This window comes from Pelodiscus sinensis, chromosome 3, assembly GCF_049634645.1.
Source record: "Pelodiscus sinensis isolate JC-2024 chromosome 3, ASM4963464v1, whole genome shotgun sequence".
In the NCBI taxonomy this organism is placed as follows: domain Eukaryota; kingdom Metazoa; phylum Chordata; order Testudines; family Trionychidae; genus Pelodiscus; species Pelodiscus sinensis.
Window position 1 is genome coordinate 61215261 of NC_134713.1, and position 72089 is coordinate 61287349.

The following is a 72089-nucleotide window of genomic DNA, read 5'->3' on the forward strand; positions in this document are numbered from 1 at the left end:
CCTGCCTCCAATGCGTCAAAACTCCCATAACAGACTCAAAGCCTTTTAGCTGTTTCTTTTCTGAGATAAACAGTCCCAGCCTTTTTAATTTCTCTTCATATAGAAGTTATTCTATATCTCTAATCATTTTTGTTACCATTCTCTGTATCTTTTCCAAATCTAATGTAACTTTTTGGGGATGAAGCAGCCAGAACTAAACACTGAATTCAAGGTATGGACAGATGATAAATTTGTATAGTGGCATTATATTTTCTGTTTTATCTATACCTTTCCTAATGGTTTCTAATATTCTGTTAGATTTGACTGCTGCTGCATACTGAGTGGATGTTTTCTGAGAATTATCCAGGATGACTCAAAGATCTCTTTCTGGAGTGGTAACAGCTAATTTAGACCCTATCCATTTGTCTGTTTGGGATTATTTGTTTGTATATTTGGGATTATTTTTTCCAATGTGCACTTTACACTTATCAGCATTGAATCTATCTGCCATTTTGTTGCCCAGCTTAGTGAGACCCCTTTGTAATGCTTCCTTTTTATATTGCTTCCTTCTTGCATTTATGTACAGATGTACATACATACAAGAGCAGATTTCCCCCATTTTCCTGCTCTATTGTAATTTTCCATTCTCTACTCCAATATCCAGCCTTCTGTTAAGGTCACCATTTTTTGTGCATGCCTTGCACTTTTGTTACCTGCCCACTTTAAATCTAGTTTAAAGCCCTCCTAACTAGAGCAGTGAGTTGGTGTCCAAAAATGCTCTTTCTCTTTTATGTCAGGTGACCCCATTTCTTCCCAGCTGTCCAGTTTTCTGGAACAGCATCCTGTGATATAAGAAGCCAAACCCCTCCTGTTGACACCAACAGCCATGCATACATCAGGGTGAATGTGTCTCTCTGACTGTGACCTTCCACTCAACTGGGATGTTTGGACCAGATCACCATCTGTACCCCCAACTGCTTCACTCCTCAGTACCAGGGCCCAGTAATCATTGCTGATCTCCACAGGGTCACATCTGGCAGTATCCTTAATGTTCTCATGGATGAACAGTATGGGGTAGTGATTAGAAATCTGGTTGAGCCCCAACAACCTTTTTATAATATCTTAGATGTGGGCCCCAAGCGGGCAGCACACCTCCCAGGATAGCAGGTCAGACCAGTAGATGGACACCTAAGTCCTCCACAGAAGGGGGACACCAACCACCACCGCACTATGTTTTCTCCTCTTGGGGGTAGTAGCCAGGAGTCTCCCAGCCTTGTGACAAGTGCTCCAGCTCTTCAGCCATCGTAGTCTGCCCCTCACCTCCTGTTCCCAATACAGCATGCTGGTTCAATGGACCTCAATGGACTGGGAATCTGGGAAGGGGAGGGGGAAGACTGTGTCTTGCCCATGAGGGCATCTGTGTCTTGTTCTCCTTCCTTCTCTGATGCAACTGTAATCTTCTTTAGTCAGCTAGCATCCTCCATCCTGGACATCTCCATGTGCATCCTGTTGGTGAAGTCCTCATACTACCAGATTTTATGTGGAAGGAATGGCAGTTTCTAACACACTGGGATAGATGCTGAATGTAATATTTCTTTCGTTTGTGCAAATTCTGATAGAGACAGGGACATTAACACTAGATTTGATATAGACTTTATCTAAAGTTGTTATGCTCTCTACTAAAGCAAATTTACAATAAGGAGAGTGTTTCTTTTTTACATACATCAAAAGATTGGATTCCTGAATTAGAATGATGTTTAACATTGATGCTTTACTGTTTGTAAAATATAATTTGAAAAGTTTGGCTTTGCAATGCATGAGCTGACTTCTGTTTAAAAGTTAGTCTTTCCTGTAGGATGGAAACTGAAGTAGCAGCAACTGCGACAGATGTTGCAAAAGATCAGCTTATTCATAGCAGAAAGTCCAGGCCAAATCTTTTGAAAGGGTTTTTTTAATATATAGACTTCAAAGAAACATCTACCGAAGAGTGCTAGCTGAAGCCAGTGAAGCACAAGCTACAGCAGTACAGTGCAAGTCGAGCAATTATTGGAGTTTGCAGTCCCGTTTTCTGGAACAACATATGGTCTGCAGCAAGAAAGCCAGGATATTTTAAAAGAGCTCCTACAGTGTTTCAAACTTTGATTTTACAGAGGTGTAGGAAAAGAAACAGACTCAGTTCAGGCTCTTATATTTAAATCCATGTGTTGTCGTTTGGTGGCTGAAGAGGCCCCTGTTCTGCTCTTACATATGCAGAGTGTATTCTGGAGTTTTAAGTAACAGATGATAATGTAAAATCTCATAACACACCCTCACTGAAGAGTGAAGTGACATCATAAAAAAACTCCGAAAATCTAACTTGCCAATATGATGAATTGCCTTTATTTTCTTCGCCACCAATAAAGACATAGCACTCTAGTGGATTAGTTACAAGATCCTTTGTTACAGAAACAGGTTTGTTCACAATGTACAGCATTGAGTCCAACTGGGGTGTGAGACTCCACTAGTACAGGGTCCAGCCACACAGATCCTGATGCAAGATTAGAGTTCAACTTATGTTCTTCCCAAGCAGCAAACCAAAAGAGTCAAATATCCCCACGAAGCAAGCACAGAAAAGTCATGGTAGTGTGGGTTATAATATATATATGTTAATATTACTCAAAACAGCAGTTGTCCCAAGCTCACCATCTGGATTAAGATGACATGCAGGGTGTCCACTTACCATATGGCACCTTCTGGCAAGTAGTGTCAGCACTCTCTCAGGCTATATCTATACTTCAGAGTTTTTCTGAGGTATCCCGGAAAAACCCTGCTGCATCCAGGGAACGCGTCTGCTTTTTCGGAACAGTTTCCGAAAAAGCAGGAGTGTTCTTTCGGAAACCCTGTATTCTTCATTTTATGAGGAATAAGGGGTCTTCCAAAAGAGGAGGTTTTTCCCACATTTGGCCCTATATAGATGGGCCAAATGTCAGAAAAGCCTCTTCAGAAAAAAAAAGCGGAAAAAGGTATGCAAATTGCATATCTTTTTCCAGAAAAAGAATGCAGTGTAGACATAGTCTCAGGGAGCAACTGTCTCCTCCCATGGCATGGCCCACCCTCCTGGGCCAGATAAGTCCTAAGGCTTTTTAGGGTAGTCCAAATAAATCAAAGGGAATTAACAAACCACAGAGTTCATATGAGGGGGAGTGATGCTTCCCTCGCAGGTTGACTCTCTCTCCCTTCCCTCAGGGAGGAACCTTTGGACAGCTGACATGGGGAAAGATTCTGCCTTTTCCTCAGCTCTTCTCTGCTGGAGCTGCCAGTTACAAGTCCACTCTCTTTCCTGGTCTTCCAACAGGGGCACAGTTACATAGCAGGGCTAAAACCGAAATAAGTTACACAACTTGAGCTACATCAATTGCATCGCTTAAGTCAAAATAGCTTATTTTAGCTTTCAGCACTGTCTACACAGCAGGAAGTCTAAGAAGGAGCACTTTTCTTCCAACTTCCCTTATGCCTCGTACAAGGAGGGTTACAGGAGTTGGAGTAAGAAGTCCTCCAGCTCGACATTATGTCGAATTAACTGCTTGTAGTGTAGACACAGACTTCGTTGTTTCAGAATAATGTCAGTTATTACAGGAGGGCAGAATGAGGAATACTTGGGTAAAGAGAAGAAAGGGAAAATCAAAGAAGACTATGTGGGAATATTTCCTCATAGCAACACTTGTAAAATAATCTCTCCAAGGAAAGCTCTCAGGGTCTGGGCTTGTCGGAAAACTAGGCATAGCACTTCATTAGCGGCACATACATTCAGCTCAGTCTGACTCTGCTTAGGCTTCTAGAAACATCCAGTCCCCTCTATGCTTCCTCAGAAGTAATTAGCATAAGCAAAGTCATTCCCATGCTCACACTAAATTATCTCATTAAAATGGTCACTCCTGTTCTAGTAACTTCATATCTGTTTTAGCAACATTTCTGAGTGTTAGATAACTCCCAGTTAAGAAGTCAAGACAATTACACACAGCAGCTCAATGGCTGAACATTTTATTTATCCTCTGCAAATGACTGTAGATATATGATTATTAATATTAAATTTAATGCAACTGGTATCTAAACTGATGATGCTGTTTACTTACATGATTTTAAGTATTAAAGTAGGGGGGTTGTTTTTAACTGTATCAGCTCTATCAGTTCCTGAATTAGAACAAGATTCAACATGGTTGTTCCTCTGCTTTTTAAAACACAATCTGAAATGTTTGGTTTTATTATGTATGACTTATAGGGATCCATTTAGGTTTGATTTGTTGCTACCTACCTGAAGGTAATAAAAGTGGAACCTTTGTATTAGTTGTCATGATGTCTTGAGAAGTATTCCTGTCTCCAAGCACCATGATTCCCTTCAGATATAAGGAATCTGATTTTCAAAAACGTGTGCGTGCACTTTTGTGACCATAAAAATGCACATACAACTGCCTAAAATGTGTGCACAATTACTGTAAATGCATATGAAAGTGGGTATTTTCTCCTGAAGATGGCCAATTACAGACATAGCAGCTTTCTTGCTTGTGCAGATATATTATGGATGCAAAAAACCCGAACAATCTTTCACATGAAGATTAAATGTAAAATTGAATATAATATTGAAAATCAGTTTAAAGGGTGGCTTCAACTCCCTTTGAAGTTAGTAGCAGTTTCCATTTCCTTCAATAAGAAGAGAAGGCCCTTAATCTAGTAAAAAATCCTTATGTGTTTTCATAAGATCTTAATACAATATTTTATTTCACTTGCATTTTGACTCTACACCCACAAACAAGACTCTGCATCCAGCCTGGAGAATTAAGCAGCCTCTGTTTTGCATCCCCAGTTGCAGTCATTCAGTTTAACCAGCTCTGGCTGAAAATACGATTTCAGTACAGATGAAGCTAGATACCAAAATACCTTAATTCCTTGTTAACTGTTGCCCAGCTTCAAATTTCACCTTCAGCGGAAGATCATTGTAAAGTAGGTGACATGCCAATTCCAGCATCTGTCATCCTCTGGTTCCCACACCCACCCTTTCAGGACCAGGCAGGGTCATGGCCATGAATAAATATTGTGGGTCAATGACCTTTTGTGGGTATGGATAGAGGCCAGACACCCCTGCTGAATCTGCTCAGTCTTCTCATCACCTTGGATACAGCAAACCACATGAATTTATAACTTGGTAGAAGTGTATGGAATTACATTACAGTGGTTCTGTTCTGTTCTTTCTGATCATTTCCTGAGGGTGGTTATAGGCAACTATTCCTTCTCCTTGGGTATGTCCACGCTGCACAGCCATAGGTATCCTGAAATAGCTACCCTGCGTCTACACAAGCCGCCCATTATTTTGAAATATTTTTCAAAATAACAAGCATAGTATTTTGCCATCCCGGTAAACCTTATTGCATGAGAGTTAAGGAATGGCTCAAAATAGCACATTATTTCAAAATAGAGTTGAAATAAGATACACAATTTGTGTAGGGCAAATTTTGTATTATATTGCAAGTTTAGGGTGCTTTGTAGAGGCACCCTTTGAGGGGTTTCAGCTGAGAAACACCTTACAGCTCATTCATGTTGCCTCATCATCAGTTCAACATTTATATGAAGTCCCTGGACATTTAATGAAATACCATGGGCTCCAATATCATCAGTAAATGGATTTTACTGAGCTTTTTGGCTCCATATCCATCTGATGCAGACCTCCTGGATACGAGGCTTTTGACTGTAAAGCAACCTAGACAAGATGCAGATGATGTGGATGAGCAAAAGATAAATAGTTGTGGACATGGCAACATAAATAACTCATCGGCTGAGGCTATCTGTCTGACTACTGTCAGTATGGTCCACAGTCTTTGATTATGTCTACACATAGAAGTCATTACATCTCGGACTGTATCATTAATCAGAAGGACTTTTTTTCCTCTGTGGCAAAGAATTTATGCCCATTCCTCTCACATCGCAACATTGTCCTTTAGGGTGCAATCCATGATGGGCCTTAGGTATTACAATGCATCATGGTGCCTAGAGAATCCAGGAACAAGGCTGTGATCCACAAAGCTGAGTTAGGTGCCTCTGTTCAATATACCGTGAATAGGAAGAGATAAGTTCCTAAGAACAATCTCCACAAAGAATGCTAGAATTGAAAGGCAGGGAGCTGCCTACCTGGCCACTAGGGGGGGATGTCAAGGTGAGGGGCAGATTCTAAGCCCTTCCGATCTCTCAGAGATAGGTGCCTATGTCCAGGCTGCAGAGCATTGCGTAGCTATGCTTAGTGAGCCACAAATGGGTACCAGCCACCTGGAGTTAGGCATTTCTTTCAGGGAATGAGTCAAGCACCTGCCCAACTCCACACAAAGAGGTTAGAGGAGGAGGCCATCTTATAACTTGTGGGGCTCAGTATTTCCTGTTGAGGCTAAATAATGGTTAGAACACTCACTGACAGCAGGGGAACTTTCGGAGGGTAGACGAGTTAGTCTGTACAGGATAAACTTAAAAAACAACAAATGATTTGGTAGCACTTTATAGACTAACAAAACATGTAGATGGCATCTGAAGAAGTGGGATGTGCCCACGAAAGCTCATGATACCATCTACATGTTTTGTTAGTCTATAAAGTGCTACCAGACCTTTTGTTGTTTTTTAAGTTTAGCAGGGGAAATGACAGCCACACCAGGTCCTTGGGAAAGGACGGGGCGTGGCTTCGTATTCCCAAAAGGGGCAGGGCATCAAATGAAAGAAGCAGGGTCGGGGCACTCAGCCCTCACCATCACCCAGAACATGCCACATGACCCTACTCCCAGCCCTTAGAGCCACCCGGAGCGCCACCATCTGTGATTTAAAAGGCCCATGGCTCCAGGCTCTGCAGCTGCCACAGTAGCAGCACCCAGGAGTCATGCACTCTTTGGAATTGCTGAGCTCTGGGAAAACTGCTCTCTATGCTGCTCCCGGTCAGCAGACCTGCCTAAGAGTGGCAGGGAGGGATATGGTAGGGAATTGAACTTGGGTCTCCCAAATCTCATGTGAATGTAATAGCCACTGGCTATAAGGTGGGCCTCTCCTCGGTTTTGAATGGGGTGCAATCCAGAGGCACACCTACTGGAGTGGACCCCACATGCAACATGGGCAGATGAATGCCTGTCTTCTGGTTTGTGAATTGCTCTAATGTGGGAGATAGGTGCCTGAACATCTACGATTGGGCAGCAGTGCATGTGCCTAGAAGCAGAAACATAAGCCCCAGGGAACATTTAATCTGAAAAACTTGCAGACCAAACAAGTTTAGGCATCCACAGCTTTTGGTGGGAGTTCTGTGGTTTGAAGTAAAGCCGAAACTGGGACTTTGGCATCTAATAAGGCATCTAATAAGGCTACGTTTACTACACCGCATCCAGGGAACGTTTGCTCTTCTGCTTCTTTTGCGGAAGAGCAAATGCGCTCATTCAGAAGCCCCTGTATTCGTCATTCCACAAGGAAGAAGGGGGCTTTCGAAAGAGGGGGGGTTCTGATATTTGGCCCAGTCTAGATGGGCCACATTTCAGGAAAGCGTCTTCCAACAAAAGTATTGGAAAAAGATACGCAAAATGCAGAGCGCATTTTGCGTATCTTTTTCTGACAGATCCTCACAGTCTAGAGGTGCATGACAGAGACTTACACTGCTAAGTCTGGTGCTTAGGTGCCTGAATACTTTTATAGATCCTGCCCTTTGTTACCTCTAGACTTGCACAAAGATGCACTTTGGACGGCGTGGAACACTCAGAACCTTAACACACAAAAAAGCAGCTAGGCACCTGCTTAGTGAATGAATCTAATGAGCAAAAACATATTCCACAAATGGTATACAGAGAGTGAGGCTACTGTTCCAATTCAAGCTACTTTGGCCCAAGCTTTGCAGCCCAGGGAAATCACGACTCAGACTCTGTGCTGTATGTCTTCTATGAGGCTTGAACACACCAGTAGGCAAGCTTTATCCATGCAAAGAGAATATGAAATACAGTAGAGTCAGGATCAGCAGGGGAAATTTGGTTTAGTGTAGATAAAAGTAAAAAAGGAAGTTTCAATGCTTTTACACACACACACACACAGAGGGTATGTCTACACTACAGCGCTAATTCGAACTAACTTAGTTCGAATTAGTTAATTTGAACTAAGCTAATTCGAACTAACGCATCTAGAACTAAAAACTAGTTCGAATTAGCGTTTTGTTAATTCGAAATAGCGCGTCCACACTGATTGGACGCAGGGGGGCATTTAAGGGCAGCTGAAACCAGTTCTGGCAGGGCATCAGATCAGTAGTTGCATTGTGTGGCTGCTGTCTGAGGCTATCTGAGGCTCGAGCTTAAAGGGACCCCCCCCGGACAGCCGGTTCTCAGCTTTTCCTGCTTGCTTGCCAACCTCGCCGAGGGACAGCAAAGCGTTGGTCTCTGTGCCCGTCTGTGTCGGTGCTTCCCTTCGGGGGGGCCGCCGCAGGTGGCAACATGGAGCCACGGCTCACCCTGCACCTTCTGGTGCATTTTCTGGACTTGCTGCTGCAAGCCTGCCACCAATGGCTCGAGGCTGCCTGGCACCTCCTGGTGCACGTCAGCCCCCTGCCTCTCCGCCTGGCCGCCCTGGGGGCCGTGGAGGAGCCGTGGCGGTGCCCCGGCACCGGCGTGCCCCGCCGCATCTGGCGTCTGGACACCAGCACCGACTGGTGGGACCGCATCGTCCTGGAGCGCTGGGAGGACCAACAGTGGACCCAGAACTTCAGGATGAGGAGGGACACCTTCCTGGAGCTCTGCGAGTGGCTCGCCACTGCCCTGCACAGAAGGGACACTCGCATGAGACCCACCATCGCCCTCTAGAAGCGGGTGGCCATCGCCCTCTGGAAGCTCTCCACGCCGGACAGCTACCGATCCGTCAGAAACCAGTTCGGCGTGGGGAGATCCACCGTCGGAGCGGTGCTCATGCAGGTATGGCACTCGTCGGCCACTGCGCCGGGGGAGGGGGCCTGCGAGGAGGGGATGGACCGCCCCAGGGACAAAGGGGGGGGGCGGGAGGAGGCGAAAGCGCCCCGCACCAGAGGGGTCGGTCTGTCCCGGCTGTACTACACGCCGCCAGGGGGGTTGCTTCCGGGAGTGGGGCGCGGGGCACTGCCAGGGCACGAACGCTCCCAGCCACCCAGGCGCCCCACTGATTGGCACTTTGCTGTGTCTCTCCGCAGGTGGTCAAGGCCATCAACCGGGTGCTGCTCCGCAGGGTGGTCCGCCTCGCCGACCCGGACGCCGTCATCTGGGGATTCGGCACCCTCGGCTTCCCCAACTGCGGGGGGGCCATCGACGGGACGCACGTCCCCATCCGTGCCCCGGAACACCAGGCGTCCCAGTACGTCAGCCGCAAGGGGTACTTCTCCATCCTCCTGCAGGCCATGTGTGACCACCGGGGACAGTTCACGGACATTAATGTGGGCTGTTCCGGCAAAGCACACGACGCCCGGGTGTACCGCAACTCCTCCGTGTGCCAGCGGCTGCAGGACGGGACCTTCTTCCCCGACCGCCACATCAGGGTCGGGGACGTGGACATGCCCGTGTGCCTGGTGGGGGATGCCGCTTACCCACTGCAGCCGTGGCTGATGAAGCCCTACACGGGGCACCTCAATCCCTCCCGGTAGGCCTTCAATGCCAGGCTGACCAGGGCCCGCATCGTGGTGGAGGGGGCCTTCGGACGACTGAAAGCCCGCTTTCGATGCCTCTTCACCCGTCTGGACCTGGCCGAGCACAACATCCCTCCCGTGGTGGCTGCATGTTGTGTGCTCCACAATTTGTGTGAGCGAACGGGGGAGGCTTTCCTGCCAGCCTGGATGGCTGAGGCTGACCGCATGGCTGGACACTACGGTCAGCCCCGCACCGCCGCCATCCGGGAAGCCCAGCGGGGGGCCGTCCGGATCCGGGAAGCCCTGCGGCAGAGCTTCCAGGTGGACGAGGAGGACTGACATCTCCCTTGCATGCTCCACTGGGGCCTTCTTCCACCCTACCCCCCTTCCCCTTTCCCCTCCCTACCTACTGTAAAATAAAGACACCTGTTTTTCAAACAAAAACGTATGTTTATTTCACATAACTGGGGTGGGGGAAGGGAGGAATGAGGGTGGGAGAGGGGAGGGGGAAACCTGGGACGAGGGAGCTGGAAGGGGAGGGAAGGGAGGAAGGGAAAGGAAAGCTCAGGGGTGGGAGTCCGGCTGCCTCTCCCGTCTCGCCACACTGCAGGTCCGGGGGCGTCTGTGGGGAATGGTTGTGGAGGGTGGGGCAGGAGGGACGGGGGGTGTGGAGGAAGCAGGAGCGGGAGCAGGAGGGAGAGCAGGGGGAGCAGCAGGGGGAGCAGGAGCAGGAGGAATTGGGAAGCGGTCGAGCAGGCTCTGGAGGTGGCCTCACAGGGCACGGCACGGCCCTGCTCCTCCAGGGCCTCCAAACTCCTCCGGCGCAGCCTCAGGTCCTCCTGGACCCCGTGGTCCTGGGTGCGGAGCTGGTGATCCAGGAACCGGAGGTGCCGCCTCTGGTAGTCCTCCTCATTCCTGGCTCTCCTGCTTGCCCGGGCATGGGCAGCTGCTGCAGGCGGTGTGGTGCGCCCTGCAGGCCCAGGTGCTGCGGCTGTGGTGCAACAAGACCAGCGATCAATTACCCCCGGGGCCCAGGTGCGTGAAACCCAGCTCCCCTCTGCAAGGCCAGGGCCCCTGCAGGATCCCCAGCTGCTGCTCCGTGGTGGGCAAGGCCCAGGCGCACAGTCCCCGGGCTCCCTCTCGCCCCAGCCCCCCGTACACATAAGGGGAGCACGATGGTACTCACAGGTGGATGCCTCCCCGGCCTCGGACGACACAGGCGAGCGGCTCTGTGGGGTGCCTCGGGCATCCTGGGTCTGTGGCAGGCTCCTGGCTCTCAGAGTCCTCCTCCTCCTCCTCCGTCTCCTGGAGCGGTCCCTCTGCTCCCGGGTCTATCACGTCCCGGGGGGCAGGGACGGCATGAGCCCCCAGGAGGCGGTCCAGGGCGTGGAAGTGGGGGCAGGCCTCCAGGTCGGCCCCTGGCAGGCAGGCCTGGGAGTAGGACTGCCGCAGATCTTTAATCTTGTAGCGCACCTGCTCCCAGCTGCGCTGGTGGCCCCTGGCGGCCAGGCTGTCAGCCATGCAGCTGTAGACGGCCGCATTCCTGTGGCTAGTGCAGAGATCGTGGACATTGGAGGCTTCCCCCCAAACCTTGATGAGGTCCACGATCTCCGCACTTGACCAAGCGGGTGCCCGCCTCTTGCGTCCCCGGGCAGGCTCCTGGGAGCCGCCAGGCTGGTCCTGGGGAGCAGTGGAGGGCTGGGTGTCCTCGGATGGCTGGCTCATGGTGTGGCAGGTGCAGGGTCTGCTGGAACGGGTGCTGGCAGCCTTGCAACTGGCACAAACTGTGTAGCCAGCCCGTGGCCCTTTAAGGGCTCCGGGGCCGGGAGGGGGGCAATAGAGTTTCCCTGGTGTTGGCCAGAGTGGCCACCAGGGAAACCTGGGAAGGGCTAGCCTCCCAGTAGTTCGAATTAAGGGTCTACACAGCCCTTAATTCGAACTAGCTAGTTCGAACTATGCTTAATCCTCGTAAAATGAGATTTACCTAGTTCGAACTAAGTGCTCCGTTAGTTAGAATTAAGTTCGAACTAACGGAGCGCTAGTGTAGCGCCTATGAAAGTTAGTTCGAACTAACATTCGTTAGTTTGAACTAACTTTGTAGTGTAGACATACCCAGAGAGAGAGAGAGAGATGTTCTTGTGTCTTTATAGGGACAACCTTTTTTTGAAAAACTGCATGCTACTAGACTGGATTCATTAAACACTGGTAATTTTAGCTCAGGTTAAAACATCTGAGCCCTTAAAGCGAGGGCATAGCATAAATCAACAAAGTAAGTTTCTAATAGAATTTGGCCTTGGGAAATTTTTCTACATATTCTTTCTGGATGATATTATTGTTTTTAGGGAGCTTATCTACTATCTAGCTGGAAATAACTATCTGCTTTAAGAAAGTGCCTAGATATCATAACAAACACACAGCTAATATCAATAGCATCGGATTTCCCCACACAATATTGGTGTGTGGCTTAATTAGATGAAAGGATTGTGGGAGAAGTTTGTGTGGATGATGATTTTTTTAAAGGCAACCACAGATCAAAGTTCATAGCTGCCAAATATACAACTTTCAAAATGAGTTCAAGTCCAGCTATTAATCATGGCTGCTGGGGGATTTGATGACAAAGATTATACTGCTGTAAAGGATACTGCTGTGCATCAGATTCTTGCAACTGTCATCAAATACTTTGCTATCCATTAACAGGTCAGGAAAGTTGTCCAGCCTTGACTGCAGGTACCTCTGTCGCTACATTTAGTCAGAAAGTCTATGCAACAGTGAATAATAGCTAATAACAACATTCTAGGCAGGGATTCTGAAACTTTTTCACAGCGTAGACCATATCCTGGACAGTGCCTCTTGGAACCATCTCCTCTCTGATATGTGACTGCAAAATATCTCCCTCTCATTCATAATCATATAGTATCTCTCGGGATAGCTACAGCAATTGTTTGTATGGGAATGTAATGTTAGTTAAACATTTAATGTGTGTGTAGTGTCTTATAACATAACTGAATAACAGGAAACAACACGGTGAGCCAGAACCATGTGACTTGCCAGCTCTCTCTGACCTACTAGCGGGTCACCATTGACCCTTAAACTACACTTTGAGCATTACTGACCTATAGACACCTGCAAACTGCTGCTGCTGTGTCATACAGAGTGTAAGAATAATGAACTTTAGAAGTGGAGATAACCCCGAAACCATCCAAAAAAGCAAGATATCAGTGTTTCTGTTGGTGAAAAAGCAGACGTGAATGTCACAATGTGATACAACATATAAGATCCAAACCATAACCTCAGACTGGAAGACTCATCAACCATTGGGAGAATTCAAATCTGGGTCCAAACTTCACAGCCGTGGCCAGCTATAAAAGGAACTTGTCTATATAATGAGCTGAACCAAAACTCTACACTGAACAGCCTGGAACAGTACATTAAAGGTAACATAAAAACATGATTGCACACATAACATATAACATATATTATATGTAATACGATACGTTATAACAATACAGACTGTAGCTAAAGCTATGTTTACTCTTTATTTATACCTAGACTTTCATTTTATCTACTCTTTATTTAAACATTTTTTTCACGTGCTCTTAACTTTCTGAAAAACTCTCTTTTGCATATTAGGTCTCAGCCTATAGACAATTTTATTTTTTATAAAGTTTAAGATACTCCACACATCCTTTTTTAATTTATGGTAAAGTGAAAATAAATGCTTTCTTACATTAGTCCCCCTCCATGCACATTTATTTCTTTATCACCATTTACAAAAATGTAAGAATTGTTTGGTGAAAAGGTCCAAGTTTGATATATAACTAGTCATCACTGAGAAAGAACCTAAATCTTTGGGTACTATTGTTTTGAAGGGATCTGCTAAGATTTTTGAAGTCACTGCCATCTCCTGCATAACATTATTAGGGCTAATCCTGGCATATATTCACCTCTCACCTGGAGCATAAGAAGCCTCCCTCACTAGCACACTCTTAAGACACATCAGCTCCAGAGTATCTATTGTCTTAGCAGTGAGGCATTTGTTATTGTTTAAAATATCAAACGTAATTACCCAGTAAGAGCTTCATTAAAGAGATGCTGCTGCTCTCTACAGACAACCAAGTAGCCACACTGTTTTCAAGGAAGGCAACACACTTTAAAACAATAATCCTCACCCAAATACAGTATCCAATCAAACAGAGGTTAAAACAAAAATGCCCTTTCTAGCTCCCTGATGCTCACTGGGAGACTGATCCTGCACTTGCAGAAGTCAATAGAAAAGTTCTCATTGATTTGCATGGATAAGAGAAGATTATAATGGCAGACCTCCAATTGAAGCAAATTTCTGATTTGAGAGCCCTCAGATAAATGCTTTCTTTCTAGTCCTTAGGCTTAGAAAAGTCAACTGGGACATTATTCTTTATGAGAAATATATTATGCACTATAATAGGGAGAGGGGTTTTTTCATGTTAGGTTAATGGAAAATATTGGCTTAGGAACAGAAAAAATGCCTTTTTAAAACTTTTCTTCTAAAAATAAAAAAGTAGTGAAATCTTACATGGACAGTTCTCTGAAATAGGCTGTGAGTGCCACATCCATGGGCTATTATGTGGATAGTCAGTCCCTGTTTCAGTGGGAGCTAGATTTTGGTCTGAACACATCAGGGTTTTTTTTAAATGTGGCCATGAAAGCTGTGTGTAACATCCACCTAAGAAGCATTGCACCCCGCATCCGATCCAAAGAATGCTCCTGCTGAATGCAATAAAACCATAACTGTAGCACGACTGAAGGCATGCAGCCACAAGAAGGTGCATCATTTTGGTTCACCAGCTCTGGAACCCCTAGAAGAACAACTGGTGTCATCCCCATTGAAGTCAGTGGCAAAAGCTCATTGGGCCAAGATTTCACCTCACATGCATTAAGCTTATTCTTGTTCCTATACCACAGCATCCAAGTGAAACACTCTATCCTAGAGATAAATTAGGTTATTTGTAGGAACTCTTAGGTCATGTTATATCCCTCTCGACCATCCTTTGCTGCTTATCATTGTGGCTTGTGAGCTCCTCAGAGGGTGGGACTGTGACATATATTTAGACAGTGAGACTATGTCTACACTACACTTATTTTTTGGAAAAAAGTATGCAAATTGCACTCCGAAATTTGTATACCTTTTTTCAATTGTTTTGATGGTTTTTTTGGAAGAGGCTTTTCTGAAATTTGGCCCATCTACTACATTTCAGAAAAATCTCCTCTTTCAGAAGAGCCCTTCTTCCTCGTGAAACGCTCCTGCTCTTCCACAAAAAATGTCTATAGTGTAGACATAGCCTGAGTCTAAATAAATGTCACCGTCATGGGTTCTACCACAGTAAAAAAAATAAATCTCTTTTTAAAAAAATGTGTATGCTAGAATCCTTAGCACCTGTTTGCCAGTCTGCCCCCATTCTTCCAACAGCTTCCTGCAGGAGGAGTAAAGTCCAGCTGTTTGTGTTAAAGCAGTGTATAATTTCGATTTGTTAAATAAAGTCATAAAGAGAAAAACTCACCTAGGTGTGCAGCCACTAGAATGTTTCATGTGCATTCTAATGAACTGTAGGATGTCAAACATTTCACAGATATTATCTAATTAATTGTGTAACCCTTTTGAGTGGTGGGTATGGCTTGCCCTCCATAGAAATTCAAAATAGAGACTACGGCCAATATTTGTCAAGTGTTAAGTGTATATAATTAAGCACTGAAGTGCTTCATTTTAGGTTCTTAGCTTTGAAAGTTTCTGCCCATTGCTTGCAAAAGCCTACAGAAGAGAGTCTGTGGATTAGTCCCTTCTAAAATTCTCAAAGCTGAGTAAATGACATATGGGGTGGAAGTAATAAAGGTATTTAGACACTTTATTAATCCTACCCTTAGAAGCCTAAGTCTAATTTTCTCAAGTGACTTAGGCACCTAGGAAGCTAAATTGCATTGAAAGATCATGGATTTTCAGTCATTTAGGCCCAGATCCCAAAAAAGCATTGGCACCTCCTAACTTCCACTGATTTCAGTGGAGAGGCAAGGCAGGTGAGATAATGTCTTTGATTGGACCAACTACCTTGGGAGAGTGAGACAAGCTTTCAAGTTAATACAGAACTCTTCAAGTTCATGTAAGCTTGTCTCTCTCACCCAAGGTGGTTGGTCCAATCAAAGACATTACCTCACCTACCTTGTCTCTCTAATATACTGGGACCCACTGCTACAGCAAAGCTACATGCATTGATTTCAATGGAAGTTAGAAACCTGAATACCTTTGTGGATCTGGGCCTTATGTGCTTTTTAAAAGTTTATCCCTTGTTTAGGCCCCTAAACCACATGGCCACTCTTGGTAGCCAAAGGTCATGCTAGTGTTCGAAGCAATAGCTGACTCAGCTGCAGGCTATTAGCTGATAGGAAGCTTATTCCAGCATCATCTGTAGTAGCCTGGGACGTTCTGATCCCAACAGCTGTGAACTTGATCTGATGGCTTCCCAGATCTCAAAAGACTGATGGTTGGGAGGGAGCTGTGACTAACCTTTGATCAGTGACAAGTTTTCAACCTGATTGGTCAGTTTGCATAGGATTATGTGCTACCAATGCTATCTTTTCAAGGACTGAGCTAGAAACTTCCTTTTATATTAAGGTCTTCAGTCTTCCCTCATATCAAGTGGGCACATTCAGAATAGCTTGAAGGCATCTCAAATCTTCTTGCAAGGAAAATGGCATGCTAGCAGGATTTTAAGTTTTCAGTTGTCAGACTCCACAGGTTCAGGGAGCACTGGCCCAAGCTACTTTTAAAGGTACTTCTGTACCAAAGTGCGAACAAAAGCTGATCACACAAGATTTCATTCTGATTGGTTCATTTCCTTGTCATTGTGTTCATCAGTTTAATTACATTGATTAAAAGTATTTAAATCAAGATGTGAGGATTTTATCCACTAGTCACTCAACGAGAGCCTCAATGAACACTTGTCGAAAGAATATGCCATCTCAGCATGGCATGATAATATTTTGAATCACTGGCATGAACTGATTAATGTGTCTGAAAACAAAGCAGGACAAGTATATTGATATAGCACTGAACAGATTAAATAAATTACCATATAGCCAACTTTGTGACACATATATAAAAAAAATTGTACCTGAGCCTTCATGGGAATACATTCAGAACCCAACTTGCAAGCCAATACATTTTGTCAACAAAGTATAAAAGATAGCCTAAACACACAAGCAATTCTCCCTCAACTACACTTATTTAACTGAAATCCATATCTGGGCTCCAAACTGCACCTGAATGATCTTACTATAAAAGTCTGAGAGAATATTCAGAAGAGCAGAATGACAAAAAAAAATCTTTTAATATCCAAGTTGCTACATACATCAGTTTACTCTGCAGCATTTTTTTTAAAAAGTCTCTACTCTTCTATAATAACAAGTGTATTTAGGTCTAGTATAATTGCATACAAACTTTAATATGATTTATGAAATCTCAAGGCTCCTTTCTATTGATGAAAGAAGTTTCCGCTGATGAATAGCTCAAAGTATATATTTACTAAAATTAACTCCAACATCATGAGTGTGAAACCACTCCCCCCTCCTATAGTTAAATTTAAAAACATGGGGATTGGTTCTGTAGTTCTTAGAGGGGAAATATTAGGATTATAATCTTTAGACTTTTCCAGCCACTTACTGCTAAATCTTGCCCCCCTGATGACTGAATTCTTCAGGCCTGATTCTGTTTCATCTTGTGTTGTCATTTGTAGAGCCCTGCAAATCTATGGATATCTGCTTTAGATCCACAGGTATTCACATTCATGGCCATGGATGACGATAGCCACAGCTGATGTACATGCAGATATCCATGGATTGTTTTTGCAGATGCACACACGGATTCAGATACTAAGTTTTTATCTGTGCAGGGCTCTAGCATTTGCAACAATACTGAACTGCACGTAAAACATCACCCCTCTGATTTGGTAGCATGTTGTACCCACTTTGCATTGATTACTCATCTGGTACAAAATGGCACTATCATGCACAAAAGTATTTTCAAATGTGTTTGTTTGCATGCCTGTCAATAAGAAGCATGGTACAACCATTTGGTTATGCTCATTCTTAAAGATTTTGAAATCAATGTATTTTGGCAGCTAAAATACACAAAAGCAAATGTAGTGGCCAAAGTGAGAGTGCAGAGAGAAATTCTACAAGGTACTAAAGCTCTCACTGCAGCACTTGGTAGCAGGCAAGTGTTAATTTCCTCTATTTGGTTGATGAAGAGAGACTGAGATCATCCCATCACCACATCTTTTGGAATACATTCAGGTATGCTGCGTTAACAGGAGTCTGTCACTAACTAGTCAGCCTGGCAAGCCACTCATGCTTGTGTTCCAAAATAAAAACCTCTCTGTTCTGCTATCACTATTAAAATCTTCATGTGCTCAACATTTGTCATGCCCTTCACCTTCACATGACAAGGGCCCTACAGCAGCTAGTTAAATTTAAACACTCAAGAAAGGTCTGCTATTTGAATGCTCCCAGACTTGTTGTCTAAGTCTGTGCACGTTAGGGCTCACCCAATGGTAAGTTCCTTTGGTTTTATTGAAGTTGCAGACAAAATGTCCCCGAAAACCTTATGTTTCCAAAAAAGTATTTAGATACACACTTTAATATAATTTCTGTGACATTTTCATAAAATACAGATATATAATTATAGATATAATGCATATATAGCATTTACTGTATTGATAAAAAGCTAGTCTTTGCTATGACACACCAATAACTATTTACAATATGAATAGAAGTTTAAGGAAGAAATGTTTCAAGCAATATTGTGAGATTATAAAATAAAAATAACTTGAAGAAAAAGCAACCATTTTAAATGGTACTGAAAAATTCCCAAATTACAAAACAAATATCTCCACATATGTGCATGCATGCGTTCATGCACACATTACAATGCAATGAAAATATTACCTCCACTCATACACACATAATCCTGTAATCCTTATTACAGGAGTTTTCCCACTAACGTCCTGCAGGATTCCACACACCTTCCCCACAGCCCCTTTAAGATGGCACACACTGTATGCAGAATTCTCTTGCTTATCCCTTTCAAACATAAAGCATGTAGATCATAACATTAAAGCTTTGCATAATGGCAGGATTACATCAAACATACTGTACTTTTCTTAGGCCAGGGATTGTTGGCCACAAATATCTTGCAAATTAATTTGTCAAGATCTGTTGAATTAGCATTTATTGAAGATCTATCCCTTGATGACTGTATTTTCAAGGCATTTTACAAAGGGGCATTTCTGTATTTTAGTATGAACCTTAAAGAAAAAGGATAGCCAGGATGAGGTGGGAGAAGAAAAAAAAACAACAACACACATTATACAGCTGGTATTTCATTAGGGGATCTATCTGAAAGGACATGGAAAAGTTGAATTCCAAATCTACAGATGGGCTTACACCAACCTCCAAAAGCTATATAAGGGATGTATATAGCCCCCCATTAACATAGTATCAGAGTGCCTTAAGTCTTTAATGTGTTTCTCCTCACAATGCCCCAGTGAGATAGGGAAGTGCTATTATCCCATTTTACAGATGGGAAACTGAAGCATAGAGCACCTAAGGGCTGGATTTTAATATTTATTTAGGTACCTAGTGGATTTTCTAAAGCACCTGTTAGGTACAAGACGCTTTTGAAAATCCCACTACACATCTTTAAAATCTGGCCCTAAGTGACCTGCCCATGGTTACTTAGATTGTCTGTTGCTAGGGAGGGATTTGAACTCAGGACTTTTACTTAAATCTAAAGCCATACTACTAAGGGCTTTGTTTTCATTGACACTATGTCTTGATACACTGCTCTGGCCATAAATGGTCTTTAAATTACATTAGCACATGCTTTAAGGTGATTTTATACAACCAGAGTAGTCGCACAGGAGTCTTACTGGCATAAGAATGAGAATGCCAATCATCAAAGATTCAGATATTTTCTATAGCTCATAAGATCTAAAATCCGAAAGGTGTATAGGTAAGAATGGGTCTCCAAACATGCAGCTGAGCACCCATATTGATTGTGACTGGGCTGCACGGGTGTAACTAAGGGCAAAAGTTTGCCAGTAATCTTCCTTTCGTGAGATAAATGCACCACACTTCACTGTGAACCATGTGAACCTTGTTACGAATTGATTTAGAACTCTGAAACTTAGACAAGCTAAAAGCAACTAAGGAAAATGAACTGTTCAAACTGCATGGAGCAGAGTGAGAAACAAAGCAGTAGTGACAGAAAAGAACAAGAAAGAAGACTCCCACTGGGATGGAAATAATAGGCTGAAGTGCCGTGCTAAAAACCTTTAGCATGGTACTATGGAGGTTGTCTATGACCATCCAGTTGCTTGTGGTTACATAGGCAACTTCTTCCACTGCACTCTACTCCTAGTGGCACCCATGCAACTGAGAGCAGAATTTTGGTCACCTGTCTAAATTGGGCCTAAGTGTCAGCACGGATAACTCCTTTGTTAGGATTCTAGGACGGGAAGAAAATTTGTCCAGAAGAGAGATAAAATTGATAATGGAATTTCTCAGCCTCTTACCATAACTCAATGCACAATATTTTAAAATATTTAAACCTGCATTTTCTTTTTAAACGAGCACATAAATATTTGTTAAGATATTCTATTCTCCAGAAAAAACATTTTAAATGGAAATTTATGGAAAAATGTATCAAGTCTCTCCCTTTGGCAAAAATTAATCTCTCACCACATTCTCTATGCACAGAGGACTAAGACAAACTGATCTTCCCGTTGCTTCTTTTAAATTACTCTTATCACCACAATTTGAGTTGGCACTTTGTGTTTTTTAAATGATGTGACAATAACAGGTGAATCTAGACTAACACTGAAATATCCTAATATGAATGTCATGTTGCCAACAGGCTAGAAACAGCATAGCATGAGAAGGAAAGCTATTATTTCCATTTACGTGGTAGATAATCCATAGTTTAGACTGGAGTCTGCATTCTTAACACCTGACACCCAAATAACTATTGTATCTCTTATAATGGAGAAGAACATTGTATTGTGTTTGCTGCATCAGCTTAGCACCACATGAACACTGCAGGGAAATGTACTAGTTCTGTAGGAAATGTGTTTTGTTTGTCTTGTTTAATTCAGACCCAAGTGTCATTTCATTCTTTAAAGGGGCCTGAAAGGTGGAGGGTGGAAGGGGAGGGGAGGAAGTCCTGCTTAATTTGTTGCATATGTTCCAGTGTGTTACACAACTAAGTGTACTATACCAGAATACTAAATGGCCTATGCCACAACAAACTCAGCAGAACTGAAAATAGAAAACAATAGGGCCACAAGCAAGACAAAAGATTCAGTGAAATTTCCTCTCATATTATATATACACTTTACAAGCTAGGTTGTGTCCTTTAACATTCCAAGAGAAATACATTGTAGACACCAAACATACTGTAGTTTTCCTTAAGAGGTTTCATCAAACCATATGTGCAGACACTTGAGATGATGACAGTGTTAAGCTTCCTAGGGTCCTAGAGTCAAAGAAATTCTGCTGCCCCCCACTGCTAAGTAAGTGAACTCCTTCCACAGGGGGCAACATCTGCCGATCAGTCATAGTTCCACTTGGTGAGGACCCCAAGAAACTTCCTTGGGAAGAAACAATTTTCTCAGGGCTGGCAGCCAGTTTGGGGGATGTGGAGAAGTTATATCCATACAAAGCACAGGGACTGTGTAGTCTAAAAGTATTGTATGAGCCTTGGTGGGTTTGATTAGTGGTGAAGGCATTGCTTGATGGGGATGGCATGATGTACTGAAGCTGTGGAGACATCCCTGAAATCTGCATAGATAAACCCGTCTGTGGGCAGCTGAATGCATCACCATCATTGCCTGTCATGGACATGTTCACAGTTGTGCTACTTGACACACCCACGTAAGAGGGTGTCCTTGGGGGTGCAAAGGTCTCACTGGTTTGGTTGGTGAGCCTGTTGTAGGTTTCAGCCAGAGAAGTGCTGTATCTATTAAGGGTTAAGCCTGAACGGGCACAAGCTGTATAATCAGCTGGAGCAAGGCTACAGAGCTGGCTAGTGTTAGGACCCAGGTGGAAGGCAGGAGAAGAGCAAGGGGACCCAGGTAACAGGTGAGGGTGGGTAGATGGAACTCCATTGCCAGATCCCTGGAGTAAAGCAGAGGAGCCTGCATTTCCTGGAAAAGAGTGTTAAAACATAAGTAGCATTCAGGAAAAAGTTAACAACTTAAACTGTGTTTGATCAGCAATTAAAATCTGCCGTTGCCTGGCACTAATCCCTGACATGATCAGTTTGGTACAAAGATTTTTTTATAAATGTTACAAATATTATCCCTTCACAATACACTAACTACATCTGGAGTACAGTTGGGATTGTACAACCAAGATTCCATCAAGGTTTGTTCGCCTATCGCACAGTTTACTTTTATTTCAGTAGACACTGGAAGCAAATTGTCAGAGCCTAGGCCATGGTGTTGCAATCTTTAACTCAGAAGGTATCTTAATTCAAAATTATGAACCCTAGAAGAATTCATCCTGGATTATTTATAACTGGCCTGCCCTTTGGAGTGCATTTATAACCTTGGGCTCAGTGTGTGTTACACATTCCCCTCTATGCCTGATCAACAGACGACAGAGGAGTCTGCTACAGCTAGCCCTTTAGCTCAAGCTGTAGAGCTCCAATGTTGAAATAGCTCCATGAAAATCAAAGCAGAATATTATGAGGTATTGCCTCACTCTTAAATCCTGATCATACAGCTACGTATCAGTCTGTAATGTACAATTTGTTATAATAAGAAAGTCTGTGTTATTTCTAAACCAGATACTTGAAGAGCACAGGTGGGGGAATGAGTTGCAAAAAATGTACTAGTTAATACAACCCAAGAGAGCACTCCAGACTGTCTTCCTAGCTGTAAGAGAGAGTCCTGTTTTCACTGGATAGCTCTCCCTCAGAAATGGCTGTATAAAGCTGACTTTGGCTTTCTGTAATTACCTAAGCCAATGGCGCTCAGAGAGAGGAATCTACAACTCTTTCCCACTCAAGAGTCAGATATGACAACTGGATAGTTTGAGAGTGACGTGAAGAGACATAAATCTATTTTTCCCAATGGTTTCTCAAGATAGATATATGAATAAAAATATCAGTTTACCAGTAAATTTTGTCTGCCTCCTTTTATTCTGCCACATTCTGCAGCATCAACTACCATTGGGCACTATGAGACGCTAAAATCCCAACCTAAAATGTACCTATTTTCTTTCTTTCAGGTTGTGTCAACATGCCCCCAATGTGGAGACAAGGTCTTATAGTCAGGATACTATTCAGGAAAAGGATACGCCTCAGCTCTGTAGCGGAGCACCAGGCCAGGAGACTGAGAGGTATATTAGAGCTAAAATGTTGCCAGAAACCTGGTGTTTGTTCTCACCATCTGTGAACAGCAATTGGAACTTCCACAGCCTGGATGATCCCCAGAGAAGGGGAGGGGAAGGGACCTAGACCTGTGAGGAGTCATGTGTGGGAAGTAGGAAGTTTACTGATATGAGCACGGTGGTCTCAAAACAGCACTGTTATTTAAATGTCAATAGGTAGGCTTCAATCAGCCTTGTAGGCAAGCAGCATAAACTGCTTTTGGGGAGTTATGTACTCAAGTATCTTGATAGTATGAAGTCAGCTTTCTATTGCAAGCTCTCTCTCTCACACACACACACAGACACACACACACACACGCACGCACGCACGCGCGCGCATTGCAGGGACTCAGCCAGCCTGCCTGAAGTTTCACATGTAGGATATTATGCTGGCTTAGAGCTATTCTGGAAAGTCTGAGGCAAATAAAGCTGTGTGTTTTGGAAGGATGACGATTTTTAAAAAAGGAAGATGATTTCATTTCTTGAACACTTTCCTAGCCTTTTTTGGCTTTTTGTAACTCAAAATGGCTTGGCACGGAAAATCCAATTTTGTGTTTGGCCATAGCAAGGGTTGGTGCCTGGGACTGTTTTTTTTTTTTTTAGATAGTAGAAGAGGAAAGAGGGTAGTTATTAAAAGAGATTTCTATGTATCCTAAAGGCACTGAGGATTTATTAATGTGTCCCGATATGGATGAGACTGTCACAAAGGCTAGGGGAGGAGGCACAACTGCAGTAAGGCAAGCACATGGTATGTGTGAGCATGCATCAAAAGGAGCAGAAGAGATCTGGTTAGGGTGGGGAGGGACCAGACACACACTTGAACACAAAGAGAGATAGGGTTACCAGATGGCTTAAAAAAATACAGGACACACTTGATCTCAGATGGGTGAGGGACCGGCCAGGAGGAGAGTGGGGGGCATGCGGGGAACTGGCTGGCAGGAAGCAGGGCTGGCCGGGAGCGGTTAGGGGGAGCAGGGCTGGCCGGAGAGATTGTGGAGAGGGGGGTTTAGAGAACCGGCCGGCAGGAAGTAGGGCTGGCTGGGAAGGGGTTGGGGGGTGTGGCGCTGGCGGGGGGGGGGGGGGGGAAATTGGCCAGTGGGAAGCGGGACTGACCTGGGCACACACAGATCCCAGGGTGCTACCTGTCCCACGGACGGTCCTGGCAAAGCACGAGCGAGTCTGGCCCCGGCTCTGCCTCTGCCCCCTCCCCTGAATAGTTGCTTACTGCCTGGCTGGTAGATACACTGACACAGTGTGAGTGTGTCTACCAGCCAGGCAGTACGCAACTATATACGGATACTCATGATAATAAAACTAACTTAATTAGGAAATACCGGACATTTATATGTCCACTATTTTCTCAATTTGTTTCCCAGACAGAAACCTCAAATTCTGGACTGTCCGGTTCAAAACCGGACACCTGGCACCCCTAAAGAGAGATGGTTTGGGGAGGAAGAGGTGGCCCAGGCCCAGAGAGTGATCCAGAAATTGCTGCCACTGTTCAAGAAGTTCCATTTTATGCCCCCCCTTCCTTGACATAACTCTCTCTACTATGGGGGAAGCAGGAGACAGGAAACCATAAAAGGGGTGTGACCAAATAGCAGGCCAGACAAAGCCACATGGAGAAAGGCCATCTCTAGCTCTTTGCAAAGTCTTCTGAAGTCGCTAGGCAATTTTTCAGAATTTGTGGAGTTTCTCCAAGGGAAAGTTAGTGTTAAATTTGCCAATATCTGTGAAATACTTCAGCACCCTCCCCCCCAGCCCACCCACACTTTTTAAAGAAAACTGAAAATGTGTGCAGAGAGAGAGAGTCTGGAACTGCATAGTAAAAGTCATCTATACATGAACTCTCTGCATCTCCGCCCAAGAGCAGACAAAGACCAAGAGACCATCCTGTCCCTAATAATTCACATCTTCAGCCATACTCATGGCATTAAAACAAAAAACTGACTTAATTTGATCACCTTTCTCCTGTAGAAAATCTAAACAGCCACTGCAGTGGCATTTAAACTGAAATACTCTCACTTATACTACCCTATCATAAACTACTCCTGCCAACTTTTAAATTAACACCCTTATGCAGTCATTGGAGTCATTTTTCTACTTCTTTTCTCCAAAGGGCACCAGTCTTTGGACAATTCTCAAAACATATGGAATTTCAAATGCAAGTGCTATGGTACTCTAATACACAGTTATGAACTTCAACAGGACTGAACCAAAAGACTGACAATGTATGCAGCAAAATGTCTGAGTAAATCTGAATACATGCATAGATTCCACTCAAGATCATCTTATCTGAAGAAGTGGGCTTTGCCCACGAAAGTTCATGATACTATATATTTTTGTTAGTGTCTAAGGTGCCTCAGGACTACTAGTTTTTAAAGATAGGGTATGTCTACACTACCCCGCTAGTTCGAACTAGCGGGGTAATGTATGCATACCGCACTTGCTAATGAAGCCCGGGATTTGAATTTCCCGGGCTTCATTAGCATAAGCGGGGAGCCGCCATTTTTAAATCCCCGCTGCTTCGAACCCCGTGTAGCGCGGCTACACGGGGCTCGAACTAGGTAGTTCGGACTAGAGTGCCTATTCCGAACTACCGGTACACCTCGTTTCACGAGGAGTACCGGTAGTTCGGAATAGGACCCTAGTCCGAACTACCTAGTTCGAGCCCCGTGTAGCCGCGCTACACGGGGTTCGAAGCAGCGGGGATTTAAAAATGGCGGCTCCCCGCTTATGCTAATGAAGCCCGGGAAATTCAAATCCCGGGCTTCATTAGCAAGTGCGGTATGCATACATTACCCCGCTAGTTCGAACTAGCGGGGTAGTGTAGACATACCCATACAGACTAACACAGCTATCCCTCCGAGAATTTTATGCGTAGCATAGATATACAAAGTAGACAGACACAGAATAGGGCCTTTAGATTTTCTATCAAAACCTCATTTAGCAAGAGCGCTTTACCAGAATATTTCAATTTTAAAAGTAAGGTGTAACAGTTGCACAAGAGACAAAGTGGAATGGAGTAAAATTACAATATTTAGGTGTTCTTTACTATGCGCTTCCATATTTATTTTAAGTGTAGTCTTTAATTTGAAATTTCTGGCTAACATCTGTGGATTTGAAGGAATCACAGTGCTTCTCTTGGGGCTCCCTATTTCTCAAAATATTCCTGGCTTCAGTTCCAGCTTAGTAAAAGTTTGTAGTTATTGTTGGGTTGTTTTTTTTTTGGGGGGGGGGGGGTAATTGGTTGAGTTTTGTGTGTTCAGTAATACACATAATTAGTCTGAATTAATGAATTTTGGAGTTTCAAAGACTTAATCCTTGGTGAATTGTTCCAGTTAATGCATAGATGTGTCAGTCATAGCATATGAATCCTTTTTATGATTACTAGTCTAGTGTTGTAGAATAGCAAATTTACTAAACCATTCTATACTGCATTTTCAGTGCTACAATAATAGACCACTTTTGCCCTATTCACTGCAAACCTGGTTAACTTTTCTTATTTGTATCTCTGAATATAAAAAAACCATTATCTGCATTTGGAACTATGCTTAGTTTTTCTATAAATGATTCACAGGTACCTTTTCATATGAAGTGGTAGCACAATTCTATCTTTAGACATTTCATTCTTTGAAGACTACATATAAGATTATTACCTTGTTTGGGGATCCCAGGTATATCTTCAAATGAAAGTGTCCTCAGTGAAGGTCTCCAGAATGCATAGGATTCCACTAAAGCTTCCAGTCCCATTCTAAATAGAAAAATAACCACCACTATGTGAAAAGAATTATCTATATTTGGCCTGTCACTTTTTGTAGCTAGTTTATCACTCAGTCTCTCACACACTGAATGTTTCAGGAAAAAAAAATATTTTTAGAACAATGTTTCTCACACTCTGGTCCATGGACCACCTCTGATCTGTAGTGAAAATGCTGGTGGCCGCAGAGAGCTAGTTGGTCCCATGGTGCTGGCTCTTCTTGTTTCCAGATGCTAAATCACTTTTTTAAAAAAAAACTGCTAGCAGTACCTTTAATAATTTTGTAGTAGGGATTTTCCACATAAGTCTGATTGCCGAAAGGACGATCTGCCATATTACATTAGAAAGAAAACAATCCATAAAATAACTTATATTAATATGTGATTCAACATTCTCCTTGACTTAGAAAATTATGCTTATAAGATGGGTGACTCATGGATGGGCTGCTCTTTTTGAAACTGTTACGGGGCACTATAGGGCAAAAATATCTGTAGAAAATAGCTTCAATAGTTTTCTCTCTGAAGTTTTTAAATAACAAATAGAAATAATTATCTAACCAGACATCTCACTGAATGTTCTACATAAATTTATCCAAATCTATTTGCTCTTCTGCCTATATACAAGTAAAGGTCATTCGTTTAGTGCCATGAATTCACTAACAAAGCTACTGAGTATAAAGCACATGGGTACAATTTCGTTGCTACTTTTGGTTGCTGCACTTCTAAAGCTTGTTAAGTGTCAACATCTGGCCCACAGCACAAACAAATGCTTGCCTTTGAACAGCAGCACTTGGTAAATTGGAAATATGCAAATAGTCCGATTTGAGGCTATCCCCACTCTCTTCTGACATTGCTTTTTTTTCCATGCAGCCATTCCAGCAGGATCACAGATATGGTGCAGGAAATTTATAAAGTATTTATTAGCTGAACCTGGACTAAAACATAGCTTCGTTTTCTAGCGTAATGGTGGCTTTTCACTTCGAGTTAAAGCAGAGATAAAAGCCACCTCCTGCAGGAGTGTAGCCAAGGCGATAATTTATACAAGATGCCTTCGAAAAATTTCCACGTTTTATCACCACCCTAATTTATGCTATTAAATGGCCAATTTTATTTAACCAAACAGTTATGTTTTTCCTGAACATATTTAAGGAAAAGAAATGTTGGTACCTCTGAGTAAAAGATTTTTATAGGGTCAAACCTAAGGCCTAACTGAAGAATGAAGCTATTCTCAGCGCATAAATTGTGTTTCGCTTTGCAAATGTACAGAGGGTACTTTTAAAGGGCACCACTACTGATATAAAGTAGCCTGTGACACTGTAAATGATCTGAAAGGAAATGTTTTTAATTAAATAGAATTGCTTTATGTTGTGTTACAGGGCAAGGATGCTGCAGTAAAATATATAATTAAAAGGCACCAAAAGGAAAATTCAATACCTAGTTACCATAGTATTTTTAACTTTTGATATGGACTACAATGCCTACGTAGAAGACATACTACAGAATTCTGTAGAAAATAAAACCTTTGCATTTAGACTCTTCAAAGAAAAAAAACTTGCTGCAAAAAGAATTTAACATGTGAACTACATTCTCAAATGTATTTGGTCACATTCTCAGTGTGTATCAATCAGCATAGGACTATTAATTTCAAATGAGCTGCACCAGTTTCTAGTAGCTGAGGGTCTGGACCCTTCTACAATAAACACCCTTATTACAATGAAAGGATTTTTTAGATTTCTATTTAAAAACTGTTTACAGAGAGGACTTCTTCAGTGGATCGATCTCACAATTCTATTCCATCATGCTTTCCTCATTCAAAATCACACTTTTCATTCATTATCCATACAAAAAGGATTTAAGTCTGGTTTAAAACAGAAACAAAAACAACCAAGTCCCAGTCCTACAACAGGATTTTTGTGGCTGGCTCCCTACAATCACACAGAACCCAAGAAAACTCAATCTAACTCTATCCATGCAAACCCAGTTGCAAGATGGATTCTAATGTATTCTCACCTCTGAATTTCAAAGTGTATCCCACTTTCTGAGGGAGTTTCTTAGAACATAAAGAGTGAAACCTGCCCCACTGACGTCACTAGGAATTTTGCTATTGACTGCAATGATGAGAGGATTTTCCCCCAAAGGTTTCTGTGCAGGGACAATTTATTCTGGGTATTTGACAGCACCAAGAATAGTGTGGGCACTAAAGAAATATCGGATATATTATCAGATGGCCATTAAAGCAGTTCAAAGGCACATAGGGTGAATTTCTCATGATATTCAGCAAACTTAATTTGCTTCTACCTTAACTAACTCTATCTGGAATTTAGTTATTTACTCAATTCTAAGATGAAGGACTAAGTTCATCAAAGCTTCCGAAACCTGAAGAAGAGCTCTGTGTAAGCTCAAAAGCTTCTCTCTCTCACTAACAGATCCAATAAAATATATACTCTCTCACCTTATTTCACTAATACCCTAAGACCAACATGGCTAACACAATACTGCAAACATGAGTTCACAACTGGCATACAGGAACAACTCCCTTCTGCCAACGGAATGGTGCCTGACTCAGGACGAGGGGTGAAAGTAACTTACATTTCTTACAGGTACTATTGTATTGCTCACCTCTGAGGGGGTGTGGAAATGCACCCAGGGCAGAAGGTGGGGGGGTGAAACATGACAGAACCTGTCAGAAATTTAATTGTGGAGTGGAGTGCAGTGGGCTTAGGGCAGGGAATTGGGAGTGTATAGGGGGGCTCAGGGCAAGAGATGGGGTGCAGGAGTCAGGGCTGGAGGGGTGAGATGGGTGCAGGAGTAAGGGTTGAGGGCTGTGAGGAGGGGCTCAGGGCAGAAGGTTAGGATGTGTGTGGAGGGGCACAGGTACTGGGAGCATGGGAAGGGGCAATGGCACACTTTAGGTGCTGATGCCGCCCCCTGATTTATACCAATGCTGCTTGATGTTCACTCTTCCCCTTTGTCATTGTCAGGGAGTGAAAGGTAAACACACGGCATGGGTCACTTGCTCCTCTGTCCTTCCCCACACCAGCTGGGAGTGAGAGGAATGCAGGGACGCTGTGTGCTGTCCTCTTGCTCCCTGACCTTGACAAAGCGGCACAACAAGCAGCATCAGTAGGAACGGCGGGGGGCTCAGTCCACTCCCTGTCTAAAGGGTGCCTGGTGGTGGGGATTGGGGCTGGGACAGTCCCCAGACTAGTGTGGGGCAGCCCCCCACAGCCCCTTTTGCCTGCCTGCTGGTTAGCATGACCACCTGCAGGAGAACCCTGGGAGCTGGGCTGGCCCCACCTCTGCCTGCTGCAGGCCCCACCTCTGCTCAGGACTGAGTTTGGCCAATTGAGTCAAATCAGGAAAACACTTCATCCTTGACAGCAGCAAATGCTCAGTGCGAAAGTCTATGATTCTTTCTGCTGGATTCCTATCAGCCATCTCTCTCCTTCTATTTCTAGTATTTATTATTTGTATTACCATAGCACCTAGAACTCTACTCATGGACCAGCACTCCACAGTGCTAGGTACTTCAAAGTTCATCTCCTTCTCTCCCAGCATTATGCATTTAAAAGAAAAACTAATTTACCCTCCAAAAGTGAATCTGAGCTCTTCTGCAATTTGACTTGAGCCTAAAATGATCTCTAATACTTCACCCTTCTACTAAAATAGAAGCTCAATAAACTGGCAGGCACACACTGAACATCTTCACTGACAGAGTTTGTTTTCTTCTCAGGAAGGTCAGGTCATAAATATGCAGTAGTAGAAAACAGAATGCAAAGTGGTCCCTGAAATTATTGCATTAATTGAAATTAATGCTTCCTTTTTCCAGGGACAGGGTTAGTATGCAATTCATAAAAGAATCACCGTTCAAACAATGGGCTAGTTTTCTTTTCATTTTCTATATCCATAAGTTGTGGTGTATATTCATATTAAACAGTGAATCTTCAAGGTTGTTACGTGTCCAATTGTTACGTGTCCAACATTCAGGTTTAATTCAATAACTTCAGGACTAGCACTGTGACACCTGGTTCTTACAAGCTTGAAAAGTCTGCTGCCATGTAGTATCCATTCTTTAAAGCCTTTAACAAATTAATTTTGTCATTGTAGACAAACTCATTTTTCCAAAGCTTACCTGTTACGTCCAGAATCTCTAAATCCTTTGGCAAATGGATTCCTATCAATCTTTAATCGAGTGATCTGGAAAAATAGAAGAAAATGATAGCAAAACTTTTACCAATTCAGTGTAAGTGATATGCACAGTAAATTACCCTCTAAACCTTAACTAGCATCATAGGTGCTGGCACTAGAGTTGTCGTGGAGAGAAGGGTGCTGCCACACCCCATATCTTGACATGGTTTCTATTATATACAAAGTTTACAGTTTTGTTTAGTGGCTGTCAGCACCCTCGCTATAAAAATTGTTCCAGAACCCCTGGTTGTCATTAAAATATTCAATTTTAATTCTGGTTAAGAACAATAACAATTCAAGTGGATCTTTCCTCCCATTTGCAGGTTGAACGTGTATTTTTTTTAAACACAATTAAGACCTAATCTCGATCATGCTCTACCATATATCCAAAGAAGTCAGTGGTTATTTATTTTACACTAAGGCTGGTAGAGATTCTTGAAAGAAATTGTCTGGAAAATGTTGCTCCTTCAACTAAGACAATGCATAGCCTCCTGGTTTGCAACAATTACATAAAATATATACAGACAGAAAAGTAGATGCTGAATAACAGATATTTGTTGGGCTATTGTGCTCACATGCACATAATACAGTATAAACAAACAGAACACAAAATATTTGTAATTTCTTTAAATCAACCGAAGAGTTACTAGCTAATGACAGTCCATTAGTCAGTTGCCTCTTCCACTTTAAATTTATATTGCATCATTAAATCATTTTGCTTTCTATGTTCTGAAAACAAGTAGGAAATTAATAAGCACAGACTTCATACTATATATACACACACAAAAACGTAACTGTGCTAAATTATTTGGAATGAATCAAATAGTGCTATACTAAATATGATGTCATTGTGTGCTACACTTAGACAAAGTGAACAGTGCAGATGACTAGAAGTCAGGCAATCTGGTTTTTAATTTTGTCTTTGTAGCTGAATACATGAACTTGAATAAATGATTTGTGGGCTAATCCTGCTTCTTTAGAAGTTAAGGAAAGTTATTAATTACTAAATTAAAAACTAATTTCCCTTTTTATAAATTGGGGCTAACAATACTTGACTAACTTTGGAAAGTGTTTTGAAATCAATGCATGTTAAGTACCTATGGGGTTTTCAGAACCACCCATGTACCTATCTTCATTTTTAAGCACCTAAATATCTTTTAAAATATGACCTTTAGGCTATGTCTACACTACTGCCCATATCAGCAAAACTTACGTCACTGAGGGATGTGAATATTATCTGCACAATTCTGTGACAAGGGAGAGGTTCCCCCACCAACATAGCTTATATTGCTCCTGGAGGACGGGTTTTTGCTAACAGGAGAGGTCTCTCCCATCAGCATAGGGCATCTTCACTAGATGTGCTGCAATGTTACAGTTGTATTGGTACGGTGAAACACCACAATACTGTGGCTACGTCTACACTGGCATGATCTTGCGCAAAAACTCTTTTGCGGAAGAGTTCTTCTGCAAAAACTCTTCTAGAAGACAGCGTCTACACTGGCATGCGCTTTTGCGTAAGAGCATCCGTGCCAGTGTAGACTCTCTCTTGAGCAAGAAAGCTCTGATGGCCATTTTAACCATAAGGCTTTCTTGTGCAAGAAATTCATGTTGTCTGTCTACACTGGCCTCTTCTGGAAGAGCTCTTACGCAAGAGGGCTTATTCCTGAGCAGAAGCGTCAGAGTTCTCGCGCAAGAAGCCCTGATTTTATACAGTAGAATGTCAGCTTACTTGCGCAAGAACACGTGGCCAGTGTAGACAGGCAGCAAGTTTTTGCTCAAGAGCAGCCGCTTTTGCACGAGATCACTCCAGTGTAGACACAGCCCTAATGTATAGACCTGGCTTTAGTCTCTTTGACCCACATTAAACAAATGCCTTCTTATAAATAAAAGATTCTCCTTTTCTTCTCTTGTACTTCTTTGGTATATGCTGAAAAGCCAGTAAGGGTATGTCTACACTACCAGCCTAGTTCGAATTAGGGTGGTAATGTAGGCAACCGGAGTTGCAAATGAAGCCCGGGATTTGAATTTCCCGGGCTTCATTTGCATCTCGCCAGGCGCCGCCATTTTTAAATGTCCACTAGTGCGGACTCCGTGCCGCGTGGCTACACGCAGCACGGACTAGGTAGTTCGGACTAGGCTTCCTAGTCCAAACTACCGTTACTCCTCGAAGCCTAGTCCGAACTACCTAGTCCGTGCCGCGTGTAGCCGCGCGGCATGGAGTCCGCACTAGCGGACATTTAAAAATGGCGGCGCCTGGCGAGATGCAAATGCCAAGATGCCAAGGGAGCTGGTGGAATCTCCCTCTCTGGAGATATTTAAGAACAGGTTAGATAGACATCTGTCAGGGATGGTGTAGACGGAGCTTGATCCTGCCTTGAGGGCGGGGGGCTGGACTCGATGACCTCTCGAGGTCCCTTCCAGTCCTATTATTCTATGATTCTATGACATTTGAAAATGGCGGCGCCCGGCGAGATGCAAATGAAGCCCGGGAAATTCAAATCCTGGGCTTCATTTGCAACTCCAGTTGCCTACATTACCACCCTAGTTCGAACGAGGGTGGTAGTGTAGACATACCCTAAGATATTAACAAGAAAGCCAAAGTTACCTGTTGATTCTGGTATGCTGTTACAGTGGTGAAAACAGTTTCAGGGAAAGAAAATGCTTTGACGCCTTCCCCTGAAGGAATTGGCTTGACCGGGGACAGATCATCTCCACAGTCTTTACGAATGACATGGACACGCGGCTGGTATTTATGCATAGAATGAAGTATAATCTATACCAACAGAAACAAAGAAAAGGTGACATTTATTAGAAAGAGTGCCCTGCTGTTTCAACGCTGATAGAATTTGGGGAAAGATTATGGCATGTGTCGCTTATGCAATCTCCCAGAAATTAAATTTTCTATAGCTGATGATGGGTCTCATTACAGTAATCTATTCATTATGCACATATTATACTGCCATTCTTAAGCGTTCAACATTCATGAGTGTGGAACACAAAAAAAAATTAGATTGGTTTAAAAGGCATGGAAGAAATGCTGGCCTTTCTGAAATCAACAGGAATTGTCCCCTAGACTTTAGTGGAGACTGGATTTCACAATAAGTCTTTAAAAAAAAAATCAGTTAGCTTTCTGGATTTTGAAACTTTAGGAAAATCTTGGAAATGCCCCAGGTGCAGTGGTGTTGAATTTGGCTGTTAGTTTTTTGTGATTTTTTTTCTTAAAAAAAAATCTTATGGTGAAATCCAGTCCCCACTGACATCTATGGGACAATTCCTACTGATTTCAGTGGGACAGCATTTTACCCATGCATTACAAATGTATTTGTTGGAGTGGTTTTTAAATGAAAGCTGATATTCTCATGACTTCAAGAGCAGCAGCTTTCAGAAAACCTCCAAATATCACAATCACAAGTGTTGGCAACACTGTATTTACAGTACGTAAACAGATACAAGGAACATTACTTATATAAAAATAATAAATATACACATGTCAAATTAAGAAAGAAGAACAATTCCCATTATTAAAGATTTAGGCCCCAATATTATAAAAATATTATGAATATAAGTGCATCAAATTAAAGACATTGATAATCATTTGCAGAATTACTGTAGTATTTCTACATTTTGGAGAAGGCTTAAAACATACAAGATTTGTCCTTATATTATATTCCATTATATTAAAGGTAAACATACTTTTAACAGATTTATTTTAAAAAAATAGAAGCTCTGCAACTTTTAGAAGGTCTAATCAATGAATAAATCACCACTCCCATAGCTATTGGTTGAAGCTTTAACCAAAATACAAGAGCAACCTTTTTTAAATTTCCTACTTCTTTAGCAGCCACAGAATGCTTATGCAGTCAGGCATCACAACATGGAGCCTTTAACTTCACCCAGCCTGAATGATGCCAAATACCATGAAACCTCATTTATCCAAATGAAATGGGGGACATTACATTAGCTTGGATAAACAAGGGTTGGCTAAGCAGAGTACTTTTTAATGCATTTAGTCCTGGCTGGGGGACATGATCCTGTTTTGGATAAGCAAAGTTTCCAGATAATCAAGATTTCCATTATACTGCAATTGGGCTGTTTTAACATTGACATCAGAAGAGCTCCAGTAAATGACTTCAGACAGTGCCATATGGATGTTCTGATAGACGGCAACTTCCCCAGCTTCAATAGCCTCACATAGAGCAAAGAGCCAGAGACTGGCGTTGTTGAATTGAATGTTTAAATATCTCTTCCAAAAAAATTTCCAGCGTGTTTCTGTTGGAAAAATCTCTATACAAAAAGAATTAGAAGGTAAATAAAGAACAGCAAAAGTCTGATCTTGCATTCTTTGTACACCCTAAATACTGGAAGACGTAAGAGAGTAATGGGTACATTAGGAATCAAATTAAAATCAAATTAAAATCATATACTGGAGCCCCAGATGCCCATTGCCTTGCATTTTGCCTAGTAATTTACACCAATGCAACTGAGTATAATTGTTTTTCTACTATTCTGATTCGGCAGAAGTTCCCCTGCTCCCATATGCATAACTTTGTACTGAATCAAATGACTACTCAAGATACAGGATGATGGTGAAGTGGACCCAAGATATTGCCAAGTTAAGAAGCAAAATAACTTAATCACACCTCTCCCTGGAAATGTTTTACCCTCTGTTGTTATTAGTTATGCCTATAATTACCATCATGGAGAGAGTAATGAAGCGAAATTTTTATGTTTTCAGTTTGCTTTTTCTGTGCATTTAATAGCACGGAGTAGACTGACTCTACACCATTTTCCCTGAAGAATCAGTTTCTCCTGTTTGTGTGGGTCTTTTAAAAAGCCAAAAATATGCAAATGGAAAAAGTGGCCAAATAATTGACATTATCTTTAACTTATTTACGTTGGCTGTATTCCTTTAAAAATTAATTACATAGCATAATCAGTCTCAGTGACACCCATCATAGACCATCCAGTTATTTAAGATAATTCAGCTCAAACTGACATGCAGATCAATACACTATTTGGGTTTAGCAAAATATTAGTTCAGATCCTATAGGTCCAGGCCATGGTCCACCCTATGAATGGGAGTAAGGAAAACCAAGGCAACATGCCATTTCTGGGAGTATAGAGAGAGAGAGGAAACAGGCTGTACTTCCGCAGCTGGGCGGGGAAAGCCAGGGAGAGGGAAGTATAGTGGCCCTACATGTGTTTCCAACAAGTGCTGCATCTGCATCCCAAGAAGTGCATGCTACAATGGAGATTGACTGGTAATAGTTTACTCCTTCATCAGAGCAGGGGGTAGACTAGGCAACCGGCACTTGATGGCATATACCACTTGTGCCAACAATGCTCCTCTGCCATCTATATTGGCCAAACTGGACAGTCTCTATGACAAAGGATAAATGGACACAAGTCAGATATCAGAAATGGTAACACATAAATCTGGAAGGGAACATTTTTACCTGCCTGGTCACTCAACCATGGATTTAATAGTAGCCATTCTTCTACAAAGGAATTTCACTAACCAAGAGAGAGTCTGCAGAACTGGAATTCATCTACAGATTTGACACTGGTACCCTGAGTCTAAACAAAAACATTAACTGGTTGGTGCATTACAAAGCCAATTTTTCCTGCTTTTAACATCTGCACTTCCACATCACAAGCTATGTATGGGACACATCCAGCTCAATTAATTAGCCTAATTAACACAGGCCGTACAAATGACAGGTACTTATTTGAAGATATTTAGCTCAGAATAAGTTTTATATATATTTCTGTTATTTGTTATTTCTACTCCAATGTATCTGATGAAGCGAGTTTTGCTCATAAAAGCTCATGATTCTATATATTTTTGTTAGTCTCCAAGGTGCCACAGGACCACTCATTGTTTTTAAAGTACAGACAAACACAGCTGTCCCTCTGTGTCTTCAGTTCACATATGTAGTCCTTGTTCACATGAGACATTCACATGGAGGGCACCTGGGTCGGTATTAACATTTCCCTTAAAAATGTGTAAAGTTGACTGGTGTATTTTACCTATTTACTTAGTGATCCTGATTAGTTGCAATGCAGCCTTCTGCCTAAATTACAGGTCATTGTGAATTGTGACTAGCCCTGCTGTCCGTACCAGTAAGTTAGTACTGGTAAGGGCCCCAATTCATCTCTCACTACTGTCACTCCAACGAGGTCAATGGAGTTACGTAATTGGGGAGTAGAACTGCTGAAACCAAGTTGAGGTTTCACCAAGCCATTCTGCCTGAACAGAATGAAAATAAACTTTGCCAGAACATAAAATCCACCAAATTACGGGTGCAACAAAAGAAGATTCAGACCTTAAATGTAAAAACAATATTTGGGGAGGTTGTGTGGGCATGGCTGCTAGCTTTTTTATCTACTATCCCTCTTCTTCTCACCATACAGAGAAAAGTGGGTCCTTCCCATTTATGGGAAACATTTATTTTATTCATCACAAAATATGCAATAATTCCTTTTCTATTAGTGCTAGAGGCACCCATAGGCTGCATAGCCATTTCCATTCAGCATTCCATGCTACTCTGAAAGAATGTACACATTACATAGACACTTTTATACTTTCTGGTTTTGCCCTTTCTGGTAAGGATGAGTGTTTGCAATTTGCCAGACTTTAGAAATAAGAATTTTGCAACCAAGCTTCTATTGTCTTTTAAAAAGAAACCCTTACATTTCAATTTTTTGTTTTGTTTTGGGAGGGGAGAATATTGTGGTTCTGAATCAATTCAATGTGTCTTAGATCTCTGTAGAAGAATACTACTTGGCTAGCTTTCAAACTGAGACTTTAATAAATAAAGAGTGCTCCAGTAATTTTAAATTTCTCTGTACCATGAATAAGAGTGTACTATAAAGGCTGGATTTCAGCTCCAGGGAAAGAATGCCTGAAATGTGACCTTGCACAATACAGAATGATACATGGTATACAGTCCAGGATAAAGAAACGTAGCTCTTTGTTCATCTTCAAGATTAAATCTTGAGCTCCAGTCCTGCCATGGATAGCACATGGGCAGACTGCTATGTTTATATGCAACCTCGCAGAACAGAAGTCAATGGTTACAACAGTCCACCTGAATGCTTGGCTATCACTAATCTTGGAGGTTGGGGTGTGAATTCCAGCTTACATAGACATACTCTCTATAGCTCTCATGGAAGTAGCATGCTGAAAACTGCAGTGAAGCCATGGTAATATATGAGTAGAAGTGAAGTGTGACATGGGCTAGGTGCTTTGAGTACAAACCTGTCTGGATCTCATAGAATCATAGAACCATAGAGCTGGAAGAGACCTCAGAAGGTCATCAAGTCCAGCCCCCTGCTCTAGACAGGGCCAATCCCAACTAAATCAACCCAGCCAGTAGATTTATGAGTACATACTTGGGGAAGCTAGGTCAGGTTGCCACTCACTTCTGCTCCAGCTACCAATGCCACACTACTGTTTTTAGCACACAATGCAAGTATGTCTGCACAAGCTAGGAATCCAGCGGCCAACTCCAGGTGCAGACATTGCTTATAATTGTAGATCTGGAGTCGTCCAGAATTACAGCTCTCTTTGCTTCTTAATCACTTTAATAAAATGTAGGTTGCGTTAGTGCAACCCATGTCCACTTTAATTCCAGGTACCCAAGTAATCCCACTGAAGCCCATGGAACTTCTCATACTGAGTAACATTTCTTCACTCTGGGATTGCAGGATCAGACCCCTAGTTCATAATTCCACAGATAAACAGTGTAAATATGGAGAGGAAAGACATTAAGTTCATAACAAAAATACTATTGATTCAAATTCTCATGTGGACATATCTATAGTTAACACAGCAGAGTTGTTGGACCAAATTTATCCCTGGTGCAAAACCATTACTTAAGCAGTCATGAATTACCCCCATCACTTTACTACTCACTCCCATATAAGGGCCTTCAATTTAGGCTGTACAAGCCCATCTGGAACTCTGGTTTCACTGCTCCAGTGCCTGACCTGGCCAGATTACAGCTAGCTCAGTAAGTCCACCCAACAGACTTACAATTACATTCTGTAATAGAGCTACAATTACACTCTGTAACTGCCGTACGGACATACCCTATAGATATATATTTTCTTTAGAGAAAATGAAGGGGCTTATAGAATTCACAACTGGGACCATGTTCTCCCACCATTCTGCAAGCAGCGTCCCCATTGACTTCAATGGGAAAGGTGCACAGAAAAAAAGTGCTGATAGCTATGCAGAGTATCTTTGCCCCTAGTGGTACCCATATTCTGTTTTATCCCTTTTCGTGACTGAGGAATCATCCCATTTAACAAGTCTGGCCACTTTAGGCTCAATGGAACCCACATCCGGTCTCCGACTTGTCACTCAAGTTCTTAAAGCTCCAGACTCTTTGAGGTCAATGTTCCCTTTGAAAGAATGCCAACATTTGTCATTTATTACTGGATTTGTCAAAAGTAAAGGCTTCATCCTGACTAAAAACAATTCTTGTTTTTTAATTATTTCCTAAGGTGTCAAGTACAACTATTTTAGGGATTGTTGGAAAGATCCTGGCTTACATCTGTCATGTTTCAACAGTTTTCAAGCGAAAAGGAAATATGAATATAAACACATTTTGTCACATTAGATAATGTCATAACTAAACAATTCAGAACTTGCACACAAAACGCTCATACTGCAGCCGTCTGCCAGCTTTTTCAGAAGTAATGAGCCTCAGCTGTGAAAGGGTCTTGCTTCATAAGGTATGTAATAAATCATTATCAGAGTGAACCCAGCTCCCATGTTGTTCATTCTGGAGTGCAATTATTAACACCTCATGGGATTTCACACAAATGTTTAGGTTAAAAAAACAGTTATATATACACTTTTTATTCATGTAAACGTATTACATATTACTAACATTTATTCTAACTACTTCTGAGTTTAAGCACACATTTTAATAAAAATTGAAATTGCAAGTTACAGTGGTAAAATATAAGAGCAATTTGATACTTTTAGTTTAATTAATTCAATCTTGCACAATTCTTAACTGGAGTCCTATATTTTTGAGAGGCATGTAAACTAGAATCTTTCCTTTAAAATGATCATTTATCAAAGCAAAAGAATTAGTTTTACATGTGTGCTGGTCAATATTTATGAAGCTTTGCAAGGCTGAGTTCATTCTTGTCAACAGGAAAATTCACGTCATAAAACCCTCAAGTGATGACTGATGTGCTAGTTTTAAATATTATTAGACACAAGATACTCACATGCCCTTGATCATCCAGTTCGTTATTCGTAAGTTTCAGTTTGTCAAAACTGATCACTTGTCTCATCCAAGTCTCCCCTGAGGCGGGTGAATCAGGGTGAATATAAACACGAGGAGGTACTGGTGAATCAGCGTTCCCAGCCACCATCCATTTAGAGCTATGGTAAACATACCTATAAAAAGAAGCCCAACATATGTCAGAAGGAAATTGGAAATAATTCACAGGCTGATTAATAATGATATAGCAGGCCTTTGTATGTATAGCACCTGTCAAACTACAAATGTTGAGGGACAATAAGTACAATGGAGCTAGTCACAATATCCCAGAGGGAAGTGAATATTTTACCAAAAGAAAAAAAAGGGGGGGGGAACCCCTAAAAGTTGCCTATAAAAATAGCTAGGCAATTCCACTGAGATCTGAGAGATAAAGAGAAAGTAATCAATATAAACAAAGTCACAACATCTTGGGAAGCCTTCTCCCTCACCACTGCCAAGATTACCCTAACAGCTGCACTACAAACCACAGTCATCATCTTTGCTGCAAATAACAACTTTAATTTACTTTCATTTCAATTGCCAATTTTCAATTTCTGCATACAGCTGAGTTATAAAATATCTGCAAAAGTATCTACAATAGATAGGACCAAATTCTGCTCTCATTTAGAGCCTGATCCAACTCCAATTAAGGCTAACTGCAGTCTTTCCACTAACCACCAGTTATGTCAAGATAGATCCATTGATCTCAATGGCATCTCTCTGGATGGGCTCCAGAATAACAAGCATAAAATCAGGCCCTTAATTTATACAATGACATAAACAACTCTTTACATGACTTCCTTAGCATGTTGTTTCTAACATGAAACAGTTCACAAATAAAACTATTCCAGATACAACGCATCCTGTGACAACGAAAAAGAGAATGAAGTTCAAATGAGAAGATTTCTGTGTGAACCGTATTGATGTTCTTGACAGTACCACAGAAATATTTAAACAAAAAACCCATATCCTATTACGTTTCTTTTTATAAAAAGAAATAAACAAAGTCATTCTGCAGTAAAAGTAAGTTATCATTCAGTAAAAAGATATATTATTCTGAAGTCAGCTATTTTATGGAACAATTTTTAAACCTACTAAATTAAAAACTGTGCAATTAAATGTGTCTGAGAAGCATGAACCTTTCACAAAAAAGAACAATGCACTTAACAAAAAAAAAAGAAAAAGTTCAATTTAATTTTAAAAAATGCCTTTCAAGATGTTCATCGGGTATGTCTCTTTGTATGGTTCTCTTTAAGAGATAAAAGAACATGTCACATTATCAATAGTGGAAACTAAATTATTTGTTACAAATATATATGGATGTAAACCATACTAGCCATTAAATGTGAAATATGTACTTTCTATTATTCCTTTTTTTTTTTTTTTTTTTTTTGGAGACATATCTGCTACCTAAATCATAGTTTGCTATTTGCTCTAATATATCTCATCTGGCTTATTATTGTTTTTCATTTCTGAATGAATTAGATTTGAATATGTTCTTCATCTATTTTATGGTTGTATTTTACAAACTGTACTTCATTAATATTATTAAATATTTTAAAACAATACCTAACTTTTCAGATAAGGTTTAATTTTGCTAAATTTAAATCTAAATTATCCTGAGCTGGCACCATTTCAGTGAAAGTTTTGTCATTTACTTCAATGGGAACTGGATTAGGCCTAGTGTACAATTGTTACAGTATCTTAGCTGTTTAGCATCTTAGCTGTTCAGATCTTGTTCAGATGCTGTTCAGATTCCCAAGACAGACTGAGTGTAAAGTATTAAGACATAGTAATGGGACTAAAATAATAGCCAGTATAGAAGAATGCGTCTGCTACACAACAATCTTGCTTACAGAAAAATGAAATCAAGTAAAAGTAACACCATAATTTACCAGAAAGATAAAATAAACATAATACTAAGTACATTATTAACAAAATATGTTTTTGCCAACCATGAAAATATTGCATTTCATATATGATAACATGAGCTGAATTTGGGTTGGTTTTTTTTTGGAAAGTTAACAATCAGCAGTGTAGACCACAAGGACTATAATAATAATAGATATAGATATAGGTATAGATATTAAATGGAAAAGATGCATTTGTTGTTAAAACCACTAATATTAAATATAAATTTGCTTATTTGAATATCACAATTTTTAACTTTATTCAAAATTGCTGACATTTATTTCAGTTTATAAATATCGGAAACTACATGATCTCACAAAACTGTGTACATTTACATTTCTGTTTGCGACCAGATGACAAAGTCTTAATTTGGACCCAAATAAGCATAAATATTTTCCATTTTAAATTAAATGCTCTGGCTCAGAGAAAACCTGTTTTAGCTTGTCATGACATAATTAAAAAACAAATAAAAAACCTCATCAAAAACTATCTCGATTATTCTTAGAGTTTTTATCGTCACCCTGTTTAAAATTTCTCTGTTAACAAAACTATAATTGTCATAAATGTAACTGCAGAAGGAGAATATTGCAGTTAACGATTTTAGGGAACACACGAAATGTAGTTCAGTGTTACTGTTTCTTCTTTCCTTATATCAGTTCTAAAATTAAACCTACATTGAACTGATTTACTATATTCTGGTTCTAAAAATGGGTTGAAATAACCAAAAATGGTAATACGTAAGGATCCAATCCTGCTCCCACGGAACCACGTGCTAAAAATCAATAAGATCATGCCTTTGATTCATAAAGTATCTGAACATGCTAATAGTGGCTATTGTGGATCTAAACCTGCAAACATTCAATCAGACCAGCAGTCCCATATGAAAGGGACATCTTGCTTAGCCCAGGACTGCCCTGTTAAGTGTTTACATAAATATGACCCTTCTTTGAAGTGTTAAAAGAATACAATAACTGACCAATCTTTACTCAATACGTTCTTTAAAATATGAAATTTCACATACTGAAATGCCATCAATTCATTCAAATCAAAATCACTAAAGATACCTATCTGTTATCCTGAATCCATAACACACACAGCGGCATTTATCATAAATCCATTTGTAAATGTAAAAACATTTAAATGCTTTATATTTTAATGTAGTGTCACTACATTAAATATATATTTAATTGTATTATATTGCATATATAATGTATATTTTTATATGTATTCATGCAGATGAAATAACTACAAAGTGAATGTACTTTGTAGCCATGAACTAGGAACAATATACATTAACATTTTCTCTTTCGCAGGGCTAAATTGCAGTCTGTGAAAGCATATACAGAACATTAAGCCAAATGTAGAAAGCACTTCAATAAAAACTGCAATTGTTCTTGCATGCTTAGCACAATACCTTATCTTTATGCACTGAAATGAAAATAGGAATTTGGAAGAGCGTTAAATTCTACCTACTGTCTGGTTTGCATCCCAAATTTTGTGTTTTACAATTACTATACCTGTATCTTTTGTTATCCACTGGCACAATGTCCATGGCAATGTAATATTGCTGATGTGGGTCTAAGCCTGAGATCTTCACTCTCATTGCAGGGAACATCCGCCTAAACATAGAAAAAAGGGAAGCAATTTTAATACAAAACAGACTCGGAAACAGTCTGTACAGCAAAAGCAACCAGTTTGTGGGTACCCTCCTCTCTCCCTAATACAGAAAAGTCGGTAGAGTTTTGGGTTTTTTATCAGTATGCCACACAGCCATGCAATTGTTCATTTCATAGGGAGCAACAGTTTTTTAAAGTGCATATTATCTGACCAATGCTTCATATGTTTTATGATACATTATGAGAGCACAGACATCACCACTTCAGTTCAACTGTATTGTTAGAAAGTAATTTTGTTCTAAAGCTTTTATTTTAGCAACATATGCATTTAAACCCTGCTGCACATTTAGTAGACATATATTACATGAGATGCGCAAGTAGCCTCTCTTATCAAGCAAGATCACAACCTGCAGAAATTGAAATAGTCAGCTGAGTTCTAGCTGACAGCTGCAAAGGGTGTGTCACCTATATCAGCAAATTATATCATAAAACATGGTGATATAATTTAAAACCCAATGTGCCATTCTATAACCAAATAATATATTTCTTATTCAGAAGGGTCTTCTGGTCTGCCACATACTACAGGTGAAGGGCGTGAGTTGCTTTATGATTGAAAGGGACAGTAAACGTCTTTACTGAAAGCAGAGACCAAGTACAAAAGTATATTTATAGATAAGTTTGTAATTTAGATCATTTGGTGGCCAAAAATGGAATAATTAACCAATGTGGAGATTTAGATTTAAAAAATCATGTCTCAATTCAATGTATGTTTGACACTTGCCTTTTATATAGAAAATTCATTATCGAAAGCAAAACTAAGAATATTTAAAATGACTAGTTGATTACATACTAATAAAAGATTTTTGTCTTATGTAAATCCAGATGCCATCCAAGTTAAATTCCACATTTTCAGCTGCTCTAAAACAATTAGCAAAATTAAAAGTTATTTGTAGAAGGAAAAAATACGTTATTTCTAGAATTTCTTAATAAGCAGCAGGGTGAAACTGTCTTGGCTAACTGGTTTTTACTAATATTTTAGTGCACCTGTAAGATTAAAAAAAGAAAAATCTTTGACTGGACTTTCAAGACAAATGTTGCTTTGTGCTGGTTAAGACTGCATTTTGATCATTAATAAAGTCTCACTGAAAATGGAGAAGGTAGCATATGGATTCAATCAAATATGTTTTTGTAATTTCTAATAAGTTCAGATATTTTTATACTAGCCAGGTTTTTGCCATGTGTATCCACTGGAAATGGGGGGGGGGGTTATTTTAAAAGAATACAACATTCATAGACTTCATCCTAATGAACAGGAAACCTAAAACTGCACATGCTCCTGTGCCCATCTAAAATTATTGTGATCTACCTAGCTCATAAATCAATTTGCTTTATCCACTTTGATGTATTTGCAGATTTTATACTGTGTGTGCCATCTGTACGGTTATTATAAATTAGCTGTCCTAAACAGCATACAAATCTGGCTTCTGTAACAACAGATTTTGTATTTGATTAACATGACTGAAACAGGGGACAATGTGTTTATCCACCTGAAGGAGGACACAGCATAAATCAGGAAGACAATTAGGATATCCTGTCTCCTGTATTCAGTCTGATTTTCCTTCATTATTGTCTTCTGAATGAACTGTAATCATCTTAACCTCCTAGAAACTCCAGCTTTCCCTAGCTCCAAAAAACAAGGGCACCAACAAATTAAAGTGGTCCAGAGACTAAAAATGTTTCCATTGGTTGGATTTACGAGTGTGCGGTGGAAATAACTAACATACTACCCGAAACCGCTGCCTGCGGGAAGATGGGCCCGAACTCTTCACATTGCCCATCGCGATGTGATTTTTGCGTGGTTGTGCAGTCCGAGTGCGATTACTTCTAAGCAATTTCTCTGTCCCTGCGCCGCCCTGCTGCTCCCAGCAAAGGTGCGGAACCTGGGCGCTGGCTGTCTACCTTTGCCCAGTGGATGTGCCCCGGGGGGCGGAGGCGGGGACCAGGATGAGTGCGCGCTGCGCCTTTTTACCTTCCTGCCTTGGTGATGATCATCTCGGTACCGATCTCATGGAAGCGCTTCCACAGCTCGGCTCCCTGCAGATCTACCCGGGGCGCTTGCTGGGCTGGTGGAGGGGAACCGGCCCTAGCCCCCTTGGGGGAGCCGCCGGGTGACACTGGCGGGGACCCTCCTAGGAAACTCCCTTCGCAGCTGCCTGGAATGAGAGCCGGGAAGAAGGGAAGCAGGAGAGCGTGTCAGGCAGAGAGCAGCGGGGCCAGGATCTCCACAGCCCAGGGTTTGGGGGCGGAAAACACCCGGGGAAAGGGCTGCTGGATCCAGCCCCTTCCTCAGAAACAACCGAGGAAAAGAGCAAGTCAAGAATCTCCCCGCACCACCCACCGCAGCTAAGGGCGAGCCAGCGTGAGGCCTGGAACAGCTCCGGGGCCTCCTCAACGCGCCCGCTCTCTCCAGACCCCGCGTTTACACGCAGCGCGATCAGAGCGCACTGGGCCCTGGCGCGTCTATAGCTGGGCCCTGCGCTCGGATGTCCCCGCGCGGGGTGCCGAGTTGGGCCCTGAAGTTCAAAGCTGACACTGCACGGGTCGGGTGGCTTACACAGCAAACATGCCCCTTCCAGTGCCGGGCCCCCCCTCAGGGCTAGGCGCAAACATGCAACACTGGGGCAGCCGAGTCAGGCCACTTGCTCTGCTTTTTGCCGGCGTGCGGGACATGCATTAGCTTTGCTGCAGATTTCCTTGGACACGAAGACATGTGATTTGACCTCTGCAGAGCTGCCTGGCTCTGACATATTAATGCACCGGGGTTTTTAACTGTCACGAACCACCGTTGCTCCTCGCGGCGGCTCATTTATGTCTAAGTTGTGGGGTGAGGGTGTTAACTTGAAATGCAGCTGTAAAAAAAAAAAATCCCAGGGCAAGGAACTTTTACATGAACATGATCGCTCCGCCCCAGGCGCTTGGTTTCCCAGGAACCGATGCCTGGAGAAGTTTAATTAACACATCTCCGCTCTGACAGATATTTTACTAGCAGCTCACTGGCGGGAGAGACTTTTCCCCACGGTGTTAAGGGGGGGGGGAATAATCGGGGTGGGGGAGAAGGAAAGTGTTGGATCCGGAGCCAAGCAGGGTTCAAAGGAGAGGAGGAGAGAGGAAAGAAACTTGAAAAGCCCGGGGTCTGTCAAGAAGAGTGAGCCTCCCAAAACAGGGAAGAGCCAGGAGTGACTGATCAGGCGCAGGAGGGTTTACACCGAGCAAAAATGAGCCAACCCGGATTCGGAGTAGAATACGCCCCCTCCCTTTCTCGGCATGCCTGGGGAAGATCCACCGGCCCGACTGATGCGTGGGGCGAGCGGCTGCTTTGACAGTTAGGGCGGGGTGGGCAGATTTGACCGGGCCCGGGTTCAGTGACAGGATGCGAGCGGGGAGGAGACTCACCGGCGGGTCCCCGGGCACCGCAGCTCAGCTCCATCTCGCCGCAGCTCCTGCCAGGCGCCGACGCGGCCCCGGCGTGGGGCTGCAACGGGGAGCTCTCGGCGCCTTCGCCGGAGCCCTTTCCGCAGCCGCTGCCCCCTTCTTCCTCCTCCTCCGCCGCCGCCTCCTCCTCCGCTCCCAACTTGCGCCGCTTCTGCGGCTTGTGCTGCTGCTTCTCGGCGCCGATGAGCGCCTCCACCGAGAAGGCGTGCGCCTTGAGACTCATCGCGCTGCAGGGCGAGGTCCGCCGCTTCTCGGCCATGCCCGGCGCCCCCGCGCCCGCGCGCCCTAGACCCCGCTCATAGGCGCACAACAGGCCCCAGCCTTGCAGGGGTCTCGCCCCCTCCCGCTGCCCCAGGCGTGGGGGGTCTCCGCGCCCTTCTTCCCAGTCCGCGGGATCAGCCCAGTTGGTCTAAACTTCGTCCCGCTGGCGGGCTCCCTGCGTCCCTCCTCCTCCTCCTCCTGCTGCTGCTGCTGCTGCTCTGCCCCGTCTGACGGGCCAGGCAGGACTGACATGGGTAACAAACGCGCTGCGGACACAAATTAGGGCCGGTAATTGAAATTTGTTGCCTTGATCTGTCAGCACTTCCAAGCGGGAGACCGGTGGGAAAGAACTCGCTCATTAGTGTCAATAAAGTGACTGGGACTGGGCGGAGCCAGGGCGTGGTGTCAATCAAGCCCCGTGCGGGCCAATCAGAAATTGGGGATTATCTCGAGCCCGGTCCTTCTTCCTTACAAGGTTATAAAACTGCAGGGTGTGGGGGGACTCAGCGGGTTGCTCGCTGGCTCCACAATTCCCCCTCTTTTTTCCCCCTCCCGGCGCGTCACCTTCACGTCCCGCCTGAAAGGTGCGAGGCTCCTTCATTTGACAGGGACAGCAGCCCAGACCAGAATTCAACATATAAAAACAGGTCCGTGCCCTCCCCCCGTTACACTCCCCTCAAATTAAGTTAAAATGAACATTCATTAAACGGGGAACGCTGCTTTCCCTAGCTTGCAAAGTTTCCTCCTGGGAACACACGCAAGCCTCGGAGGATTTAGCTTTGCATATATGCAAATTAAGGGGTGGAGCAACACTAACGCTAATTAGCTTGCCAGAGGTTTTTGTTCTTTTACCTTTCTGGACAGGAGCTTTTAATGCTATGGTTGGGACCGTACCTGATTTAGACTTAAAACTCCCCTCGAGGAATTTCATTTGAAATGAGATAAACTGTCCCGAGATTTTAAATAGTGCCTACTGTCATGCCTTGAGACAGTGGTTCTTCGGGGGAGCAAACGATTTTTTCTAAAGAGCAGGGTTTTGTGGTTGTCTTCTACGGCGAGGAAAGATGGTATTTAGAGAGTCACCCGAATTATTATTAAAATGGGCGAGCGTGAATCTAAGCAGCAACACATGAAGTCCCCGTTAAAATAATATATTGCAATTGAAGCTAAACAGGAAAAAAAAGAATTAAACGAAACCTTGTATAAACACTGAATACCCGGCCGCTGTAACTTAAATAATAATCATCTTCAGGTGCGGAGTAGTAGGGAAGGGTTCGTTTTGTCTTTTTTCCTAGGAACAAAAACTCCTGAGAGCTGGGGCCAAAATTATCTTCGTTGTTTCTTCGAGCAAGTCAAAGAAACTGTGTGCCTATCCAGGTTGTTAGCCTATCACGGTGTTACAAAGTAGTTCATATCATTACATTAGAAAAAAAAGTATCTCTTAGGTGTAATGAAGATTAAGATTTGCTATCGGACCGATCATGTGTTTACGGCAGTTTTAAACAACCCTATCAATATTCTGTAATGGTGTGACTACTTTAACGTTCTGTTGTCATGTATGTTCTTTAGAGCTATTGTTTGAACTACTGAGGGGCAAATTTTCTAGTTCTAAAGGTCCAGATTACAGGGCTTTACATAGCACTAAAATGTGGTATGTAACCTTAATAACGAGTGGACTGAACCCCCAGAACCGGGGAGAAGGGGGATGACTGCCTAGCAAATATCCTAGTACTAACTCAACTTTCCAAATTATTTTTAATTATTTTAACCCTAATTTAGAAATACGTTATTGGTATGAAGATATAGATGTCCGACACACATTGAGTGAATCAAACAAGCAGAGACATTCTCCAGCCCCCCTTGGAGAAGATAGTAACTTGTCTTAAAGCAAGTCATAAGTAGAAAAATCACACTGCAGTTGATGTCATTTTGAATCTATAGAATAATGTAAAATGTCTAGTGTCAGTCACTAAACAGTGCTGTGGAGTTAGTTTATCTTTACTTTCAATCTGGGATATATTAACTGTTCCGTGGTCTAAAATCTGTCTGCTCTGCCTATTCCAACTGTGTTTGAATCTGAGGAAAATCAGATGTGCAGAGTGGATGAAAGTGCTAAGCTAAAGGATCTTTCAAGAGTCTAAACTCCATCAGGATGGAAATTAGGTCAGTATATACAGAGGCGGGAAATGGATCTGTACATGCGGCGGCTCCGTGGATCTCTCTGTAATTAGGACCTTGCCGGCGGATCACCATGGCCCCTTCCCCATCACCAGGGTAACTGTCCCTTCGCAGGATCTGAAGTGGCAGGGCTCTCCCGGGAAACTGCGAGCCATCCTCCGGACGCCGCCCGGGAGGTACTTTCCAAACCATCATCTCCCTTATCGACAGGTCCTGTCTCAGGGATCAGGTCCTGAACCCACCAGCGCGTAGACTTAGGGCTGAAAATACCGGAATGCTTCCCACCCACCTTTTGCACCTGGGAGCCTGCCCCTGGGTTTTCCTGGCAGACATGGCGGAATGTCACAGCGGGTCCGGTGAGAGTGACTGGCAAGAGCAATGTGCAATAAACAGCACAGGCACTGGAACTGTGTTTAAATTGGGGCTGTTGATCTCAATGGTGATACTGAGTTTTGTTTTTAAATGGTGAGAGCCGAGAGAACTTCTGCAGAAAGCAATGCCACCGGGCATGCTATGTGGATCTAGGGCTGCACGCGACAGCATCTTTCCAGAAAGGTGCAATATTAATCCAGTCACCAATTTAAGTGGCTACAACAATCCCCTATTAAAACGGCTGTCTGCCCTGTATTCCCAATAACACTACTGCGTCTGTTAAAGGAGCCTGCTGTGGTATGCACTACACGGAGCCCGGGCTTAGAAGACTAAGCGGGACATATTTCAAAACCAACCAATCAAAGCCAACCAGTTACAGATGCCATGCACTTACTTTAGGAAACCGGGAGATATTTACAAAGGTTCCTGATCAAACCTCATTCCCGTTTCATTCTTTTAGGGCTAAATTATTGTCCTATATACAAAAGAGTCTGACGTTTAGAGGGATAAGGCTGCAGCGTTTGTACACTAATGAAATTTTATTGTTCTGCCCCTGAGTGTTTTCACATCAGGAATATAAAAATCCTCCAGTATTTCAGGGCGTTTACTTTTTCAGTTTTCTGTTGCAAATCTGCAATTTGACTTGCTGTTTTCATTTTTTTTAATAAGCTGGATTTATTTAAATGTGTTGAACGATCTGTGATCCATATGGCTGTAAATTTTTTTTTGAAGGGATGATGAAAAACACACCTTCATATGTCTCTCGGCATAAACTTTATAGTTCTGGACTTTAAATGTAGATGTGGTTTAAGCATTTGAGTACTGTATTTCTGTATTCAAAGTTATTACAAATTTAGATCTGAACAATACATTTACACGACTTGACATTTTCTTAAACCTCTATATGCCATATATTCAGTGTGTTTGAGGTTTGTTGTCATTCATACACTTTCCTTCTGCAAATATATTTGAACAGTAAATTTCGGTTATCATGAAAGCTAGCAAGAATGTAAAAAACGACATTTTTTTCTTTTTTTTCTTTAGGGGCCCGATTCCGTATATCTTTACTCAGCCTGGGAAGTCAGGATCGGTCCCGAAGAAAGTTGTTTTGATCATTTTACAAAAGTTTTCAGTAAGGTGGACTTCCCCCTCCGCTCCAAAACAGTGTTATATAAAAAGTCAGCAGATATTTTAGCTCGGCTGCTTTATAATACAATAAAACTAATTATTAGCAAATAAAGAGGATTTTCAGTTGATCAGAAATTCTCATGATAAGCTATGACCTTAGTGTACATGAGACGTGCATCCATCAATATAACGTTTCTAGTTTGTTCTAAGCAAAGTGCTAGGGCAAGATTGAGCAAATGTAAAATGCTGGAAGGCAAGCTAGCACCTCAGTTATTCCACCCGCTAGTACATTATTTAGCTCGGAGGTGAAACAATAACAAAAAACTCTAGACTGAATCTCCCAGAGATCTGTATCACCTATAAAAACATGCTAAAATAAGGTTAAGTACGGCTTAAATTTGAAACAGGCAGGAAAACTTCCTTAACCCTCCTGGTTGTATAAAGGCATTACAGTTTCTCAGCAGTAAGCTACATGCAGGCTCTCTAGGCCCAAATCTGTAAATTAGGGACTGGATTTCAAGCATCATTTGTTTAAACGCTCTTGCAGTTAAGAACCGAGTTGTTTTCGACAGCTCTCCTGTTAAGCGCCCTTCTCAGTATTAATGTTAGCTTAAAATGAAAGAGGCAAACATAATCAATAAAAAAACGGTCTCCAGTGTCTGAGAGTTGCGAGCTACATGATCGACCAGTCATGATCCATTATTGATCGATAATGGACCCGATCCCCTTCACATTGGAAATCGGGAGGGTTTTGTCAGGGATATCAATGAAAACGGAATCTAGCGGTAATTTGGAGCTGAAGAGGAGGAGCTCAGTCGCTCACGTGCTAGTCAGCCAAACCTCCCACTGAAATCAGTCAATTTTGTCCGAAATGAATAAAGAAGGTTGAACCCTATTTGTTCCAGGGCTTGTCCTTGTTCCCAATCAAATCAATATCAAAACCTCCAGGGACGAATAGTACGCTCATTTCAGTGGGGTTCCCACAGTGTGAACCGGGACAACATTCCCCCGCCTTCCCCGTGGACTGCAGGCCGATCCGGATCCGTTCCATAGTCTCGCAAGTAAATGGGAGCTATTTTCTGCGCACCAGAAAACGAGCGGAGCCCTTTACCAATTGGATGTTCCCAACCAAGGAGTCAGACGCGCAACTCCCACTCACACGAATGGGAGTTGGGTGGCTAAACCGGTCCTTTTGGAACATCTCAGCCCCGCTTTCGGAGAGGCTTTCGTTCCAGCTCAATAGCCGAAATCCAGAGCGCACAGCAATATTAACACTGTCGGCCATTTCCTTCTGTCCTATTGATTCCACCCTCCAGCGAAACTTGACCGATTTAGGCCACGCATGAGTAAAGGCTGGATTCGAATGTCAGTTTCACCCGTGTAAACCTAGAGTAACTCCATCCACCACAGATTCTCATTCACGCAACAGATCAGACTTCCGCCCGGACTCAAGACCCCAGGATTTGAGCCAACGTTATCTGCGACGGATGTGATTAGCATCCAGGAAGAGTCAGTGGTAGAACAGGCCTGGAAGGAGAGGGAGGGAGCTAAGGATGTTGGGTGTAAAGTTTAGCAGACTGGTTTCATCCATTGTTGTCATTGAAAGTGAATCCCTCCGCTGCTTTTACTGCCAAATCCGGGTCCTATGCATGTACCTAAACCGATATTGACAACACGGTGCTACTCAGCAACAGGTCTCCTCTTAGCCTGGTGAGCTGTGCAGCTATTATTGTTAGCTACCCAACACACTTGCTTCAGATGTTCCACGCCAAGACTCCAGTGTAGCCTGAAACAATGAGACCGGTGGGAAGGGGCGGATTAGATCCCTTTGGGGAAGCAGCACGAGGAACAAGCCCGTCTGGTTTATTAAATAACCAGGTGTCCAGCGATTATGCAGTACCCAAGCAAACCTCCCGTTGATTTCAAAGAGCACTGCAGAATCCGCCCTCAAGTCCATGGAAGCTTTGCTGCCTACATTATAGGATTGACCTACCTTCTCTATTTCTGTTGCATTTGGTCTGTTGTTTTGCTTAGCTTCCTGCCATCTCAACACGCCATTTGACCTATTTTTAATTAACTGTAAAATGATCGCTCTCTCCGTATCCATAGTTTCGGTTTTAAAACTCGGAAAAATATATGCTTCTTGCCTGCTGTAGCGTATACAGGCGGAAATAAACCACGCGATTCCTTTTAATCAGTTTTCCTGCCCGATGAAAACGTGGAGGGAATTGCATTAAAAGAATTAAAGACACGATTTAAAGCCACCGATGTTAAAACTATAAATATTATCTTCATTGAGTTTTCTAACATGTAAAAATATGACATCAATTTGGAATTACGCAGCCACGAGTATGAATCATTTTAAAGGAAATCTCTAGTCTTTAATAGGACTTTGCCACTCGTACTTACTGTTAATTTCAGGGGGAAAATGATTTAAAAACCAGCCTTTTCGTGATTCTAGTCACAAAATAAGAGACGGCAAACATTAAAGGAGGGCTGAGGAAACACTAGGCTTAACTTTTTTATTGCTTTACTATAAATTTAAGTAATATTTTCACTATTGTCTCAGGAAAAATATCAAAACATGTAGCGAATTAAATTAGGAGGTCTTAAATCACTATCGTTTAGGGCAGAAGCACTAATTGGAAATATTTATGTTTGGGATTTGGGATTTCAGCAGTAAAAAGATACAGTGTATATCCCAGTTTTATCCTAACGTGGGCCCACAAGAATACTATGGTGCAATTGTAAGCAACGATTTGGAGTTAAATAGAAGTTTTAAGCAAGGCTTTTGTTTTTATGGTGACCCTCGGTCTTTAGTCAGGGCTAGTTCTCATATTACATGAAATGTACTTTAAGAAGCACTACCTGCTCTAGCTGTCCAGGAAAAACTGAATTATGGAACTAGGAAACATATGGCGGTTGCATATTGCATAAGGAAGGTACATATGAAAGTTATAAATTTCTTTTTAAGTAACCATTGTAAACGCATTTTTATAGGTTTCACAGTATGTATTACATCTGTAATTTTAATTTTTGCAATATACCTTTTAAAGATACCTATGTTTTCCGTCCCTACGGGGAGGAAATGAAAAGAGACGTTTATGCGTTAGAAATGCAATAGAAAAACAAACAAACAAGTTAAATAAATCGACCAAGGTTTTAATCCAGGCTCCTTTACAAGGAAAGGACACTATGCCATCTATTGGCAGAGGAGTTATTTACAAAGCTACAGGTATCGAAAAAAGTATTTTTCTCTTTCTTTTCCCTTTCCCGGTGTGTGTGTGTGTGTGTGTGTGTGTGTGTGTGATTTCTGCACAATCATATTTTGCATATATGACAAACAACATCCAATGACAATTAGTTTTACAAAGAGCGAGAAAGTTTGATTGAGAGAGAGAGTTTGACTGAATTTAGGACAAATTAGGTCATTATCGCCCTGGGGAATTTTTCAGCTGGTTGAAAACGCTGTACATGGAGCGTTTGAACAAGAAAAAATTAGTTTTTCGATCGTTTTAATTTTAAATTAATTTTAAATTCAGCTTCTCTGAAGCTTAAATATGAATTTAGGGTTAGAGAAGAGCCTTAAAATGGACTTTGTGAAATAAGACGACACAAGACAACACAGAAGATTATCTGTGGGCCCTGCCTTGCAATCTTTACTTAAACAAAACTTCCACTGACTTTAGCAGGCGTTTGTGCTGCAGGTTTGTGTTCCTATTTTTCCGTTTCATTCTGTGGCATCAGATACGCTCGCCTGAAAAACTGAGTGTCCTATGAAATGCTGCATAACAGATTAGTCTTCAGTGCAGATAGGACAAAGATGAAGCCATATAATTCTTTAAGTCTAGCGAGCCAGGGGTCACATCATTTGGTTTGTTGCCAAATAATTATATGAATTTCTCTGGAGTGAAGAAGAGATGCATTACATAAAACACACTCTTAAGATAATGCCATATTGTTATGACTTCGGATTTTTTAAAGTAACAATCTCATAAATCAAAAGAACGAAATAAATATATATTATTCCTTTTTTCCAAGAAGGAGGGGGATAGTTCAACGTCAGTTATAAATGAGCCAAAATAATTGTATTTATGGAACAGGGAAAGTTACAACCTTCTGTTCCAAACTCAGATCAATTGTTGAAGGAAAGACACTGCACTGTTCGCTCGTCGCCTTGAATTGGCTTTCTTCCTGTTTCTCTCACTTGCTATGGACTTGGCTTTTTCACTGAAATAGCTAGATCGATAGCACAGTGAGAAACACGAGAGCTCCTTGGGTTTGGCTTTTACAACGCAGAATGGAGCCCTAAATAGAATTCTTGTCCATGTATGAAAAAGGTGGGAAGATAATTCTTATGAGCACCTGTATTCCTTTGCTTGGAAGGTTGCCCCTGCCCACTGGAGAAATAATGAAATCTAAAACCAAATACGTACACAAACACACCCCCAGAGGAAAATACAATGTTCAGACCATGCACTCAGACCCTTTTATCACCCTTCCCAGTGTGAACATGATGATGATGATGTTTTACGAAAGTTATCTGAATTTCTTGAAAGGCCACTCCAGTGTTTACACGAGAGGGGAATATAATGAGGATTGTAATCACACGCTCTCTAACTGGTTTTGAATCTAGTACTTAATGCAGAGGTTAGATACAAAAAGTCTCTGCTTGACTTCGCTTTGAACTCTCTTTGATAGATTTTCAGATCAGCTCGCCATGCCTTTTTTGTCAGAGCCTAAGACAAACTAATTCACTGCATATCTGAGAATACAGTTCTTTTTAATAAAAGCTCGCATGACCTCACCATATTTGCCTTTGCGTTTTAGTGCTTTATCTTTGATGAAAAATGGTTCTTAATGAATGGCTGCGTGAGTTCAAAATGTTTAGGGTGATTTTAAAATATACGTATATAAATTCCTTCAGCCTGAAATAAGAAAATAACAATTGTTTAGTCTTTGAGAAGAAAAAAGCGTGTGTGTAATACAGGAACACAGCTGCGAAATGTCGCGCAGAAAAGCGGATTGAAATACGTTTTTCGCCTCTCGGTATTTTGGGATCTAGGAAAGTTCTTTACAATCTGATGGGTGCGTTTTAAATCCCCGCAATGAAACGTTTTGCAATCGCCCTCAAACCTGCGTTCCCTGCGCTGCCTTAATTGAGCCAAAGAGCCGAAGCGCCTATTATTTCATAGGTTTGTTTGTATGTTTGTTTGTTTTCAGTCGAGTAACCTGAGAAAGATTAAACCGGGTAGGAATTAAAAGTGGAAAACACATTTTCATTTAGGCGGAAGCGGAATTCCATCTGGTCAGCACTCTTGCAAGCAGCCCATCGAACAGATTTTCCTTGCAACTTACATAAATAAAAAGTCTGCATCGCTCTCCCTCCCTCTCTCTCTCTCTCTCTCTCTCTCTCTCCAGAAATCTAGAAATGCTATTGAGGTCCAAGGACATAGTCCGATTGTTCATATCACCTGAAAGAAGGCATTTGGCTCGTTTAAATTAAATTCCTCTGCAATCAGCCAAACCAAAATACTTTCATAGAAATTTATAGGCGATCATTTCCGCGGGGCTCGCTATCAAGTGTTGCATGCATAATACATCTTTTCAATATATTGCTCTTTCCGTGTGGTGAAAGGCAGACAGTTATTGAAAACGGTGCTCGTATTCTGCTTGTATAGAGAGGACAGGGCACCAAACAACTCTATACAAACTACAATTGGGTGCCGCGAATGATGTCCTTAAATTGAGCCACTTTAGGGTCTGTGTAAAATCGCTCGGCGCCTTCATCAATTTAAAAATAAACATGAATAAATCGACTACATTCTCTCCGTGCATTCTGCAGGGCGCCTTCATTAATTTGTTTCCGCTGATAAATGCACGGGACTTTTCTTTCCCCCAGTGTTTAAAGTGCACAGTAAGTGTGAGGTATACATCATCTCCCGAGGAATGTGTCTTGAAAAGTCCTATCAGCCCTCTGGTGTTCAAAGACTGAAGGATGGTTATTGATTAGTACACTAGATCGGACTCTAAATTAAAGACAGGACCGTTTTGGAGCGCCCATACAACGTTCAGAATTTATTCCACGGAATCAACACAAAGAAAACATGTCGGAGTAAGAAACTCGAGTGAGTGTCTGACTCCATCATGTGATATATATGCGCACACGCGTGCTGTGTGATATATGCTATGCATAAACCATTCAGGCAACGCCAGTTTGAGCCTAATATTAAACCAGTATCTTTTAAACTGGAAACAACTGCACTATGCACAGCTCTCTTTCCGCTTCCATATTATTTATGATGCAAATGGCGTGTGGGTATTTTGGAATTTTGTCTCAGCCTCTTGATCATAGAAGTGTTCCCTGGGGATTCATTCTGGCTGAATTGTCAGGCAAAATCCCCCATTGTGAGTTTTGCCAGCGGAGGTACAGCAGGATAGAGTGACATGAAAATCAGAGGGGACGGCAGAACTTGTCTGGCTCCGAAAAGCTAATTATTATTTTGTTTGAACGGAGCTGATTTTAAGAAATAAAAAGTCAGTGGAGCAGAGTGTTCACCCGCCAGCCAAAGCAGGGCCGGTCAATCTGGGATAATCCGACATTTTACTGGGAAGGGGGGTTGTTTTGTCAATATCGTCTCACTGGAGGAAGAGCCCCTGGCTTGCAGCTGGCTCTGGAGCGGCTGCCAGCGAACACGTTGGGAGCGGAAGGCAGGGAAAGCCCACAGGCAGATGTTGTGTGTTCTGCAGCCGCGCTGTTCCCTCGGCTCCGCAGGGAGCCAGCGGCAGACCCCGGTGCGCAAGGAGCGGGAGCTGGGTCTCTGCCTGCTTGCGGCGCCCCGTCTCCTTTCTCTCGACCAACCCCGCACGCGGCTGGTCCCAGAGTTTAGCCGCACGCCAGCCTGACCCGGAGCTGATCAGACGCAGCCAGCGTTTGCCTGGACCCTAGAACCCTTTGGAAGCCCGGCACCGCGCAGCCCCGGCCGCCTTGCTGCTGGATGCTGCGGGGCCGCGCAGCCCTTGGGGAGGCACCCTTTGAGCGCCCGCGGGAGGGGCGGGGCCAGCTCCCAGTTCCCACCTGGGTCCGCTCAGTCCCGCGCACTGTTCTGGCCTAGAGGCAGCGGACGCCAGCTGAGCCAGGGCCTGCGCGGGCCCGGGCAATTTGGGTCGCGAACGGGATTCGAGCTGCTCCGGGCCCGGCGGCGCCCCCTAGAGGCGGCTCGAGGCTGTGGCCGTGACCGCAGCGCGGCAGGAGAGAGCATCGCTCGCGCTCCCTTTTCCCCGGCCGCCGCCAGTAACACGCGGGGGTAGCGCGCTGGGCGCAGCGCTTCTGCTCGGGGCGATGTTTGCCCCACGGCTAAACGTCCCCGTACTGCGCCTGCCAGGCAGCCCCGAGGGAAGGGCGGGGGAAGAGATGGGGCACAGCCGCTCTGTATTTTCTTAGTTTGGGTAAGTAACCCTCGGCCATGCAGGGGCGGAGGAGAGTTTTGCGGGGCTCAGGGCAGCACGGTATCGCGCCCCCCCTTTGGAGAAAAAACAGAAAAAAGGGGTGTCCCCCCGTGCCAACTCCTCCAGTAGCCCCACTCTGGTCATGTGAGCTACCCCTCCTCATCCCCCTCCTAACACCTCCCTCTACAAACCCGCCCTGCCTCTCTCCTCCTGGTGCTGGTCCCTCCCCTGCAGGTGTCTGCCCTTCTGCTTCATCCTCAGAATCCCCTGGCACCTGCACCTTCCCTTAGCCCTGCACCCTCCTGGTGCTTCCCCCTTCCCTCACTGCCCCTGTGCCCTTTGCCCTCTTTTTCCCTGATACCCACCCCCTCACCATCCTCTGCCCCCATTCCCCTCATGCCCCTGTGCCCTCACACATGCCTTGCTCCATCCCCGCCTTCCTCACGCTTATCCCTCCTTTCATGCTCCTTTCCCATCATCTACCCCTCTCCCTTTTAGTCCCCAATGCCCTTACCCTCTCCTCTCCCAGCATCACCCTGTCCCCCTTCCCACTAACACCTCCCCTCCTGCCCTTTTCCTTATTGTCTCCACTTGGCCCCCTGGCATTTGTCTCTCCTCTTCTTTCTTCTCCTGACCTGTCCCCCTCCCCTCAGCACAAGTCCCTTCCTCTGCCATCCACCTTCTGCTTTCCAGTGTGCAGGGCAGCTGCGGCCATGGCCGCGGCCCAGGCCACATGCCGAACCGAGCGGTGCAATGCTGGGCCACGTGGTTTTAAAGTCCTGGGCCGTGGCGTCACACCAAGCCATGCCCGGGCTTCTCCCCTCTCAGCTGTTGCGCGGCCTTTCAGCACGCCGCGCATGCATTCCCTCGGCCCCACGTGGCCCATACTGGCCGGCGCCAGGGATTTTCAAGAGTGCGGGGCTGCGGCACCCTGCCACAATCCCCCCCTTCCTCCTCCAGCAGCTGCCGGCTGGCCCTTCGGCAGATGGCCCACCGGGAAATTCCCATTATCCCGCCAGGCCAGTCCGCCCCTGGCGCTGGCGCGGGGCCTATTGAAGCACGGGGCCCAGGGCAGCCGCCCCGCTAGCCCTGCCCTATAACCACCGCTGCGGCCATGTCTGCCCACCAAGAACTTAGCGGGTGCTGGCAGATCCCCCCTGCTGGTGCCTTCTGCCTTAGCTGCTGGAGGCCATGGCCTCGATTATAGGCGCAGGTTGGGGGGCTGGATTTGCACCTGCCTTCATGGATTTCTGAGGTTTGTGCTGCTGCCTCTCTCTATCCTTTGGATCCATCTTCCAAGTGTGAAACCTGAAAGGATTTATTTTGAATTGACAATTTGACCAATGATAAGAGCAATCAAACCTTCTGCTATCTTCAGCAATACCCCACTCTTTGTAAAGGCACGTTTGCCTCAAGCTGCTGTGAGCATACAGGCCTTGGAAGGCCTGCGACAGACTTGACACCTTGACATTTTTATATGCAACAGATCTATTTTAAGTAATGTTAAAGGGTGCTTTCATTTTATTTTTCTCTCCCTTGGAGCTCTCTTCTGTTGCACTTGTGGCAATTTAGACCCCTATCTTCATGAATTAAGGGGTTAAAAACAGCTCCATTAAATAGTTCAATGCCTCTTGGAGGTGCCCTGGGACTGCCCCTTACCGAACTGATTCAGTACACTCTGTTCGTTATATGGTCCTACACCAGGGCATTATTGGAAGAAAGATCCAGAGTGAATTGCATCATTGTGTCCCATTTGTGGAGGCTTTTCAGCTCCCCAGGGCCTGCAGGTCTGGATCTTCTGAGGGAAGCCAGGCAGAGAAATTGGGTGTGTACTGCACAAATAAAAAGTTGCTTTCTTTACATTTTCATATATATACACACATACATCTATGCCAAAATGCAGTATACATTTCCGCTTCTATATCTCCCTCTTCATAGGTATATTTAACTCCCATTGACATTAGGAATTATGCACATGCCTAGAAAGGAGAACAAAGCCGTAGATCTTTTTCTCATAGTTTACAGGAGATCAAACGGAATCTAATGGAGTTAATGATGGACCAGATGGGTTTTGTTTATACTAAAACAGTACAAGAGAATGGGAAGGACTATGTGTACTTTAACCAGGCTGAGGAGGACACATTGCAGCATTGAAAGGGCACAGAAAGAAGCATGTCACATATTCAGAAGCAGGAAAGGCTCCTAGTAGCAGTGGTGTTATGTTATGGCTTTGGCCAGCTTTGGCAAACAGTGGACAAAGGGCTTCCAGACTCTGAACTCATTTACCTTTGTCTCTTTGGAAGTGCAAGTTTCTCTGTACCCAGAGAATTCTATATTTTTGCTTTTAAGCCGTGGGATATGTGGGCTTTTCCAATTCATGGCAAGTATGTAATCTAAGCTTCTAACAGAAGGGTCTGTAAAGGCAGTAGAGGCTTTGATTTGGATCCCTGCTGAGAGCACTTAGAGAAGATTTTGGCATAAAGGACACAGGATGTTGCAAACCTTCCTGGTGGTGTGTACAAAGCAACTCTCCAATCCAAGAGGATTCAAAGGAGCCAGGACCCTTTGTCTCTGCATGAGCACGGCCCCTTCTTGCCCAGTTCCTTGACTTTACTGGTTACTGGGGTCCCTGCAAAAGGAGATGGGGTCTGGAGTATAGATAGTATGCCCCATGTTCTGTTACCTTTTTAACTTTAGTTTTGCAGGGCCACATGGCTAGGGATGACATGCTTTGCTAACTCACCCAGTCTCTGCCACCTCCACCACTGTAGCACCAAGTCCCATGGAATACCAGTACAGAGTCATAAAAAGAGTGAGCAGTGTCACAGAGGGTACTGAATGCCTTTCCTTGGGGACACAGAGGGAGGGGTGACTCTGTACATAGCCATATCCTCTCCAAGTACAGTTCTTGCAGCAGTGTTTATATAGGGTCAGTCTGGGCGATATCAATGTATATATTGTTTGCTGTGCAGTCTAATGTACAATGAGATTCTTTGGGACAATTAAGCAATGTGCCAGAAATCTCCTAACAATGTGGTCTGTCCTGGCATTGCATAATTATTTTGTAATGCCATTTGATGAAAAAGTAACTCTTAGAAGTGTGCTCGACAGCTCTAATTGTTGACAAAGAGTCTCTCGTGCTGTGTAAGGTTTAGCAGCTGAAAAGAAGGACCAGAAGGCTGCCTTGTTTTAGTGGATGCTGTCAGAGTCTGCCTTAAAATTCCTTAGCTCAGGCTGATGGTTATGTAAATTTGTCTGAGGATGACAGAAACTGTTCATGTTTATAAATTTCAATGAATATGATACAAAGATGATCCTATCATTTCATAACCTCATCTACTCTTTCCTCAGTTCTACCTGGTAAAAAGATAGTTGTGCACCTGCAAGAGATATCACTTTTGCCTGTTTTAGTAGTGTATGTATTTGCTTCTGATTTTGACTGTAATTTCACTCTTACATCTATTTGATATTTTTATATGCATATATGGTAGTTCAAAATGTGGACATGTAAGCACCAGATTTGTGCTGTTTGTTTTGTTACCATTTTTCCTGGCTGTATTCCTTGTTAAAAATAAACAACATTAATTTTTTCATGGTTAGAAACTAGCAGAAAAATCACGACGACTTCCTTGCCCTTTTATATATGTACGATTTTTTAGTGAGCAAGTGTTCAGTAACCTGTGTGATTTAATAAATAAATTGACAACTAATAGGATAATCTGTAGTAGATGTCAATATAATTTGCTTCTTAGAAATATCGAACATCCCAACATTCTATCTCCTTTCAGCTGTCTGCTCAGAAATGCATGTCTGGTTTAACTCCACTGAAGATGAAATTCCATTAAAGATACAAACACTTTGGGATCCACTACCAGCTATAATAGCACCTGCCATAATTACCTTCTTATAGGTCCCAAAGTTGTCATTAGATTTCAGATTTATTATCTACTTTAAATATTTTACCAAGGTTTGCTGTGGCAGTTACAAGAAGCCAGCTATTAAGAAATGCAAGGAATTTTCTTAGGCTTAATTATATGCTGATATAAAACAAAATTAAGATATTGAATTCTTCAAATAAAGGGAAATTCGATGCCTCTGTGATCCATACATAGTTGGGCCCCTGCCTCACATATGGAAAGGATACATTTGTGGCAATATGTCTCCTTTCCCCAGGCCCTTCAGAGGAAGCTACATGTGGTTATGAGCTATCTTGGGTGAAAGATAAAGACTGGAGGCAAGAGCTATTGGCCGCATCAGGCCTCCACTGGCCCTGAGAAGATTACATGGCAAAAGGCTATAATGTATTTCTTTCCAATGAGAGGCAAATCTGGACAGTTACACTAAATACGTATACTGTATGTCTGTTATTCAATTTGCTTGATGATGACACATTATTTTTTAATCTCTTATTGAGAGCAAACATGGCTCCAGACATAATTTATAAGGTTTAAACTTAAGACAATAGTATTGCCACACCCAGTCTATTTTACTCCAGATTTGAAATCTGTTAACTATCAGTATCTCTGCCTCAGAAAAATACCGCTAAAAGTTATTTATTGGCTGTGGGATGTGTTAAATCTTTTCAGCATAACATTCAATTGTATATTATCACAAAATATCATTTTCAGTAATTTACAACAAAGAAAAGGGTTATTTCAAGTTAGCAACAACACTTAGGATTTTCCCAGTGCCTCAGATCTTCAAAGGACTGTACAAATATTAGCTAATTAATGTTCATAAATGTCTTCCTCACAAGGTTGCTAAGTATTTCTATCCCTATCCCTATTTTGCAGATAGCAAAACTGAAACACCAGGGTTGTGAATGTGATTTGTCAAAAGCTATACCCCAAGTTAATGACAAAGGCAAGATTAGAACGCATGACCTCCAGTTATGTAAATAGTCAGCGACTAAAACTTTTTAAAGCACCGTAGTGACTCAAGAGCCTAGGTCCTACTGAAAGCCAATGGGACTTAATTTTTCAGAGCTCCCAAGTCACTTACCTGCTTTTGAAAAATTTATGTTTTGGCCTTTTGTCAAGTGTAATATAGCAAATATAGTAAACATTGTGTGAAGAGAAAAGCAGACATTTAAAACTAAATGCAGAGTTTTAACTAACTAGTCCATTGATCTGTATGCAGGCCACTCTTTAAAGGTACACTAGTTCTTGATTAGGCAGTGGAAATGTGAGCCCATGTAGTGTCATAACCAGGGCTTGGGCAGTCAGACCTAATGGTGAGAGTAGGAGTCATGGTCAGGCAGTGGTGCTGCAACAATTTTTTATAGCAGGGGTGCTAAAATGGGAAACCATGTATTTGTGTTGTTATTACTACTTCAAGCTAGAGGGTGCAGCAGCCTCTCCAGCAGGCCTATTTCCAAGACCTATGGGGGTCAGGAGTCAAGGCAGAGTTGAAGTCAGGAGTTGAACCAAGGATCACAGCTGGAGTCAAGAGTATAAAGAATTGTTTATGCAGTTCTACAATCCACAACATTGGAGGCAAGGGAGGAGGATGCTGAGTGTCCTGTCTAAAGTGACAGGCAGCCAGGCTAAGAGTGGTACTTAGCATAGGCTTGAGAGGCTGTGTAGTGGATTGGGACAGCTAGGCCATTCTGCACTAAAACATTTCCTTTTGGAGAGAGTGGCTTCAGCCCCCCTCATACATTTCAGCCCTGGTGGGTGGGGTACCCCCTTTACTGGCTTTCTGTCTCATTTGCCTGTCTGAGAGAAGAAGTGCCAATTAGAGTTTCTGGGAAGCAAGCAAAGCTCTCCTGTCCCCCCCAAAGAGGTTTTGCATAAAGGAGGGAAGGCTGTGTTCTAAGGGGAGGCAAAAGGGGAGGAAGGTGCTGAAAGAAGCCTACAAGCTGAGGGCAACTCTGGTCCCTCTTATCTCATGAGCCATGGGTCCCTCTGCTCCTCTCCCCTCTATTCTGTTTCCCTGAAACTTCAGGCCAGGCCTGGGAAGGGGGAAAGGGTGGCTTGATGAACCATACCTAAAATGGCAGGAGCATCAGAGAAGCTGCCAGAAGGCAGAACTGATGTGGAAGTAAAATTAATGTTGGGGATAAGGTGACAAAATTGTGGTGGGACTGAGTGGGAATAGAATTAAGAGCTGGGCTGAATGAGGAGAACACAATTCATTAGAATTCTGGGAGGTGGGGAGAAACTGGATGCTCCATGCCATCAGGATACCAGTAAGAGCATCTGCAGTGGGGAGCTAAAATTATCTCACTGCAGGTAGGTGAGAGTTGGCAATGGCATGTATGGACAAAGGGTGTCAAAAATCAGAATGAAGAGCAGAACCATGATTTAAAATAAATCAATCATGATTTTTGTGTCAATTTCATTATTCTGGAGGGCCTGATTCATGAGTCTTGTACATTTGAGGGAGGCAATACTGAGGCAGAGGCTGGAGCCAGTTAGACTGAGGTGGGGAAACAGAGATGCAGAGGAGGAGAACTTGGACAGAAAGAGTGGATTTTGCAAGGAGAGAAACTCACTTGCCAAACAGGCTGACGAACAGAAAAGAAGATGTCAACAGGAGAAAGGGGGCAGAGAGTGAGCTCTGCACTTGAGTGAGAGACTGAGGCAGAGACCTTGGCAGAAAGGAACTCAAAGGGAGAGAAAACATTGTGGTAAAATTAAGCTTAGCCGGTTTGTAGTCCTCATGGGAGGATCAGAGGCAAACCCTGGTTCTCCTCTCAAGCTATTTTAATTTTTAATTTGATTTTTTGGCTATAAGCTGTGGAACAAGACATTCACTGGTTACATGAACTGTGGAATATGTCTCCACTTCAAAACATTCAAAGGGATGGAGTAACTTTTTGCACTGCAGTTTTAAGTGGTGTTTTTTTATTCATAGTTAGAAATACTCAGTGATTTAATCACATCAAAACCTTAAGTGAATGAGCATAACTGAAATGATCTCAAGATAATGGTGCATTAAAAATATAAAAGTCCTCCTTTTCATAGCTAAAACTATAGAGGACTTGCCTTCTAAGCCAAAACTTATTACATCTGAAGGAAAAAGCAACTTTCAGATGGCCTTGTGCCTACACTAGGAAATTTAATTGAATTTGGATTAAATTTATAGACCTAGAGAACCACGGTATGAAATTAATTATTTGCTGTAATGGTGGCAAAAGCTAGTAATGAATTGGCCAGCTGATCCAGCCAACAGAATAAAAAACCCTTATCAAGGTGGTCAGGATAAATCAGGTAAAATCCCTCAATGGTGGAAAGCCACTTAAAGGGAAGCAAGGTTCTCTGAGAGGTGTTGTTAAATATTCTTTTAACTTGACCATTTAATGCTCAACAAGGCCCTGTCCTCACATAATTCTGTTTGCACAGGAAGAGGGGTATAGGAGCTTTGCCAGCTGGATGTCATTCATTGCCAAATCCTGGAAAATCCTCTTTTAAAAATATTAATATAAAAAAAAGTTATTTCACACATTTCTACACAACAGCCAGGTTTTAAGATAAACAACATTCATTCTCAACCATAAAAAATGAAGATATGTAGATCTAGCTCCTCAACTGGCAGACTTCCACTGAACTCAATGCAATGCTGCTGATCTAAATCAGCTAAGGAGCTGGTCGAGCAACAGCAAGCTTTACCCTTCATCCCCTCTCCAGATTATAAACTCTTTAGCCCAAGACTGTAATTCATTATTTGTTTATAAAGTACAGAATGCAATGTCAGGGCCTCGCTGAGACTGCTAGGCAATTCCACAATATAAGCCATAAATAGCAATAGTAGAATCCTAAATTTTACACCAATTGAGATGAGTGAATTTAGGATTGTTCTGGAGACCAAGAAGGAAAATGCCCTCATATGTAATTAGTCCTTTGAGAAGCCAAGACATACAAGACCTAGATTACAAGCAGTCTATCAAAGTTCATGTGTGAAAAGCTCTGGGAAGCAAATTTAACAAACAAAAAAAGGTTAGCTATTTCTTTTAATTCATGAGATAAAAAAATGGGGATTCCTAGCTTCAAAAAGAACATGCTTTATGTGCAATAATACATAATCAGTTTTTTAGCAGACTCAAAAGACATCATGGGATATTGTGAGTTTAGAGGTTCCCTAAGGAACTTTAAAAAAATCCCTAGAACTACAGACTGATCAGAACTGAAGGAGCATAATTATAATTTCTTCTAAATCTACTGTGGGTTATCACACAGGGATAAGACAGCAGTGATTCTAACACTTCCAATAACTCTAGAGGTAGATACTACTGAAGAACTAGGAAGAACCTCTCTAAAGGATCCAGTTCATTATATGAAAATGGGAACATTCTTTTTAAAGAATCTTTAAATAATTTCTATCTTTAAAGAACAAACTGATGGGAGCTGCTGACAATATGCAGGCAAAATACACTCTCTTGTATTGGTAATTTCACGGTGGCACTTACAATAGAGCTGAAGAAATGCATTGGATTTTTGAACTGAGAAATCCAAAAGAATATTTGTTTTAGTTTGACCCAAATTGGAATTTTGTTTTTTAATTTCTGAAACAAACAAACAAATCATTTCAGGTTGAATAAAATGTTTCATTTTTCCTGAAATAGTATTATTTTGCTTTTTTAAAAGCACTCAAAACAAAATATTCAAACTTTTAAAAAAAACTAGCTATATTTTGATTTAAAAGGTTAACATTTTTGTTTCAAACAGCGAAATTTCTACTTTTATGTTGTTTTATTTTTCCATTTGTTTTGGCTGAAACTATTTTCCAAATATGACTCATATTTACAAACAATTTTGCAAAAAATTGCATTTTGCGGTGAATAGACTATTTTCCCAATAACTATCACACAGTTCAACCTCACTCCCATGGGTTTATATAATACATTTTTTGCTAACAGATTTCCTTGGATTGTGGCAAAATCAGGTTAATTGTCAGGAGATTATAAAGGTGGATTTTCTGTCAGACACCTAATTTGCATTGAAAGTTACCAGTGGTCTTCTCCACCTTGATAATTTATGTACAATTGAATCTGTTGGCTAAAAAGAGTCTGTTGCAGGGGAGTAGGTTTGAACATGCAAGTTCTTTGGACAAGGTTTGTGTTTAAGTATTGTTTACTGTTTGTATGTTTGTATGTATTTATCTCAATGGGACTGTGATCAGAATCTCTGAATGCTACAAGAATATTAATTACTCTCCAGCTCATCATCTGATGAAGTGGGTTTTGCCCACGAAAGCTTCTCTCTCTCTCTCTCTCTCTCTCTCTCTCTCTCGTAGCATAGATAGTTGTTTGTCTCTTAGGGTGTGTCTAGACTACAGGTTTTTTTCGAAAAAAAGTGGCCTTTTTTTGAAAAAACTTCCCCTACGTCTAGACTGCTGCTGCGTTCTTTCAAAAGTAAATTGAAAGAATGTGGCAGTTTTTTCGACCGTGGAACACCTCATTTTACAAGGAAGAACGCCTTTTTTTGAAAGTGCTCTTTTGAAAAAAGGTGCTATGTAATACAAACTGTGCTTTTTCGAAAGAGAGCATCCAAACTGCCTCTTTGCTCTCTTTTGAAAAAATGGCTTGCTTTTTCAAAATACTGATTGTAGTCTAGATGCTCTTTTTCGAAAGTATGTTTCCCAGTGCAGAGAAAAAAGAAAGTATCTTTCAAAAAAGCCTCTTTTGAAAGAGGCTTGTAGTCTAGACGTAGCTTTAGGCTATGTCTACACAGCAGCATTATTTTGGATTAACTGATGTTATTCCGAAATAACAAAGAGCGTGTCTACAATGCAAGCCATTATTTTTAAATAACGGCGAGCTGGAGGACTTCTTATTCTGACTCCTGTAGCCCTCATTTTACAAGGAGTAAGAGAAGTTGAAGGAAGAGTGTTCTTCCTTCGGCTTCCTGTTGTGTAGACAGTGCCAAAAGCCGAATTAAGCTATTTCGACTTAAGCTGTGCAGTTGACATAGCTGAAGTTGGGTATCTTAATTAGACTTTTGCTCTGCTGTGTAGGCATGCCCTTAAGTGCCACAGGACTATTTAAAAACTATTCATTGTTTTTAAAGTTACATAATAACATGGCTACCCCTCTGAGACTTTTTAAGAATATTAATATTACTGTAATATCATAATAATCATGTTTTATGAGACCTCTTTTCTCTGCACTGGAAAAAAGCAACGAATGGAAAGAAATACAAAGTTTCTGGCTAAAGTCTTGTGCACGATTTCAATGGATGCTGGCATGATTGTGGTTAGATCCTTAGACACTGTAAATCAGGATAGCTCTACTGAAGTCAGTTGAGCTGCACTGGCTTACACTAGCTGACAATTTTGTCCCAGTTGCTTAAAACAGTGACCAAGTCGACCTTTTCACCCTGTGGTATTCACCATTATGTTCAGTACTGCAGCTTTAAGATGCTGGGCTAAAGGTAGCAGGAAGCCAAAAGCTCTAGTATGGCACTCAGTCACTGCCTCATAGACACCGACTCCATTCATGCTCCAGGGCTCAAGGACCCATGGGGAAAAACAGTGGGTTCCTAGACCCAGGAATAGAGATTGAATGTTGAATGTGATGAGTTTTGTGCTGCTAACAACGTCTGCTCTTGAGGGAGAGCATTTGTTTATATAGAGAGGAAGGGGATAACAGATGGCTTGTCATTACATTTAATTTAGGAACCACAGATGATCCTGAAAGCATTCTCAGGCTCTCCAGTTAAAAGATAGGAAACAAAGGGGAGGAATAAATGGTCCATTTTCAGAATGGAGAGAACGAAATGGTGTCCTTAAGGGTCTCTCCTGGAACCAGTGCTTTTCAATGTATTTATAAATGATCTCCGAAAAGGGGTAATGGGTGAGGTGGCAAAGTTTGCAGAGGATACAAAATAGTTAAGTCCAAAACAGACTGATTTGGCAACAAAATGACAGCTGAAATTAAGTGTTAAATGCAAAGCAATGCCTATGGCAAAAAACAAAAAAAGCAAAACAAAACAAAAAAACCCAATATATATACAAAATAATGGTGCCTTAAATTAGCTGTTATTTTAAAGAGCTATATCTTAGAGTCATTTGTAGTCAGGGGAGCTGACAGTTTCCATAGGCCTTTGGGCTGCAGCAGGCAGCTCTGTGCTAATATATGGAGATATACCTATCTCATAGAACTGGAAGGGACCTTGAGAGGCCATCGAGTCCAGTCCCCTGCCCTCACGGTAGGACCAAATACCATCCCTGACAGATTTGCCTTAGATCCCTAAATGACCCCCTTAAGGGTTGAATTCACAGCCCTGGGTTTAGCAGGCCAAGGCTCAAACCACTGAGCTAGTCCTCTTCCATGCTCTTAGAAGAGGTGGGGCCTCAGGCAGAAGGGGCAGGGCCAGAGAGAGCCAGTCTTCTGTGCTGCTCAGAGTGCATTGCATCCTCCCCTCCAGCCCTCAGAGCTACACAGAGCATGCGGTGTGGCACTCTGGAAGTGATTTAAAAGGCCGGGGGCTCCAGCTGCCGCTGCTGCCACAGTAACAGCAGGAGCAACCAGGAGCCCCAGGCTCCTTTGAATTATCAGGGCTCAGGACAAGTGCCTCCTTTGCCTCCCGTTCCATCAGTGGGCCTGTTTGCAGTATTCTGGAAGGATTATGTTTCAAGAATGCTGCACATTTATATGAATCATTCTTCCTGTGTCTGTGTCATCCTGAATTTATTTTCCAGCTTCAGACGACTTAATTAATCTTCAGTCATCAATGGGACAGACATAACTGAATAATGCAGCTGTCCTTGACATGCATCAAGACAATACCAGGGAACTAGATGTAAATAAGATTGGCTGATAGTTTCCTTCAGAAAGGTACAGGGAGACACACTGTCTTTAAACTGGGACATTAGTGAAGACAGCTTGTAGGTGATTGCAATGATTTTAATATACTATAATTCATGATAATGTAATTATGCAGTTTAGAACATTTTAATCATTATTAAAATAGTAAAGATACCAATGGTAGAATCATTATTCGGCTTTGGTGAGGCCGCATCTGGAGTATTGTGTCCAGTTCTGGGCCCCCCACTACAAAAAGGATGTGGACGCATTGGAGAGGGTCCAGCGGAGGGCAACCAAAATGATTAGGGGGCTGGAGCATATGACTTATGAGGAGAGGCTGAGGGACTTGGGTCTGTTTAGTCTGCAGAAGCGAAGAGTGAGAGGGGATTTTATAGCAGCCTTCAACTTCCTGAAGGGAGGTTCCAAAGAGTATGGAGAGAGGCTGTTCTCAGTAGTGACAGATGGCAGAACAAGGAGCAATGGTCTCAAGTTGTGGTGGGAGAGGTCCAGGTTGGATATTAGGAAAAACTATTTCACTAGGAGGGTGGTGAAGCACTGGAATGGGTTACCTAGGGAAGTAGTGGAGTCTCCATCCCTAAAGGTGTTTAAGTCTCAGCTTGACAAAGCCCTGGCCGGGTTGATTTAGTTGGAATTGGTCCTGCCTAGAGCAGGGGGCTGGACTTGATGACCTCCTGAGGTCTCTTCCAGTTCTATGATTCTATGATTCTATAAATAACTAGAATATGAAAGAGGTATATAAATATGCTGCAAATACCCTCCCCCCAAAACTTGCAGATGGCATCCCCGCCTTCCAAATACACACACCTCTTCAAAAACACCTGCCAGCAAAAACTAAACTCAGTGCCATTGTTCTTCATGCAAAGTTTTAGGGCATGGGAAACTCATGTTTTCCTCCCACTAATACTGGTGGAATGGAGAAGTAAATTCCCTGAAGTCAAAAGTACACCAGGGGAAGTAGATACAGACACAAGTTTTCCACCTCTGTTGAAACCGTATTAAAAATCCTGCCAGCTCAAAGGGGGGGGGGGGGAACACGTGCATATGGAGGGAGGGAAGTGACAGATATGAAAGGAACCCGCCCCAAAAAAGAAAAAGAAATAGCTCCAGAGTCACGAGGCAGCAATTACATGCTTGGAGACAGCAGTTAACAGTATTATAACCCAATCTATCATTGTGTACTATGGGATTTTCCTCTTTCTTTCGGTGAGGAGGTTGCACCTGTTCACTGTTGTACACTGGTGCATGGCTGCAATATAAAGGAGATCATGGCTGCAACATGTGACCTTTACCAAAAAGAAAAGGTTGTCTTTAGACTATAAGGTCTTCGAGGAGGCCTTTGTTATATGCACATAAAGTTCCCTGCTTCCCAGTTGCGCCTTCTAAGCCCTACCCCAGTACAAACAAGGGGCAATCAGTGCTCAAAGTCATGCTCATGGTGACTAGTTCCGTTCTTCACCATATTGTGGGGAAGGTAAAGGGCTTTCCTCAGAGGGATGAGTGACATAATTTTACTGTTAAGCAGTATGGGAGATCCACAGGGAAAGTTTAATATGTTTGATGTGCAACAAGAACATCCCTTCTTGCATCAGATGCACTTTACCATATTAAATGGTTGAATGCTC

General features: G+C 42.5%; 1 protein-coding gene across 1 annotated transcript; it reads right to left on the bottom strand.

Moving 5' to 3' along the window:
• Window positions 1–15783: 15783 nt before the first annotated feature.
• On the bottom strand, window positions 15784–47718 carry TBX18 (T-box transcription factor 18). The gene is made up of 8 exons (XM_006133338.4): window positions 47271–47718; window positions 45847–46030; window positions 43719–43820; window positions 40256–40427; window positions 33612–33779; window positions 30951–31015; window positions 26719–26813; window positions 15784–21831 (listed from the first exon to the last, which is right to left on the bottom strand). The coding sequence occupies exons 1-8, from the start codon at window positions 47566–47568 to the stop codon at window positions 21107–21109; spliced, it is 1809 nt and encodes a 602-aa protein (XP_006133400.2). The 5' UTR covers window positions 47569–47718; the 3' UTR covers window positions 15784–21106.
• Window positions 47719–72089: the final 24371 nt, after the last annotated feature.

Coding starts and splice junctions, on each gene's coding strand:
- TBX18 (XM_006133338.4), bottom strand. CDS start 47,568: ATGGCCGAGAAGCGGCGGACCTCGCCCTGCAGCGCGATGAGTCTCAAG. Junction 43,821..45,846: donor ATCATCACCAAGGCAGGAAG/GTAAAAAGGCGC, acceptor TTCTATGTTTAG/GCGGATGTTCCCTGCAATGA. Junction 31,016..33,611: donor CAGCATACCAGAATCAACAG/GTAACTTTGGCT, acceptor CTATTTTTCCAG/ATCACTCGATTAAAGATTGA.